Source organism: Triplophysa rosa, unplaced genomic scaffold (assembly GCF_024868665.1).
Source record: "Triplophysa rosa unplaced genomic scaffold, Trosa_1v2 scaffold248_ERROPOS105851, whole genome shotgun sequence".
Taxonomy (NCBI): domain Eukaryota; kingdom Metazoa; phylum Chordata; class Actinopteri; order Cypriniformes; family Nemacheilidae; genus Triplophysa; species Triplophysa rosa.
The window spans coordinates 1-66,041 of NW_026634264.1; the positions used below are offsets into that span (position 1 = coordinate 1).

At 40.3% G+C, this 66,041-nt stretch overlaps 4 protein-coding genes across 11 annotated transcripts; all 4 read left to right on the forward strand.

Annotated features, from left to right (window-relative positions):
• The first annotated feature begins 1,294 nt into the window (after positions 1-1,294).
• On the forward strand, positions 1,295-13,042 carry LOC130550150 (myopalladin-like). 2 transcript variants are annotated; one of them, XM_057327540.1, is made up of 17 exons: positions 1,295-1,672; positions 1,744-1,818; positions 2,063-2,207; positions 2,359-2,382; positions 2,453-2,569; positions 2,653-3,430; positions 3,518-4,909; positions 5,013-5,154; positions 6,189-6,248; positions 10,158-10,379; positions 10,479-10,628; positions 10,708-10,784; positions 11,046-11,172; positions 11,247-11,454; positions 11,545-11,710; positions 11,816-11,949; positions 12,056-13,042. In XM_057327540.1, the coding sequence occupies exons 1-17, from the start codon at positions 1,331-1,333 to the stop codon at positions 12,220-12,222; spliced, it is 4,326 nt and encodes a 1,441-aa protein (XP_057183523.1). In that variant the 5' UTR covers positions 1,295-1,330; the 3' UTR covers positions 12,223-13,042. The 2 variants fall into 2 exon arrangements, with proteins under 2 accessions (XP_057183523.1, XP_057183524.1); XM_057327541.1 differs by lacking the exon at positions 6,189-6,248 and having other exon boundaries at positions 1,296-1,672.
• A 318-nt stretch (positions 13,043-13,360) lies between these two features.
• gpatch11 (G patch domain containing 11) lies at positions 13,361-25,876 on the forward strand. 2 transcript variants are annotated; one of them, XM_057327543.1, is made up of 8 exons: positions 13,361-13,522; positions 21,652-21,878; positions 23,490-23,531; positions 23,608-23,728; positions 23,803-23,893; positions 24,083-24,196; positions 24,269-24,374; positions 24,742-25,876. In XM_057327543.1, the coding sequence occupies exons 1-7, from the start codon at positions 13,473-13,475 to the stop codon at positions 24,356-24,358; spliced, it is 735 nt and encodes a 244-aa protein (XP_057183526.1). In that variant the 5' UTR covers positions 13,361-13,472; the 3' UTR covers positions 24,359-24,374; positions 24,742-25,876. The 2 variants fall into 2 exon arrangements, with proteins under 2 accessions (XP_057183526.1, XP_057183525.1); XM_057327542.1 differs by having other exon boundaries at positions 24,269-24,350; positions 24,742-25,874.
• Positions 25,877-26,160: 284 nt separating this feature from the next.
• eif2ak2 (eukaryotic translation initiation factor 2-alpha kinase 2) lies at positions 26,161-34,840 on the forward strand. Of its 6 annotated transcripts, none has more exons than XM_057327550.1 (20): positions 26,196-26,228; positions 26,369-26,515; positions 26,648-26,757; positions 26,903-27,051; positions 27,272-27,401; positions 27,483-27,535; positions 27,632-27,784; positions 27,873-28,005; positions 28,084-28,124; positions 28,197-28,296; positions 28,388-28,422; positions 28,502-28,553; positions 28,752-28,828; positions 28,906-29,025; positions 29,561-29,686; positions 32,476-32,683; positions 32,751-32,888; positions 32,974-33,072; positions 33,163-33,225; positions 33,325-34,840. In XM_057327550.1, the coding sequence occupies exons 2-20, from the start codon at positions 26,440-26,442 to the stop codon at positions 33,430-33,432; spliced, it is 1,971 nt and encodes a 656-aa protein (XP_057183533.1). In that variant the 5' UTR covers positions 26,196-26,228; positions 26,369-26,439; the 3' UTR covers positions 33,433-34,840. The 6 variants fall into 6 exon arrangements, with proteins under 6 accessions (XP_057183532.1, XP_057183531.1, XP_057183533.1 ...); XM_057327546.1 differs by having other exon boundaries at positions 26,197-26,228; positions 26,631-26,757; positions 33,325-34,839; XM_057327551.1 differs by having other exon boundaries at positions 26,210-26,228; positions 26,372-26,515.
• Positions 34,841-47,610: 12,770 nt separating this feature from the next.
• Positions 47,611-50,342, forward strand: LOC130550153 (transmembrane protein 121). The gene has a single exon (XM_057327544.1). It carries the CDS (start codon positions 48,301-48,303, stop codon positions 49,249-49,251), a length of 951 nt encoding a protein of 316 aa, XP_057183527.1. The 5' UTR covers positions 47,611-48,300; the 3' UTR covers positions 49,252-50,342.
• The last annotated feature ends 15,699 nt before the right edge of the window (positions 50,343-66,041 follow it).

Genomic DNA, 66,041 nt, shown 5'->3' on the forward strand with positions numbered 1-66,041 from the left:
GAGAGAGAGAGAGAGAGAGAGAGAGAGAAAGAAAGAAAGAGAAAGAGAGAGAGAGTGAAAGAGACAGAGACAGAGAGAGCGTTGGAGCTGAAACTGGAGAGCGAGCGAGAGCGCGTTTTATTCTTTTACTCAATGATGAATAAACTTTCAGTTAATCCGCGGGTCACATGCGTTCCGCACCGGAGAGCACGATCCGTACAGATCATCCGCGATCCGTTTCACCACGATACCACAGTGGAGAGGAAGAGGAAACGGGCGTTGTAGAGTTGTTTGTCCGTTTAGGGCTGCTGTACAAAACATGGCGGTGAATTCAATGTGTGTAGGGCCGCTCTGTATGTAGATATAAACAGCTTATTCTAAGGTATTACAAACTTAATGGTTCATTACGTAAGGTCTTTATACACCTCTGAAGAAATAGTTTTGTATATCATATTGCATTTCCGTCAATAGATCCTCCTAAAAATGCCGTATTGTTCCTTTAAATATAGAAACAGGAGCAGCTGCGAGCGCTGGATGTCTCACACACACACACACACACACACGCACACACGCACACACACACAGCTCAGACTTCTAAAGTCGAGTCTTATTGTCATTATTTGTTCATTCTGGAGAACTGTGTGTTTTTTTGTAATGATGTTTGGTGATCAATTGCTTTATAAAGAAATATAAATGTCAATTGTTTCTGTAATGTTGAATCCAGTCAGCTATTGATGTAGCCGTGGTTTTGAATCCTCTCATGAATCTATGTGTCACATTCGTTCAGATTTGTCGTGTGATGATTTTCTGATATTCAAACAGAAGTTACGTCCACTTTTTGTCATGAAATGTTTGTGGGGTCAGTGAAGTTTTCCATCGGCTCTTGTCGATCTCTGTTTAAGTTCTGGTTGTGACGTTCTGGTGTATTTCAGGTGGTTTTGTGAGGGTAAAGAGCTGGAAAACAGTCCTGATATTCAGATCATCAGTATTGGAGATCGACACTCTTTGATCATCGCTGAAGCTTTTGAAGAAGACACAGGAAGATATTCCTGCTTCGCCTCCAACTTCTGTGGGACAGACTCGACGTCGGCAGAAATCTACATTGAGGGTGAGGACAAACATCTCTAAAAGAATGAGAGCAGCTAACCGTGAGGGAAAAATCTAACAAGCAAGTTTGTGTTTTTATTTTCTTAAAGGTGCATCATCATCAGATTCTGAAGGAGAGCAACATCTTCAAGCCCAGTGAGTGCCAACACTTGAATTGATATGTGAAAAACTCAACTCTAATCAACGTGTTTTATAAAAGCTGTTATTAGCATGAGCTTCTCTCTCAAAGTTCTGTCGTTGGTGTATGTATCATCATATCACCTACAGGCTTCAGAAAAGAGCTCCTCTGCCCCAGACCGATGTGATCTCAGAAACACCCGACACGTCTGTTCAAGACGCGACACCAACCGTGACAATCACCAGCCTTGAACAGCCAGCAGCTTCAGCGTCTCACACCCAGATGACCTTTGACCCAGAAGATACAGAACATCTGACTTGTGAGCTTATCAGCCCTCAAATAGCTGAGCAAGAATCCACATTAGAAGTCCCGCAGACGGCGCTGATAGAGCCCACTCCAGTTGAATCTCCAGCATCACCTCCAGATACATCAGACATACTGTCAACATCTCAACAGAGCAATACCGAGGTCAGTCAAATCCTGCATTCTCGTGACATGCAGTACATGCACTTTCTCATGCTGTGTGTGTTTCTCTTCAGAATCTAAATGGCAGCAGTAGTTTTCTTCAAAGCTTCGACGTAAGACCCATAATGGCAGCTCCTGTTTTTACAAAGGTAGAAAAAGCACACCTGCAAAATATCTGCACAGTCCAGAAACGACATAGATTCACACTGAATGAGGGAAGGGCTCAATATATCCAGGAGGATCGGATGTGTCCGAACACCCAGACAACCACACACAACAAATTCCCTCACAAACAGCACAGCCCTGTTGCAGCGAGTTAGGCAGAATAAGTCTTGTGTTGTTCTATCGTGTTTTTATCTGAAAGCTATAATACATGCTTGTCGTGTGATGCAGAATCTTCAGGATGACGTTCTCGCACAAGAGGGTCAGCTGGTGGTTCTGGAGTGCCGAGTGAAAGGTGTTCCCTCCCCTAAAGTGCACTGGTACAGAGAGGGAACACTGATCGATGATTCTCCGGACTTCAGGATCCTCCAGAAGAGTATGTCTGTGTTTCACTTTTACATTGTTGAAAGTCCCACCGTAACAACAGAACGTGTTTCAGCCTCCACCAACTCATGCATGAATTATTCTACATACTAAAATTGCTTTGGACAATCCGTAAACCTGCTGCGTCCCCTTTTTTTTTCCAGAACCCAGGTCCATGGCTGAATCTGGTAGGTGGAGTTCAATGCTGTGTTTTTATGCTAAACATTTCATGACTCTAACCAGCACCATCCTCTCTAGAGGAGATGTGCACGCTGGTCATCGCGGAGGTCTTTCCGGAGGATTCTGGAACATTTACTTGCACAGCCAGTAATAAATACGGCACAGTCTCCAGTATCACAGCGCTGAGTGTGAAAGGTATTTTCAGTTTATGGGTGAGATTAAAATACATCATCTTCTGTAGATCATGTTGGATGAATATTTTTTTTGTGTATCAATAGGATGCAACAATAAGAGCTCCAAAGCAACAAGCCTGATGACGGAATCATGTCATCAGAAGGTTCCAGCTACATCATCTTTGAAGTGTGAAGCAGATGTTCCTCTGCTAAACCACAAACTTCACTCGAGTGTGGTTTCTCTTGACCCTTTGAGCTCAAGCTCAACACAGTCAGACACGCAGAACGATGGAACGCGTACACCAGACTGCCTAAACTTCAGCGTACTTCGGCATGACCTCACCACTAGCCTGCCCAACCTAAACCCGCTCAGTTTTGGACAGCTCCACTTGGATGCCTTCAGATCTAGTTTACCTCGTTTAGACCCTCTCAGCTTCAGTGTTCCTCAATTTGAGCCGCTGAACTCTGACTCAAAACACAAACCTCTCAACTCTTTCTCATCACACTTTGATTCAGGCGACTTGGGTTTTAGGTCTTCCACAGTCGTGACTCAAAGTCACCCCAATGGATCTGCCTCCACCATTAGCTCTGATGTGGATGCCTGGGTTAAATCATCACAAAACGTTCAGCTTGGGTCAAAATCAACCCCCGACACCCCACCAAAAGACTCCAGTAACCACCATGAGCGTCCCCCTCTTAAGCCCCTACCGGATGCTCCGACCTCCTGCCTCAAAACTAGATCTGAGGGGCTGTTGGTCAATCACAATGAGTCACGCTCCAGTTCTCGAGTGGGTCTCCGGGTGACCTTTAAACTTCCAGAAGATGAAGAGGACGAAGATAAATCCAACAAAGCACCACCGCCACTGTTGGCTAAACCAAAGTTGTGAGTACCCTCTTCACTGTGTTGTATGACAACTTTAGAGTAAAATAAAATAAGAGATGTAACATCTTTGTTTGTGCCTCACACTAGAGACCCGGGGCAACTTCAGATTCTTCACAACCAGGTGCTTCTGGAACAGCAGCAGGACAAAGTCTCTCCAAGTCAAGAGTCTCCAGATTCTGACAGAACAAGTTTTGAGGCACCGTTTGTCATGCCGGTTCAGTCTTCTTCAAATTCAGTGTCTTCACAGCTCAGAACTCCTCGTGTCATGAACTCTGCTCCAGTTTCTCAGTTGATTTCTGCCTCTGTCCCTGTACAGCCTTTAGCGCCGCCGCCTCCTGCACCTGTACCCCAGTTGAGTGCATCTTTACCCAATTCTGTGTCTTTTCCCCTTCTTAGTCCATTAGCCCACGCTTTATTCAACAACCCCCAAACACCTCAACCAAACCTCGTCTCTACTGCTTTGTTAAATAGTATTCCACACAGTGTGGTTCCCTCTAGCCTCATAACCCAAACGACAGTGATGCCACCGCCGGCCCCTCAGCTCATGTCACCAGTGACTCAACTCAACATGGCTCCATTTTCCCTGATGCCATTCAGCCCTATAACAGCAGCAACTCCCATCATCCCTCTGCCTCAATCAAATCAGTTTATCACGGCTTTACCCACCCAACGAAACACCAACAGCATGATTAATATGTCCCCCTCGAGCCCCCCCACTCACGTATCTCAAATAAACATGACCCCTTTGCCGCAGATGGACTCTGTTCTTTTCAGTGAAACAGTCATGACCGTAGCTAAAACACAGCCAACGATAACACCTGACGCAGCAGCGGTAAACAACACTGTAACTAAGGTAGACACCACCCCGGTTACTCGCCCCGGCATGTTGATACCAGACACAAAGTCTCAAAGTGTTGCACAGATGAGTAAGGTCACGTCCCCTCAAGTGTTGAGTAATCCTGCACCTGCACCAGTGTCTGTTCCACCGCTGAACTCCACCACCCAGCCTCCTCTTCCTGCCATGATTCCCATCTCCACCCAGAGCTTCAGCTACACCAGACCAAAGGATTTCATTGCTGCCCAGACTCTGTCTCCCCTCAGGAGTCCTTCTCCAACAGAGTCCCCCGTTCCGATGCTTCATGAATTAGCTGCACAGATCTTCCCAAAGTCAACACGGGAGCTGACGTCACCCATCAAGCAGTTTTCCCCATCCCAGAGAAAGTTGCCAACAAGGATCCTGGAATGTCCCAGCAGCCCGCCGGCATACGTGTCTTCACCACCTCTAGTTCCTCCTGCACTGTTGAACTCAGTCTTTGCTTTTAGACCTCAGTCACCACCACAGGCTTCTTCACCCACCTCAAGCAGCTCCAGCCCCAGTCCCATCCAAAATCCAGTGGCCTTCCTCAGTTCTGTCCTGCCCTCGCTGCCAACATCTCCTCCCACCAATGCCATGGGTCTGCCTAAGAGAGCTCCTCTCGGGTGAGTAAACATTCCATCAGAATTTTAAATCGGACTGAGCTTGGACAAAACATTCTTTCAGTGTGACCCTGTGTGTTCTGGTCTGTTTTTGGTCCACGTATAGACCTCAAGGTGCACTGAAGAAGAATCCGAGAGGTCTCCGGTCCATGTCAGAGGACGACATTCGAGACAGCAGGGAAACACTGCTGAAAGATATTGAGAAAAAACTACGGTTTAAAAATGAATCACTACGTTTCGGACAGCAGGTACATTTTGGACAGATGTTATAACAAAACATAATTCAGTTCGTTTGTTTAAATGAGTCAGGGGTCATCACTGTGTCGGCGTGTGTTGAACACACTCATAAAACATCTATCGGTTTAATTATAAGATGAGAAGCTGAGTTGGAAGTGTTGAAGATGCTGGTTAAGGATCACGGTTTTATTCTCATTTTTGTTTAAGCACACACAGTATTTTTTGTTGGGTTTTTAGAATAAGACCGGTTTTAAAGGCTTATTAGCATATTGTTGTTAAACTCATGAACTAAGTTTTAAAGGGATAGTTCTCCCAAAAATAACATTCACTCACTCTCAAGTTGTTCCAAATAAACGTCTTTGTTCTGATGAATACAGAGAAAGATATTTGGAAGAACGCTTATAACAAAACAGATCTTGGACCCCATTGACTCCCATAGTAGGAAAAATGACAATGTTAGTCAAAAGTGCCCCAGAACTGTTTGCTGTCCTACATTCTTCAAAATATCTTCTGTGTTCAACAGAACAAAAAAAATGATAGTATTTTTTTCCTACTATGGTAGTCAATGGGGTCCAACATCTGTCTGGTTACAAGCATTCCTCCAAATATCTTTCTCTGTGTTCATCAGAACAAAGACATTTATATAGATTTGAAACAACTCGAGGGTGAGGAAATGATGACAGAATTATCATTTTTGGGTGAACCATCCCTTTATGTTAGAAAATGGGCAAAATTTCACATATTTTGTGTATATACAAAATATTGATTTCTTCATTTCGACTCCTGGCCTTTAACCATATGTCAAATAGAAATCACTTTAGGCTCAGTGGAAACGCCGTCTCGCTCTACACGTTCATGTCCTGTTTTATGTTAATATACCTCTGGTTGTGTTAAATGTTGCACCGATAAGAGTTAAATGAACTTTACTGCGCTGTAAATGCTCTGTAGATGTCAAACATCATATTAACACTGAACTGTGTTGTCAGAGTAACACACACATTTGTGGTGATGTTTGTGTTTACATCCTCGTCCTTCTCCTCCATAGAAGGTGAGCTGGCCGCTCGGATCAAACGTTCCCACTGCGACTGTCATTAACTATCACGAGGTACCAGGATCACTTTTAATTCAACCTTAGTTTGATCAAATCAAAACATTTCAGAAAACAACAACTCGACACTGTTGACATGTTGATGAGCTAATATTAATCTAATCTTTGTCATTCATTCAGTTGCATGGATGATAATGAGTACATTATCGTGTTTCACATCATCGACTTCCATTAGTGTCCTCATGTTTCAAACAATGTCTAGTACGGTGTCATTGTAATACTGTAACTACAGTGGCTTGCAAAAGTATTCATCCCCCTTCATTTTATTCACATTTTGTTATGCTGCTGCCTTATCTTAAACTACTTTAAATGATTATTTTTTTTACATTAATCTACACTCCATGCACAATAATGACAAAACAAAAAAATGATTTTTGACAGCTTTGCAAATTTATTAAAAATAAAAACAAAAATAAGTACATTGCATAAGTATTCACACCCTTTTCTGGGACACTTGAAATTTATCTCAGAAGCATTAGTTTTGCTTGTTGATGTTTATACACTTCGAGTGGAGTTAACCTGTGCCAAATTCAATTGAATAAGTATGATTTGGAGCGGCACATACCTCTCTATAAAGGGTGCAACAGCTGAAAATGCATATCAAAGTAAAAACCAAGACATGAGGTCAAAAGAACTGCCAGTAGAGCTCTGAGACAGGATTGTATCAAGGCACAGATCTGGGGAAGACTTCTGAAAACAATCTGCTGTATTGAAGGTTCACAGAAGCATGTAGCCTCCATTTATCCTCAATGAAAGAGGTTTGGAACCACCAGATCTCTTACTTGAGCTGACCTCCTGTCCAAACTGAGCCATCGATGGAGAAGGGTCTTGGTTAGAGCGGTGACCAAGAAGCTGATGATTACTCTGGTTGAGCTCCATGATCATATATGGAGATGGGAGAAACTTACAGAAGGACAAACATCACTGCAACACTCCACCAATCTGGGCTTTATGGCTTAGTGGCCAGACTCAAGCCTTTGCTCAGTGAAGACACATGGAAACTTGAAATATGCAAAAACATACTTCAACGAATCTTTCAAACTGTCAGAAACAAGATATTCTGTCTGATGAATCTCAGATTCATGCATCATGTCTGGAAAAACCAAGCACTGCTCAACACCTGTACAATACCGTCTTAACAGTAAGTGTAGTGAAACAGCATCATGATTTGGGGGTGTTTTCAGCTTCAGGGACTGTACACAAAATACGGAGATAATGATCATGAAAACCTAGCCCAGAACATTCAGAACCTCGACAGGGCAGAAGTTCATTCTCCAACATGACAACATCCTAAGCACACAACTGAAACAATGCAAGAGTGCTTATGGACAACTCTGTCTATGTCCTTGGTGCCCAGCTAGTGCTTGAACCCAACTGAACATCTCTGTAAAACCGAAACATGTCTGTCTACTGATGATCTCCATCCAACCTGACAGAGTTGAGAGGATCTGTAGAGAAGACATGTACAAAAATTGCCATGCAGATGTGTAAAGCTGTTCCAGTACTACCAAAAAGATTTGAGTCTGTTAAAGGCCTTCAACCCATTTTCCGAGTTGAGGGTAGAATACTTATGCAATGTCTTATTTTGTTTTATTTTTAATAAATTGCAAAGCTGTCAAAAATCAGTTTTTTGTTTGTCATTATTGTGCATGGAGTAAATAATGTAAAAAAAATCATTTTAAGTAACTACAAACCCGATTCCAAAAAAGTTGGGACACTGTACAAATTGTGAATAAAAAAGGAATGCAATAATTTACGAATCTCATAAACTTATATTTTATTCACAATAGAATATAGATAACATATCAAATGTTGAAAGTGAGACATTTTGAAATGTCATGCCAAATATTGGCTCATTTTGGATTTCATGAGAGCTACACATTCCAAAAAAGTTGGGACAGGTAGCAATAAGAGGCCGGAAAAGTTAAATGTACATATAAGGAACAGCTGGAGGACCAATTTGCAACTTATTAGGTCAATTGGCAACATGATTGGGTATAAAAAGAGCCTCTCAGAGTGGCAGTGTCTCTCAGAAGTCAAGATGGGCAGAGGATCACCAATTCCCCCAATGCTGCGGCGAAAAATAGTGGAGCAATATCAGAAAGGAGTTTCTCAGAGAAAAATTGCAAAGAGTTTGAAGTTATCATCATCTACAGTGCATAATATCATCCAAAGATTCAGAGAATCTGGAACAATCTCTGTGCGTAAGGGTCAAGGCCGGAAAACCATACTGGATGCCCGTGATCTTCGGGCCCTTAGACGGCACTGCATCACATACAGGAATGCTACTGTAATGGAAATCACAACATGGGCTCAGGAATACTTCCAGAAAACATTGTCGGTGAACACAATCCACCGTGCCATTCGCCGTTGCCGGCTAAAACTCTATAGGTCAAAAAAGAAGCCATATCTAAACATGATCCAGAAGCGCAGGCGTTTTCTCTGGGCCAAGGCTCATTTAAAATGGACTGTGGCAAAGTGGAAAACTGTTCTGTGGTCAGACGAGTCAAAATTTGAAGTTCTTTTTGGAAAACTGGGACGCCATGTCATCCGGACTAAAGAGGACAAGGACAACCCAAGTTGTTATCAGCGCTCAGTTCAGAAGCCTGCATCTCTGATGGTATGGGGTTGCATGAGTGCGTGTGGCATGGGCAGCTTACACATCTGGAAAGGCACCATCAATGCTGAAAGGTATATCCAAGTTCTAGAACAACATATGCTCCCATCCAGACGTCGTCTCTTTCAGGGAAGTCCTTGCATTTTCCAACATGACAATGCCAGACCACATACTGCATCAATTACAACATCATGGCTGCGTAGAAGAAGGATCCGGGTACTGAAATGGCCAGCCTGCAGTCCAGATCTTTCACCCATAGAAAACATTTGGCGCATCATAAAGAGGAAGATGCGACAAAGAAGACCTAAGACAGTCGAGCAACTAGAAGCCTGTATTAGACAAGAATGGGACAACATTCCTATTCCTAAACTTGAGCAACTTGTCTCCTCAGTCCCCAGACGTTTGCAGTCTGTTATAAAAAGAAGAGGGGATGCCACACAGTGGTAAACATGGCCTTGTCCCAACTTTTTTGAGATGTGTTGATGCCATGAAATTTAAAATCAACTTTTTTTTCCCTTAAAATGATACATTCTCTCAGTTTAAACATTTGATATGTCATCTATGTTGTATTCTGAATAAAATATTGAAATTTGAAACTTCCACATCATTGCATTCTGTTTTTATTCACAATTTGTACAGCGTCCCAACTTTTTTGGAATCGGGTTTGTAGTTTAAAATAAGGCAGCAGCATAACAAAATGTGAATAAAATGAAGGGGGATGAATACTTTTGCAAGCCACTGTAGATACTGTACATGACAAGATAAATGAGATTGGTTTAACCAAACCATGGGTTGAAACAACACATTTTTTCCCACCATTTTGTCCACAGGACCTCAGATATCTTGAAATAGAAATGAAAGAATGAGGACTTTAATGAGATGTGAGGCAGGGTTGTGTTGTGTTGTATAAATAGATGTGACTTCATTCATTCAGAACTCAGATGAAGATGGAGTTACAGGACACAGTTTCACTCTCTGAAGCTTTTCTGCATGTGTGTTCCTGTGACTCCAATGTCAAAAACACAACCCAACCATCATGGGTTTGATCTCACGGCACGTACACATTCGTGCACAGACACGCAGGCATATAAATATGTCGACACAGTGATCACCATAGCAACAGTCGTGCGCTCGTGTATGCCAGCAGTTTTTAGACATTCCAGTGATTTCTTGTGTATTTCTTTAAATGCTTTGAAATGAAGTCACAGTAGTGAGTCAACAGACCGTGCAGGACATGAAGAGCTGTTTTATTTAGAGAAGGAAAGAATACATGTATGTGGCTTTTGTAGGAATACAAGATGTCAAACTTTGAGCAGAGACTTTTGAGTGAGATTGAGTTTCGATTGGAGAGAACGCCGGTGGAAGAATCAGACGACGAAGTTCAACACGATGAAATTCCCTCTGGAAAATGTATCGCACCCATCTTTGACAAGAAACTCAAACACTTCCGGGCTGTGGAGGGAGCTCCCGTCACATTCACCTGTAAAGTTGTTGGAATTCCAGTACCAAAGGTGAACGCCACATGACTTACATCACATCACCAGCGCAGAAACATGATCGCTCACTTCTCAAATTCATTTTCAACACTCTTATTTGGTGTTTTCTCACAGGTCTACTGGTTCAAGGATGGAACACAGATTTTGAAGAAGAACGAACACTATCAGAAGATCAGAGAAGGTGACGGGACGTGTTCTTTACACATAGAAGCCGCCGGCAGTGATGATGATGGAAATTACACCGTCATGGCAGCGAATCCACAGGTCACTGACTTTACTGAACTCTTCTGTCATTGTCCAGGTGCCGTATGACTAATGTGTGTCTGTCTCTTTAAATCATCAGGGCAGGATAAGCTGTTCCGGACACTTGATTGCTCATACGGGACCCGTGCGAAACCGGCCCGTGGTTCACTCTCAGAGGTGACTTCACAACAATTTATCACTTTGATTATCTCTGGTCCTGAAGTCTCACTGGATTCTGGTCAGCACAGAGTTCTATAAAATAAGAAGAACAGAATCTTTGCGTTACACTCAAGTTTCTTGGGTCCTTGAGACTTTAAAAGTGAATAAAATGAGTCTCATGTTTTAACAAAAGGTTTAATCCTTTCAAAGCGTGCTGCTGCGTGTTGTGTGCTCATAACAGCGACCGAAGACCTCTCGTCTTTGATTTATGTCACGTAGAGTTCGGGCGCGTGTCCAGGAGGTGGAAGGAGAGCCGGCGCAGGAGCGATTCTTCCGTCCTCACTTTCTACAGGCACCTGGAGACATGTTCGCTCATGAAGGCCGTATCTGTCGATTAGACTGCAAGGTACCAACGATTCTGACAAATCCAGCATGACGACACGAACAAGAAATGTTTCAGTCTCTTCTTCTGCTGCGCAGGTGAGCGGATTACCTCATCCGGAGATCATGTGGCTCCTCAACGGAAAGCCCATTTATCCTGACGTCAGCCATCGGATGCTGGTGAGAGAGAACGGCGTTCATTCTCTGGTTATTGATCCTCTGACACAAGCCGATGACGGGACGTACACCTGCATCGCCGCCAATAAAGCAGGCCAGAGTTCTTTCTGTCTGGAGCTCAGAGTCGTGGGTGAGATCCGTGTCCGACTGACATCATCATCATCATGACAGAACAGACATGCCACCTCAAACACTGAAACCTGTTTCTCCTCTCATACAGAGAAAGAGATGAAACAAGCGCCGCAGTTTGTGGAGAAGCTGCAGAACACGGGCGTGGCAGAGGGAGCGCCGCTGCGTTTGGAGTGCCGTGTGATGGGAATGCCACAGCCGGTCATTTACTGGAAAAAAGATAACGACACCATCTCTCACTCGAAAGAGAGACTGAGGTGAGGTCACAACCGTCTAAACCTAACCCAATCCAAGAAGAGAGGAGAGACTCAATCTGACCCAAAGAATCAACCGTCTCCGTCTGTTTCTCTCTGATATCCCAGCATGCACCAGGACACCACAGGATATGTTTGTCTTCTGATTCAACCGACCAGAAAAGAGGACGCTGGCTGGTACACCGTGTCTGCGAAAAACGAAGCCGGTATCACGTCATGCACAGCGAGATTAGACATCTACGGTGAGGCACTTGGTTCTTTCACCACAAACACTTATAACTACACTTGAAACTTTCTTAAGGCTGTTCAGCACTAAATGGAGAAGCTGAATGTTTTTCGATTCTGTAGCTCAGTGGTATCAGCACGTCCATCCGCCCATGAGGAAAACACCGCTGACCGGAAGCCGTTACGCAGCTCTGAGCCATCAGGGTCTGGATATAAAATCTGCTTTTTCTACCTGTGACGTCGGTCCTGTCATGTTCTCTGCTTCTCGGTCAGAAAGTGAGCAACTGTAGACGCCTGCAGAGGGTTTAAAAGCCATCTATATCATTCACACACCAATGCCCAACATACTGACAGATGACTAATCGTGGATTGAAAGGAATAATATAGATGTATTTTAGTAGAGAGGAGCAGCTGAATGTAAATGCGTCCTCCGGCATTTCTTGGAGTAATAACAGTATTTACACGTGCACATGTAACCAGCTCTAATGAAAATAATGTTCTCTGTAGAACTCTTCATCTGTTTTATCTGACATGTCTATTACACAAGTAACTCTTAAACGAAATAAGACTCAACTTATTTGCAATGTTTTCCACATGAAGTACACATACTGCTCCCCTATAGGTTATAATAAAGCATGTGTCATTTGTATAGAGAGACTATATAGATTAATATATATTTTTAAATGACCATACTAGTTGTTGTGTCAGCTGACTTGTTTACTTCTCTCTCATTGCAGACTGTGGTTATGAATCTGTGAATGGAATAAATACAATTTAATAACCAACATGTATTGTGGATTTACCAAATTCTGTGTGTAAATGTGTGATCTGATTCTGACCAACATCAGCTGTAATAATCACATTTGATTCTGTTTAAAATAAGAGGAAAACTCTTTCATGCTGCATTTGATAAGGAAGGAAAAGGTTAATTTAATATTGTTACTGAAGAGGAAATATGCTGCTTTGGGTAATGAGTGATAAAGTAGGTTTTATAATATATTATAAAAGTGTTGTAAATGTTTACAAAGACTTTTATTAAATGTATTGTTTTACATTACAACCCGTAGAATATTTCAACGCAAATACAAAATGTATGATAGGTTTAAATAAAGTTATATTTATTCAAACAATCACAGTGTCACTTTTTTATTATGTCGTATTGTGAACAAGCTGTGCACAGGTAATTATTGCATGCAGCCTGATGGACAATGTGAACTGGATGAAGCTGTTTTTATTGTAAGATCATAACTGCACTCAAGCAGTTTTATCCAATTCAAGATTCAATTAGCCTTTATATTGACAATTCAAAAGAAACATTTTTAAATATTTAACATATTTCTGCACAAATATACATGGTAAAAATAAAAAGAAGGCTACACCCTTACCCAAAAACGCCGAACGCTCAAGCCGGACACATTTACTGAAGCTCCGTGTTCCAGCCGGACACATTTACTGAACGGAACAAACTCAAGCGTTTCAAACATTAGAAATAGCATTAATTTTTCTTAGTTCTTCGTTTTATGTGACTAACGTTACTCAAATGGCTGATGATGAAGATGACTACATGTCAGATGCGTTTCTCAACCAAATGTGAGTTGTGACACATAACTTAGTTGTTAAATTTTAAAGTAAAACATTTGATTATCGTTTTGTTGAACTATTATTGCTGGACATTTAGTTTTAGATAATGATATGATGTTGCTCTTTTAGTTTTAGATCAATAATGCATTTAAAAGCCTGCTGTGAGAGGATTCCTATATAAAACTGCCGTATTATTCTATGAAATATCGTTGATTATGTCTATGGGATGAAATTCATTTCAAAATGATTAACAAATGCATGCACACTGCACAGTCATCCGTGAACGTGACACAAGTTACACTTGTATTTTAGTATTCACAAACAAATGCCGTATGATTTGAATCTGTGAAATGTAGATTGTAATAAACATGAGGCGATTTGTACAAATAGAGACAGATTTGTGAATACAATGTTTTATTTTGTGTTCATGTATAATCATTTGCGCGTACCTATGAGAAGTTGTGCATTTGTGTATCCTGCAATTAATGCACGTCCATTCATCCTGTTCTGTGCATTCGGATTTTGAGACGTTCTTTACGCGGTTTTGCATTGGACAATCACACACAAACAACTTCAGATCCACGCACAACCGTGCATAAACTACGGCCTACCACTAGATGGCAGTCTCACGGAGCGATGCAGAGGTTTGCGGCATTGACTTTTTGATCAAAAAGTCAATGCAAAAAACGGCATTGACTCATTGACGGCATTGACTAGACTTTTTCATTGTCCGTCATTTTGAACAACGTTATCGTTGTGTTATTATAAAAAGTGTAAACATATTTTCAGTTCGTTTTGAAACTATGGCGAAACAGATTAGACGGTGGTGGGCGAATGGGCGAGAGTCATTTTGATGGATTACAATGAGGGTAAATTGTAATTCCCCTTTATGTCAAATTGGTAGCATCCAATCATTTCCTTTCATCAGAACGTGATCGCAAGTGACCGGAGGAAAGGGCGCATGTTTCCCGATTCATTACTCATAAACGTTTGCGTTCAGGAAAACGGGATCAGTGGAGGCTCGCGGTGCGGAGCCAGGCGCCGTATGGCGTTCCAAAGGGTCCTAAAAATATGGCGTTCCAAAGGGTCCTAAAAATGGCTTTGCAGCACACACTCGTCTCACTGAACGTGACGTCTGCGTCTGCCACTTCACTCATTCCTCTGCATGAACGTGACGTCTGCGCCTGCTAAACGTGACGTCTGCAGCGCAAAACGGACGGAGCTTGATTTAGTCCAGCTCCACCTCCTTGAGTTTAGTGAAGCGCTATCAAGCGCCTTTCTGTTTGCCACTGTTAGTTAAAGCAATAAACACACCGCCAAGTAATAAATACATGTTCGCATGAATTTTACTGATCTTGAATTAAGATTTTATTTAAACTAGCAACTAAATGCCTCTTTATATTTAAGGCTTTTAACTTGAGGTTATTTAACATAAAAATATAACTTAACACAATTAATACTTTTCAGAAGATCGCATGACATTACCTTCTTCTGCGTTGCTGGCACCTCTCCCATGCAGACACTGGCACTGTACCTGTTACGACCGCCATAAGTCTAGGGTTCAAAAGGAGGCACGTTACAGAATAAAAATGGTGTTGTGTGTGTGTGTCAGCTGCAAGACTTCAGATCACTCAATTAAAAAAAGATCTGAAAAAAACTAAAATGTCAAAGGAAGCAAAATAGTTATTTTATTAACAAAATTATTGAAGGGTTTCAATCTTCAAGAGGGGGGTTAAGCCAAAATAATAAACAAAAGACACTCTACCTAGTAGGGAAAGTAACTAACTAGACTAACACAATAAAAAAGAACCAAAATACAGCATAATACCCTACCTTCCTTACTAACAGGAGAAAACAAGAACAAAAGAAAATAAATTGGCACCCACCTCTCTACTAATCTTTTAACTTATGTGTTAACAAAAATGGATCAGTTTAGCAATTAATACAATAACAAACACAATTAAATAAACTTTAGGGATATGGGCATTTTTCAATAATTTCATATTTGAATATTTGAGCTAATAAAAAAGAATATTTGTTTATTTAAATTAAATTAATAAAGACGTAATTTTTTTACATTTTTCATAACGCACTAATATTATATCCTGCATATAGGTTTTTTAATGGTGAAAAGATTAGCAACATTAGAATTTTTTTAAAAATACATAAAAACTGGATTTGAAACATGAGCAAAGTGAAATCATACAAAAACCAGACATAAAAAACTAAACGAACAAAACACAACGATATATGGTTATCTTGTTCATTTTGTTTTACATGTTCTTGATAAGAAAAACAAACATATAAGTCTATTTTATTCTGTGAAAGTCTGTTCAATAAGTGGACGGTTAGCAAGCCGACAGCGGAGAAAACGCGCTGCTCGTCTCTAACTCCCGGTAACAAAACCCAGATCTGACAAGAATATCTGGCTTTATTCTTTATAATGTTAATAATAAATAAAGTAAACAGCCTTACCTCCATGCTGACTGTTAATTGATCCTAAAAACAAAGACTGAGCCATTGTAGTGCTTGTTTATTACGTGACCGTCATCTGAGGAAAAATTACTAATCCTGTTGATCACCACGGCATATAAATATTGCTTATATAATATTGTGTCTGTCTTGTTTAGCTTTGCATTGCATTTGCATCAATAAATAAAATCAACTAAGGTAGCCTAACTATGGAATTGCAGCGCGTTTTAAAACAAACAAACAAAAAAACATCCGTGCGAATTTATTTTCAGGCGAATGGTAAAAGGTACCAGTCTTATGCTACGGCCAAACTTATTAACATTAGTTGCAGTGAAATGTACATTTTAATGTTTCAAGTTGTTGAAATCAGAATTAGTTAGCCTAATATATTTCTAACAACCGCTCTGAACATGGAAATAAATAAATGAATCATTTAATATTATGTTGGTATTCTTATTCCAACTCATATTTAAGTAATGTTAACAAATTTTGTGGCTCACGTTTTTTAAAACATTTTAATATGGTGATGTGAGCCGAGCATAAAATGCGATCCGAGCATCCGGTGTGTAAACTAGGAACATATGATTTTTTTATATTTTCTGTATATTATAAATTCATTACAGATGAAGGGAAGAAGTGTTAAATAAGACGTGACAGCTCTAGGGTCTTCTGCAGAGGTAACTTAACCCTGTGGTGACGCAGTTTTTATTCTTATGAAAAATATGAATATTCGAATAGCTATTGCGGATCCAGTATTTGAACATTCGTGCACATCGCTAGTTAAGAGCCTCGCTAAAACCAGACAAAAGTGAACATGTTGGTTTTCCTCACACGAAACACTAAGACCTTGCAATTCACTAAAGCGGCGCAGTAGTTGTACAACAGCCGAACACTTGTACTACAGGCTAGCCCGATATTCCCTTTTTGTGTTGCACTTTGAAAAAGGTTGTTTTTATAAATGTAGCCTAATTAATAGTTATATAATATTAATGATAATTGCTGTTAAAAACGTTAAATTATTCAATGTTTCAAGTGCGTTTATATTGTTACCCTGTTGTTCTTTCTGCAGCTTCTGTGGAGAAAAACCCTCTTTTATGTTGCAATATTTGAAAAAAATATTATAAATGGTATATTTGTGGAGGTGTGTTGTTGGGTGCGATTAACCGCCAAACCGCATGATTTGTTGCGTATTCACCGCGGTAAGAAACAAAAAACTTACCGTCAGCCCTACCTCCAGCAGCAAATAAAAAACAGTAAACTTTCCAATTTAAGCACAACGCCTTTTTTACAAACCTGTGATATATTCTAAGGGAGACTACAATAAGAAGAGGGACCATAAATTGTCCATTAAACATTACATTAAACACCATACATTTCCATAAATGATGGCCCCAAGCCGTGTCAAAGGCAGAACTTTAAACATCTCACTGGCCCACTGTTGAAGGTTTATTTTATCCACGCAGTAGTGCAGTTTTTGTGCAGTTTATGTTACCTATAACCATAATTACAGCATACTATTTAATTTGATACTATTTAATTTGATCTTCAGCGTTCTTCAGACTTGTGTAGGTTGCATAAACTGCTCAGACTGGTCTTACAAGTTAGTCATCAATTTTTTTCTGTTAGACTGGTCCTTAACTTATTTACATTTACGCATTTGGCAAACTCTTTCATCCAAAGCGATTTACAGTACATGCAAGCTATACAGGTGCTGGTCATATTAATTAGAATATCATCAAAAAGTTGATTTATTTCACTATTCCATTCAAAAAGTGAAACTTGTATATTATATTCATTCATTACACACAGACTGATATATTTCAAATGTTTATTTCTTTTAATTTGATGATTATAACTGACAACTAATGAAAATCCCAAATTCAGTATCTCAGAAAATTAGAATATTACTTAAGACCAATACAAAGAAAGGATTTTTAGAAATCTTGGCCAACTGAAAAGTATGAACATGAAAAGTATGAAAAGTGCGGGGAAATGGTAAAAACAAATTGGACTACAAAAAAGCTAATGCATGCTTAAAGCTCATACTTAGTTGGGGGCCTCCTTTTGCGCTGAATTACTGCAGCATGCAGGCAATTCAGGTGGCATGGAGTCGATCAGTCTGTGGCACTGCTCAGGTGTTATGAGAGCCCAGGTTGCTCTGATAGTGGCCTTCAGCTCTTCTGCATTGTTGGGTCTGGCATATCGCATCTTCCTCTTCACAATACCCCATAGATTTTCTATGGGGTTAAGGTCAGGCGAGTTTGCTGGCCAATTAAGAACAGGGATACCATGGTCCTTAAACCAGGTACTGGTAGCTTGGCACTGTGTGCAGGTGCCAAGTCCTGTTGGAAAATGAAATCTGCATCTCCATGAAGTTGGTCAGCAGCAGGAAGCATGAAGTGCTCTAAAACTTCCTGGTATACGGCTGCATTGACCTTGGACCTCAGAAAACACAGTGGACCAACACCAGCAGATGACATGGCACCCCAAACCATCACTGACTGTGGAAACTTTACACTGGACCTCAAGCAACGTGGATTCTGTGCCTCTCCTCTCTTCCTCCAGACTCTGGGACCCTGATTTCCAAAGGAAATGCAAAATTTACTTTCATCAGAGAACATAACTTTGGACCACTCAGCAGCAGTCCAGTCCTTTTTGTCTTTAGCCCAGGCGAGACGCTTCTGATGCTTCCTGCTGCTGACCAACTTTATGGAGATGCAGATTTCATTTTCCAACAGGACTTGGCACCTGCACACAGTGCCAAAGCTACCAGTACCTGGTTTAAGGACCATGGTATCCCTGTTCTTAATTGGCCAGCAAACTCGCCTGACCTTAACCCCATAGAAAATCTATGGGGTATTGTGAAGAGGAAGATGCGATATGCCAGACCCAACAATGCAGAAGAGCTGAAGGCCACTATCAGAGCAACCTGGCCTCTCATAACACCTGAGCAGTGCCACAGACTGATCGACTCCATGCCACGCCGCATTGCTGCAGTAATTCAGGCAAAAGGAGCCCCGACTAAGTATTGAGTGCTGTACATGCTCATACTTTTCATCTTCATACTTTTCAGTTGGCCAAGATTTCTAAAAATCCTTTCTTTGTATTGGTCTTAAGTAATATTCTAATTTTCTGAGATACTGAATTTGGGATGTTCATTAGTTGTCAGTTATAATCATCAAATTAAAAGAAATAAACATTTGAAATATATCAGTCTGTGTGTAATGAATGAATATAATACACAAGTTTCACTTTTTGAATGGAAGTAGTGAAATAAATCAACTTTTTGATGATATTCTAATTATATGACCAGCACCTGTACATCTTATAGTATATCTATAAATCAGTTACATAAAAAGGAAGATGTCAAGCGTTTACCACCGGCCCTGAGAATCGAACCAGCGACCTTCTGGTCACGAGTCCGAATCACTATCCATTAGGCCACAACTTATATTCAACACTATATGTACAATAAACACAAATACAATAATATGACATGTGCCAGTAAACTAGTAAAACCTTGCAAATACATACACATTAAACAACAAGTAAAATAATGTTTGATAAAATAAAGATGCTAAAGCTGAGCTTTGCAGAAAAAAACAAAACAATTGCATGTAAACAAATGAAACAAATCAAAAGTCACAATGGAGTTAACAATAACATAGTAGTGCGCTGAATAATCTTGCTGTAAGCAATTACATAATTCACCAGGAATGCAACGCTACAGCATGGACAATGATGTACGTTTTCAATGATTATATCGGAAAACTCAGCAGCAATAATCGATCGCATCAGAACCATATAAACATCAGAAAGCAGCAATAACATGCACAACATATAATAATGAGATATAAAATTATTCTGGACTTAAATGTATTGCACAAACACATTACACAAAGCATAACAAACAGCATAAACTAAGATTGACAGCTGATCCTTGCCAGTGCGCAACACAATTAACAGAATGTCAAGGAAACAACACATAAACATTAGTTCCTAGCACAGACGCAGACGTCACGTTCATTGAGAGGAATGAGTGAAGTGAAAGTTAACGAAGTAGACGCTTGACACTCTGCATTAAGCCGTGTAGAGTTGCGTGTTACAATACGTGTTAGCAAAAATGAAAACAAAAAATTTCACTGCTACACGTGAATGACGCGTGACGTCTGCATAGACGCTTCACGGCCACACGTGATTTACGTGACGTCTGCGTTACGTCAACGTCTCGTCTGCGTCTTGAATTCAATGCAATAAATAGCAGAATACAAAAACAGTTAAGACGTGGAGTGAGACGTTCAGTGAGACGAGTGTGTGCTGCAAAGTCATTTTTTAGGACCATTTGGAACGCCATAGCGCCGCGCGTGTATAAACAAGTCATTAGACTATGCCGTCTCATCACCGTCTAATCTGTTTCGCCATAGTTTCAAAACGAACTGAAAATGTTTTTACACTTTTCATAATAACACAACGATAACATTGTTTGAGGATCTGATTCTGCAATGCATGCATCTGTCACTTAATCAGACCCCCGCGTCGCGTGCTCACACATACACACAGGCGCGCACAGTGGTGCAGTGTTTACAAACTTTTTTCCTTCAGAGAGAGCGATAGCGACTAGCGTTATTTTGGATAAACCTTAACTTTAAGTACGGGGGAAATGTTTCTCTGCGTCTTTTCCGTTCAGTGAGCGGCAGAAGCAGCACATTCATAAAACAGCATCTTAAAGTAACTTGTAAGTGAATTAATAAATGATTAAAAAAACAGCGTTTTCAAGCTCCTGTCATTGTTACTGTTATGATTATAAACATTTGTCTGTAATTATTGTTTTATGTCTGACAACAGAAACATTAAATATGTGAACGACTTTATTGGGTATTCAGTTCCGTAAATTCAGAGAGTAAACGCTTGTACATAGTGATGATGTCACAAACATGCTAATTAGCACGTAATGTCAACCTCGGACCATAGTTGACAGATTTTTTACGAGCCTAGTGAAAATGTCTATCGCAACCTCTGCCGCAAACCTCAACATCTCTCCGTGAGACTGCCATCTAGTGGTAGGCCGTAGTTTATGCACGGTTGTGCGTGGATCTGATGTTGTTTGTGTGTGGATTGTCCAATGCAAAACCGTGTAAAGAACGTCTCAAAATCCGAATGCACAGAACAGGATGAATGGACGCAGGATACACAAATGCACAACTTCTCATTGGTATGCGCAAAATGATTATACATGAACACAAAATAAAACATTGTATTCACAAATCTGTCTCTATTTGTACAAATCGCCTCATGTTTATTACAATCTACATTTCACAGATTCAAATCATACGGCATTTGTTTGTGAATACTAAAATACAAGTGTAACTTGTGTCACGTTCACGGATGACTGTCCATGCATTTGTTAATCATTTGGAGATTAATTTCATCCCATAATTGCACATCCTTAGAAACAAAATGTATAGCATAATGCAATGTAAGTCGCTTTGTATAAAAGCCTCTGCCAAATGCGTAAATGTAAATGTACTAACGACACGTGACTGTCTGTCTGTGAGGCCAATACAAATGTGTACATGCATTTGATTAAGTTTTACACTGGATCTATGAAACCATTAATAAACGTGTCATAGTTTTTATATGTTTTTAATGCTTATTTACACGAACAGCCCAGATGTTCGACCTGGTGTTCCGATGGTGAAAAGTGCTAAGGAAGCCATGAGAAAGGAATCCCTGCAAAAAGAGAAGAATATTAAAAACCGTCAGAAGAGCTACAAGGAGCAGGAGCAGGAGAGTCGAGAAGCAGCGCTGCAGAACTCCATCGGCACTAACAATAAAGGCTTTACATTACTGCAGAAGATGGGCTATAAAGCAGGACAAGGACTCGGCAAAGAAGGCCAGTGATGCTCGACTCTTGACTCCTGTAGTCCTCCTTAGTGTTTAATGAGAAACCACCGTATTTTACATTTGCGTTTTCTATCATAAATCACAACTTTTTGTTCAATAGAAAAGTTTTTGTATTATTCAGGCATCTTTTAAGAACAAAGTCTGATCATTTAAAGTATAAACTGACCACCAAATACATAAACATTTACCCCCTTGTGTCCTTTCGGTGATACCAGAACCTTTTTATTGCCACAAAATAATGAAACGTTTGTGTTTTTAGCAGAGGTGGGTAGAGTAGCCAAAATCTTTACTCAAGTAAACGTACAAGTAACTAGAGAAATTGTTACTCAAGTAAAAGTAAAAGTCACTTTTTTAAAAATTACTTGAGTAAAAGTAAAAAAGTATGCAATGAAAAAACTACTCAAGTAGCTAGTTACTTAGTTACTTTGTATCTGATTATATAGGCCTACTACATAAAATTAATATTAACGCCAATATTTTAATATGAAATTTTAATCAATATTTTTAATTATCATAAGCAGATATCTTTGCAATATACTAGAGAGACTAAAGAATAGACAAACACAGAAGAGACAAGCATTTCTGTACATTTCATCTAGTCCTGATGTCAATGTAGTTTACACAACTTATTTAGAATAATAGACCATGTCAAACTAAAGCATGAACTAAACTCAGAGCATTTCCTAAGATGATCTAGAACATCTGCAGTGCTCTCTTAAATGAAATACACATTTTTGAACAAAGCTCATGTTTTCTCGTGTTGTGTCACGTGTGTGTTGTGAAACGCTCTTACTTGTAAACAAACAGTAAACAGTGAACCACACGCCCATCAACACGTTTTCTTCCCTCTGTTCTTCAAATGTATATTTCTGCAAGCCCACGTCTCTGTGTCTGACAGGTAACGCGCATGTTGCTGTGTCTGACGAACAGGTTGCGCGGGTGCGCGCATATGGCGGGCATTTATCATTGCTGTCAAACAATATGACACATTTGCAGTTTTGATTGTATAGATATAGATTAATATCCACTTCATCCAACGCTCTGTGTGTTCTGCGTGTTCTTAAGTTTCGCGCTACAAGGAGTGCGTAATCCTGCTTCAGATGATTCAGATCGTGCTGCGAACTGAACAAATCATTTGAACTGATTCATTAGCCTATTCAAGTGGTTTTGCCCATTGTTCAATTAATGCTTTCAAAAGAATCGACTCAAAAGAATCGATCACTCGGGAATGCCCGTAAAAAGAGACGACAACCTTGAAATAAACAACGCGTTTTAAAAAGCATATTTTAAAATGAAGGAACGAAGGAACGTCACGCAATGTAAGTTATGTAACGAAGTAAAAGTACAGATTTTCTATTAGAAATTTACTCAAGTAAGAGTAAAATTACACACTTTTAATTTTACTTAAAAAGTACATATTTTCCAAAATGTTACTCAAGTAAATGTAACGAAGTAAATGTAGCGCGTTACTACCCACCTCTGGTTTTTAGTGCCTTGATGTGTTTGTCTCGATGTTTCCCTCAATGAGGACAAGTGGCGATAACGTAACTGTGACATGTCTTATTTAAATGAAAATACCCATTCTGTTTTCATGCTGCAGGTGCTGGACGAGTAGAGCCGGTTCCTCTGAACATTAAAACAGGTTGGTGTTTTTCATCTGCTTCATCATCTTAATTGTTGAAGACGGTTTTAAGGTTTTACACACACACGGTTTGTAGACAGAGGTGGGATTGGAATGGAAGAACAGAAGAAAAGGAAAGCTCAAGAGGAACTGCAGAACTACAGAAAGAAGGTGCAAATGAAACAGCAGGTGGAGAAGAAATCTATGGAGGATTTCAGGTGCGATGTCACATCAAACTTGTGTTTTCTTCATGTCTTGAACGTGTTTGAATGTGAGTTTGTTTATAACACAGAGTGCGAAAAAGAACAGAAAGAGAGGAACGTCAAACGCTGATAGACCTGAACAAGAGTCAACGGGCCTGTGAACAGCTCGACACTCAGAAGGTCATGAAATAAACATTCAAAAAACAGATTCTCATTTCCCTCTTCCATTCCATCATAAATGCTGAATGCGATGTGCTGCTGATGTTTCTCCCCCGATATCATTTGATATCAAATGAAATATTTACAAGCGGAACTGTGACTTGTTCTGTTTGCGAAACAGTATTATAAATGTGATTTTCTTGATTTTAGGGTGTAACTGTTCCCAGGGACAGCTGGTACTGGCCTGAAGTCCTGAAAGATGAAGAGGCGGAGCTCGAGGAGGAAGACACATCCGACAGCAGTGAGGATGAGGACGAACTGACTGTTAGTTTCACCCTCACATGATGTTTCTTTTAATAAAATATCAGATTGTCAAACTGTTATCTTCCTTTACAGCCTTCAGACAAGCTGCAGTTTCTCACGTCATACTTGCGAGGAGTTCATTCTTACTGCATATGGTGTGGGACAGCATACAATGGTCAGTAAGGGTAATGTTAAGAGGGTACGCACAAACTCCATATGTCTGCTCATGCTGGTAACTACATCATTACTGTATATAATGTGTGATAGTAAAAACAACATCCAGTCAGAATATTCAGATCAAGCATTCATTTGATCTAAACAGTTGTATCTCTTATTTTTGCGTCTGTCCAGTTCCAAATGAAAAAAGAAGATAGATGTCATGTATAAATATTTAATTCAGTGCATTATCCAAATGTAGATACAGTATGTCTATTTAATATAATTAGTATGAGTTAAAATAACTATATACAGTATATAGCTAATAAAAGAAAATCTTTTAAAGTATTATAGTCATATAGATTTTAGTCATTCTTGACAACTTTAAGCAAAGTGTTGTTCTTCAACAGATGAAGGTGACCTGAAGTCAAACTGTCCCGGTGACACGGCTGCTGATCACGATGACTAACCAAGATCCATCTGGACTTTACTTTTAAACTCTCTCTCGGTTTAATATTCATGTTTTATTTAAATGTCAAGTGTTGTATTGAAATAAGTAAAGATATTTTGAGATGTATTTAAGTGTTTGTGATGGTGTCATTCAGTGATTGGATCAACAGAGACTCGGGCAGGTTTCAAAATTCAAATTTAGCACGCGTGTGTTTTTAAATGTGAAGCTTGTACAGTTTATTTGGAAGTCAGGCCATGGAAAACTAAAATATCAGGTCATATGTGACCCTGGATCACAAAACCAGTCTTAAGTAGCACGGGAACATTTTTAGTAAAAGACAAAAATACATTGTGTGGGTCAAAATTATCGATTTTTCTTTTATGCCAAAAATCATTAGGATATTAAGATCATGTTCCATGAAGATATTTTGTAAATGTCGTACCTTAAATATATAAAAACTTTATTTTTGTGAGTGGATGGTCTGCCACAGTGCCCCTGATTAACAACTTCAAAGGCAATTCTCTCAATATTTTGATTTTTTTGCGCTCTCAGATTCCTGAGTTTTAAACGGTTGTATCTCAGCCAGATATTGTCCTATTCTAACAACTCATATATCTATAGGAAGTTTATTTATTCAGCTTTCAGATTATGTAAAAACCTCAATTTCGAAAAATTGACCCATAAGACTGGTTTTGTTGTCTGGGGTCACATATGGTGATTTGCACGTTTGAAAAAGCTCAATCTTCAAAAGTCACAAAAAACAGAATTTAAAAACTTTTGTTTGCGGTTATGCTCACTCAGCTCCAAATGGTTAGAAATGAATGACTGTTTATTCAATAACTTACTGTCTGATAAGTTAACGTTAACCCAGTGCATTATGAGAGAGGTTTTTTTATGGACATTAGTAATAATATCAAAACATAGACATAAACAAACACTAGGGGGAGTATACAATAGGATATTAAAGAAATGACACGTTTTTTAAGTGTTCATGCCTTTTGTTTCAAAGAAAATCTAATGGAATCAATGTAAAGTTCCATTTATTTTTAAAGGAAATAAAACAGTGTTTTCTTCCAGAAAATGTACCTCTTTATATGAAATTTTGCTAACAAAAGGATCCAATTACTTGTATAAATACAATTGCAAGTATGGTAAACTCTTTTAGCCAAAAAGTATGTTTCCAAAATAAAACAACTACAAAATTTGCAATTCGTAGCAATATCGTTTTGATCGTTTAGTACGGAAATGTTTTGTGGGGGAGATTTTATGAATAATTTTATTATGAGAAAAGTTTGGTGCCATCGAGGATTTTATCGAGACGTCAGCCTGCGCGGAATCCGATTGGTCGTTTCAGTGTTTAGTGATGACGTCAAGACGCGGAAATCGAAACTTACTCGAGCTGCTGAACGTGAAGAAAATGAAAGCGTGACTGTCTGCGTTATTAATGTCAGTACTGAGCGAGCTGACATCTGTTTCTGCCGTCAACGTTAGACTGTCATTTATTATAAAAGTAATCATTCATTGTGGTTTTTCGATCGCCTGTCATAAACATGTTTATTTAGAAACTGGAGTTTTTTTACTTTCAGCAGAAGGTTTTTGACAGTTTTTCAGAAGACTATAATGGAGATTCTTGCAGAGACTTACGTTTCCAAACTGAATGAATACCAACAGAAGACTGGATTCAAGGTACAATACGAAGAAGGATCGACGGAGGGTCCGAGTCACGACAAAACGTATGTAATCATTCACAAACACGGTTGATAAGACATGTATTACGTGAAAGTACTTCAGACTATTGTATGACTCGAGAACGTAATGACTTAATGTATTGAATGAATACTCATTTAGGTTTACTTGCACAGCAGTTGTGAATGGCACGCGCCATCCTGAAGCCACAGGAAAAACTAAGAAAGAAGCGAAACAGAACGCGGCCAGAAACGCCTTTACTGCCATCAGATCAACACACAACACACCTGTAAAACACACACACACACTGAAAAGTGTCACTCACAACATACACAACCTGAGCAGACCGTGTATCACCCAAGATCAAGTTTTACCATTTCATGTAAAACAATCGACTAAATATCTTTAATGCCATCTCTTATTTGTTTTGGTAGTTTTGCCCTAACCCAACTCCAAACAACTTTCACAAGAAGATCATAGCAAGACAGAATCCTATCAGCTGGCTGAATGAATACTCGCAGAGAAACAGGGTTGAATTCAAGCTCCGTGAGTTCACTAAAACGGATCCAGCAAGTTCCACTCCGTGAGTATTTCCACGTGTCCAGACTGATGAGTCATCATCATTGATATTGATAACCTGCAGGGTACGTGAGCACTCGGACACAAATGACAATAAAGACAGAAAAATAACTCTTTCAGACCGAGAGCGTAAACATCACATTTTCAATATTTCTTGCAGTAAATCCTTTCTTCAGGTATGTTTGTCTGTTGAATCATCATTTTGAGTGGCATCACTCTTGCAGATTCTTCACTTATGTGTGTAAGTATGTTCGTGGTGATAAAGAATATCCCGAGGCTTACGGCAAATCAAAGAAAGAGGCCAAAGAGGCCGCAGCTAAATATGTTTATGAAGAATTAAGCACAAACTCTGAGGTACACACAGACTATATTCACTTCTGAAAGCTCTGGTGAAAAGAGAGATCTGTTTGATCTGTTTGTGCTTTTGTGTTGAAGGGTCATGATAAGAACTGCAGTAATGCACCTGGATCAGAGATGTCAGCTCTTAGGTAATGACGGACATGATTGACAGTAATCATCATCATAGGAGCAGCTTGTTTTTGTGTTGGTCGTTCATGTGAGGGTCTTATTTTCTCTTGTTCAAGTGCAAACATGGATCATTGCAGTTTGGCTGAAGATTCTCAAAGCTCCACACCTGACAACAACTACATCACATATCTCAATGAGTACTGCCAGAAACATAATTGTGTCATAGATTATAAATTAATAGACAAAAGAGGACCCGCTCACACCCCAGAGTGAGTCTTTTACACAACATCACAATGACATCACTGCTGTTGTATCTCTTATTTGTCAACAAAGACAATCTGATGTTTGCTTCTTCAGGTTTGTGTATAAGGTTGTTATAGACGGGACGGAGTTTTCTGAGGGACACGGAAAGAGTACAAAAGAGGCCAAGCAACACGCGGCTCAGAAGGGATGGACGGAACTTCAGCAGCGTTCAGACGGGAACACACAGGCATGACATCTTCAGTGATGTTTGTAGAGATCACTTACGTATGTTCATCCACATTAAACATAGGTTTATATTCCACAGAGCTCTGAAGAGGACACGTCTTCACAAACCTCACAAATACAGTGAGTTCATATAGTGAAAGCTTATATAGAATGAATGACACTTTTGCTCTGTTTGACCCTGTTTCTCTTCAGTAGTAAATCTGCGGAATCAAAGATGTGTACTTCAGTCTCCAGCTCAAGTGGTTCTGTTGTGTTCAGAGATCCTGTCAGTTCTCCTATGGCCGTCAGTCCAGTACGTGTCTTTTCAGTTGATAAAAGATGACACACAATGATCTTCATTTATATTCAACATAAACATCATTTAACATTCACATGTGTTCCAGGCCATGAGCCCAGTGGATGTCAAGCCGAAAATAAGGTCTTTTATTTCTCCTGTACACATTTCTTTTACATCAATGTTTAATGTCATAAAGTAAGATGTTTGATTTTTCTTTCAGATTAGCACCCAATTTTAATCTTTCGCCAAGCGCCTCGTCCAAGATTAAAGGGGTATGGTAACATCATTTATTACCAGCAACAGTCAAATCAATCAATCAAATAACAAGTGCAAGAGAATCATTGTGCTAACGTCAGCATGTTGCGTGGCATACAAAGATAGCTTCAAGGTTTTGTTGAAAATGGAAATTTAGGTAAACCTTTTAAAGCCAGTTTTAACACTAAACTTAAAAAAGTGTTTTCTTTCCACAGGATGCTTCTAACATGAACATCACCAACCAAACAAAACCATCATCAAATCCCACTGTAACTCAAGTGGTAAAATCGCGGTAAATACTCTCCAGATCAGTGTTTAAGCATCTTTGAAAAGAAACGTGTTGAAGCTAATGCATCCCACTCTTTGTAGGTTTTTCGAAGATTTCGATTCAATAAGTCGAGTTGGCAAAGGTTTTTTTGGACGTGTTTTCAAGGCAAGACGGAAGCTGGAGAATCAATACTTTGCTGTGAAGATTGTGAAGGTTACAAAGTAAGTCCGTGAGAATAAATGACAACTGACACGAGGCCGACATCTGAAACACATTCACACAACTGAGAACTGATGTGACACACGGTTACTGATTCATAAAATGATACACTGACACACACTGTACTGAATATAGTAGTGTGTTGTACATTGAGTCATTTAGCAGACGCTTTTATCCAGAGCGACTTAAAGATGAAGGAAACAATGGAAGCAATTGGAAAAACACAAGGACAACAAAAAGCAGAAGTGTAATAAAAAACTGGTCTCATATAGCCTATCACAGTACACAGAGCGAAGTTTTTTTTTTTTTTAAACTGATGCCACTGATTTGGCACTCTTTGTGTTGTATTGCTGTAGTGTGTGTGTGTGTGTGTGTGTGTGTGCGTGCGTGCGTGCGTGCGTGCGTGCGTGCGTGCGTGCGTGCGTGCGTGCGTGCGTGTGTGTATGTGTGTATGTAAACTCATCTGCATCTGTTCTGTTCACACATCTAATGGATTTATAATGTCATCATAACGCAACACCAAAACATTCTCCACAGAAAATCTTGGCGCGAAGTTGCTGCTTTATCAAAACTGAATCATCCCAATATCGTCCGTTACAACACATGTTGGGTGGAGGAGACGTCGTACAGACCCGAATGTTCGGAGAGCAACAGCACTTCAGAGTAAAACACCACCAAACAACATTCATCTAGACTACAACACAACACAACATACAAACACAAGTGTGCTATCAGAATACTGCTTTTAAACTAAACAATAAGAGTAACCTTTTTTCTATTCATTATGTACTTGTCAGAAATATTCTTAAAATGACACACACATGTACAGGTGCTGGTCATATAATTAGAATATCATCAAAAAGTTGATTTATTTCACTAATTCCATTCAAAAAGTGAAACTTGTATATTACAGTTAGGTCCATAAATATTTGGACAGAGGCACATTTTTTGTTATTTTAGCTGTGTATCAATATGTTTTCGAGTTACAGTTTTATAATGGATATTGTCTTAAAGTGCACACTCTCAGTTTTATTTAGAGTGTATTCACATCCAGATTAGTTGAAGGATTTAGGAATTACAGATCTTTAATATGAAGCGCCCCCCTTTTTCAAGGGACCAAAAGTAATTGGACAGTTGAATAAAAAGCTGTTTTATTCACAGGTATGGGCTTTCCTTAAATAATTTCTTCATAAATGAAGCATGTTAAAGGTCTGGAGTTGATTCTACATGTGGTGTTTGCATTTGGAAGCTGTTGCTGTGAACCCACATCATGGGGTTCAGGGAGATCGCCATGCAAGTGAAACAGACCATAGTTAGATTTTAAAAACACTACACATCCGTCAGAAAGATGCCAGGAACATTAAGAGCGGCCAAATCAACAATTTGGGACATTCTGGGGGGAAAAAAACACACCGCTGAGCTCAGTAACAAAACAATCCTAGGTGTCCATATGAGATCAAAGTGGTGGATGATGACATTATCCTCTCCATGATAAAGAAAAACATCTTCACAACTTCCAGACAAGTGAAGAATTAATCCGGATGCTTCTGTCTTCTGTTACATCACCAAAAAAACACCAGTGACCCAGTGCCTGAGGACGTCATGCATGGAAATGGAATCACACTGCCTGAACACTATTTTACTGAAGATGTTGTATGCTCATATCATGAGATATTCCAAGCCTTCTCCATATCTTTTATTCTTTTTAGTCTTATGCAGGCTGAAATTAATTTGATCTCTCCAAAAAAATGCTTTCTAGAGCTTGTTCGGCTATTTCAGAAGTCTAATCTACCCATCCTATTCTTGAGGCTTTTGCACCTTGTTGTGAACCCTCTCTATTTTTTCCTTGTATTCTCTTTATTGTTTTGATTGACAAACATTGACATATTTACCTCTTGGAGAGTGTTCTTCACTTGTCCGGACGTTGTGAAGGTGTTTTTCTTCATCATGGAGAGGATAATGTCATCATCCACCACTTTGATCTCATATGGACGCCTAGGATTGTTTTGTTACTGAGCTCAGCGGTGTGTTTTTTTCCCCCCAGAATGTCCCAAATTGTTGATTTGGCCGCTCTTAATGTTCCTGGCATCTTTTTGACGGATGTGTAGTGTTTTTAAAATCTAACTATGGTCTGTTTCACTTGCATGGAGATCTCCCTGAACCCCATGATGTGGGTTCACAGCAACAGCTTCCAAATGCAAACACCACATGTAGAATCAACTCCAGACCTTTAACATGCTTCATTTATGAAGAAATTATTTAAGGAAAAGCCCATACATGTGAATAAAACAGCTTTTTATTCAACTGTCCAATTACTTTTGGTCCCTTGAAAAAGGGGGGCGCTTCATATTAAAGAGCTGTAATTCCTAAATCCTTCAGCTAATCTGGATGTGAATACACTCTAAATAAAGCTGAGAGTGTGCACTTTAAGACAATATCTATTATAAAACTGTAACTCGAAAACATATTGATACACAGCTAAAATAACAAAAAATGTGCCTCTGTCCAAATATTTATGGACCTAACTGTATATTCATTCATTACACACAGACTGATATATTTCAAATGTTTATTTCTGTTAATTTGATGATTATAACTGACAACTAATGAAAATCCCAAATTCAGTATCTCAGAAAATTAGAATATTACTTAAGACCAATACAAAGAAAGGATTTTTAGAAATCTTGGCCAACTGAAAAGTATGAAGATGAAAAGTTTGAGCATGTACAGCACTCAATACTTAGTTGGGGATCCTTTTGCCTGAATTACTGCAGCAATGCGGCGTGGCATGGAGTGGATCAGTCTGTGGCACTGCTCAGGTGTTATGAGAGCCCAGGTTGCTCTGATAGTGGCCTTCAGCTCTTCTGCATTGTTGGGTCTGGCATATCACAAGTTTCACTTTTTGAATGGAAGTAGTGAAATAAATCAACTTTTTGATGATATTCTAATTATATGACCAGCACCTGTATACTTGATTCATACTGGACATGTGTGGACATTCAAATGCACTTTAAGGTACTGTATATTTTAAGTATAACTAGGAACATTGTAGTGTACTTAAAATGAAAAAATCTTTTATTCATGGTAAACTTTAAGTAAGGGTGTTAAGTTCACTCAAAGAAAAGAAAACTTTCAACTATACTTGCAGAATAAAGTACACTGAACTACTAGTTTACGGCGAGGGTATACTTCAAACTTTAAACAAAAACATGTGCTACAAGTAAACTATCAACGTAGCAGTTTTAAACTGGTGTGCTGAAAGTTTGAAAGACTTAAACCTGCACTTAAATAAGCTAAAAAGTGGGCCAATTTTATTCTCAAGTAGTATTGAAATTGTACTAGTAGTATACTTGTAAGCCTAAGTACTTTGATAAATGTACTTACTGCATGAAGAATAGGTTGATCAAATGAAGATGGAGAGAGAGTTATGACCTGATGTTGTTGTTGTTTAGCTCTGGCAGCAGTCTGGACACAGAGTTCCTGTACATTCAGATGGAGCTGTGCGAGGGAGACACTCTTCATGTGTGGATCAATCAGAGAAACTCTTTAAATGAAGACACAGACACCGAGAGAAGAAAAGACGCCACACACATCTTTCATCAGATCTTACAGGCCGTGCAGTACATTCATTCTAAAGAGCTGATCCACAGAGACCTGAAGGTGAAACGCATCTCTTCTGTTTCTCACGCATACAGTACGAGGACTCATGTGCTTCTCTTTGCTTTAGCCTGCAAATATAATGTTTGGCAGTGAGGGGGGGGTGAAGGTGGGAGATTTTGGTTTGGTGACTGCAGTTGACAATGACGACGAGCAACAAAAGAGAAGCAGAAAAACAGGAACCCGTTCTTACATGAGTCCAGAACAGGTGTGTAGACTCATTACGTGTCATGTCAGTGTGTGTGTGTGTGTGTGTGTGTGTTTCTGATGTTTCTGCTCTTCTCGATGTTCAGCTCACTCAGTTCTATGATAAAAAAGTGGATATTTTTGCTCTGGGTCTCATCTACTTTGAACTCCTCTGGAAACTTGAAACTGTGAATGAAAAGAGCAAGGTTTGATTCATGACCTCTTCTTTATCCTATTGAGCATTTTTTTATAATTACTACATTCTCTAATAAAGAAATAATTTGAATGACTTTAAGATTTGGGGCGACATAAAAGGAAGGAAATTTCCACCTCAGTTCTCTAAGAAATTTGACTTTGAGGTAAGTGTATTTATTTCAGTTTTGAAGAATCAAGACTGATGGCGTTGTCACATGATCTAACGTGATGCCTCTCTTCTCACGTCACGGGTGATGTAACAGCACAAGCTCATACACGAAATGCTGAATGACAACTCTAAAGACAGACCAGAGGCGGGAGAGCTGACCTCAGAGCTGCGTAACTGTTCCACAGTCTTCAAGAACAACTGATCATCCCTCAAACCTGTTGGACTGAGGATAGACGTTTGGACTTCATGATGCACAGAATGAGCACTGAGTGATGCGCTGACACCAGGGGATTGTGGGATTGATAGCGGGCGATGTGCTGCTGAGGATGATGGCTGAATCCGAAATGGCATACTCAATGAGTAGGTACTTAATTTCAGTAATGGGTTCCTGAATGGGTGTAGTATGAATGCGATCCGGCCGTCATACGTCATGTTGACGTGATCACGTGACGTTATTCTTCTTCTGTTCCTTTTCAATGGCGGGTGGCAACTTACGTTTGAGGTGCATATCTGCCACCTACTGTACTGGAGTGTGTCCCATGGATTTGCCATGTGATGTTATGACAAGCACATCAACTGAAGTTATGAGAGACAGGTCGCATGAACGATGGGTTTTGTACAGGTAAACAACACATGAAGCAAAGCTTTCAATTTTCTTCAAGTACAGCACATTCAGAGCTTTTTATTTTCATGTATTTTCATTTTGACCTTGTAGGGATATGCTTTTGATAAAAGTAAACAATTCAAAGGAATACAGCGGCTTTGTGATTTTGCGATGCGTTTTCTCAGTTTAATTTCGGCAATAACAGGCCCATCCACACTTCCCATTGTGAAGAATGAGTATGTTCTTTTTCTTTATTTTGTCTGTATTCTGCCTGTTGGTTGATGTCTCTCACGTATATACACCCATGTTGCTCTAATATGCATTCTATTGTAGTATTAAAAACAACCTGAGTAAATCTCTTCTGTGGTGTTTTTATGTGCTAAATATGTTTCAACACGAACGTGAATAAACTGCTGAAAATAAGCTCAATATTAATGCTTCGTATTTAAATTCTATGAGTTAAAACTATGAACAATATAAAACACGGTCAATTTAAGAGCAAAGCAAGGTCAATGTTAATGTTACATTAGCTTCACAATAATTAACATGTTTAATTGAACATGATGCCTGGTATTCTGTCCCGTGGGCTCATGGGATATAGAGCTCAGTGGTTTCGTGAGAATCACCCGCACGCGCTAGAAGACTTAGTTACTGTGTTGTATTGTTAGGTTTTGTGAGATGAACACAACACTGTTTGCATATTTTGAGCATTCAGAAGTGAAATTCACGGTTTAAAAATCAAATGAAAGCCTCTTGTGAGGTTTATTCATGATGTAAGGTGTGTGAGAGAAGACTTTGAACTAAACTCTACATGATGACTAAAATAAAGTTCATTTAAAAACATTTCTTGTCATTGCACAGCTGGACGACGACACATTCATACACATACTCGCTGGTCATCCTCACACAACACAATAACAGTATGGAGTCACCTGAATGTGATTTTCTTTACATTTAGCAGATGCTTTTATCCAAAGAGACGAAGATTCTAGGAAACAATAAGGCGATTAAAGCAATAAGCCGTGTGAAGCAGTGGGTTACAGTGCATCATATAACAGCTAAGGGCGTTGTGAGTCATTAAAACCCCCTCAGCTGTTATAAAATGCACTGTAACCCCACTGCTTCACACAGCTTATTGCTTTAAGAAAACGGTCATTACAAGTGCGTAGCAAGGTTTCATAAAATAAAGTAAATAAAATGATATTTAGGCCATCTAATTATGCGATATAAATCGGGGTATTTTATAACAGCTAGAACTCGGCTCAGCCAATTAGCATCAAGGACCAGAACTGACCATTTTATAAAATGTAATCAATCATTTATTGATGATAAAGTAAAACAAGCTGGTCATAGCTTTATCATTTAAATGTATTATTTCAGCTAAAAAGGACCGTTTTGTTTCCATTCATTTCATTTATGTTTCTACTCGTCAGTCAACGGTTGCGTGTATGTTATGACCTGTGCTGATGTACATCAGATTAATATCTGTGTGTCCTGTTGCTCACTCCTTTACCAATACCAGCAGTTTAATGGAAAGCTGCTATAACAATGACCTAGATATTTCATGGATTGGGTTTAGAGAACTATTGACTCGACACTGTTTATATTTCTATACAGCAGATGGCAGTGATACACTACAACTAAAAAAATTCAGCAAAACTTAAAGGCGCAGTTCTTGATTAACAGCGGCCACTAGCGTTGTATTCTAGATTTGCCACGAATCGCTCAGTCCAAACACGACGGTGGCCACCACAGTACAAAAAGATGTCGTTCTCATGTTGACGCAGGGAAGAGATTTTGCGGGCATTAGAAAGACTGTAGAAAGAGCGATGACTTATGTATTACATCAAATAAAAGGTCTGTGGATTTTAAGTTTAAAAAGAAGGATAAAAGTCAGGCAGGAGCTATAGGACATGTGTTAATATTATAAAGACTTTCCAGCAGAGACGCGTTAAGACGCACGGTACTAACCCTGATAGCACACGTACATCTGGCAGACATCTATCTGCATTTTCATCTGTAGGACATCTGGCAGATCTGTTTGCTCATCTGCTCCACATCTCTGAGACGTCTGCGGTCAGATGTCATGTAGACCTCTAGAAGATGTCTGTAAGATGTGTATGATTTAGAATGGATGTACAACAGCTCTTCCCAAGATGTCTAGCAGATGTTTTTACACCGCAGATGTTTTCCAGATCTCCAGACCTGTACATGTAACTTACCTGTGCTATTTGGGAAGGCTTTTAGCAGAGATACTCACAGATATCTATGGAGATACTTTCCAGGAGAGAGACGTTGGAGAGAAAGATCGTCTTAAAATCACCCCCGACGAGAATGCTTTGACTAAAGATATGTTGTTGTTGTAATGTTAGCTGTGTGCCGGAGCAGTTTTGAGCGTCATTGTTTATCTGGAACCGCTTTAATATTGTACTCGTCCAGATACTAGAGAGAGAGAGCGAGAGCGCGCTGGAGCTGAAACTGTATGGCAAGCCGATGGTGTCAGAATTACACCATAGATTAAACGCGTTTATATCCGAACGCCGTTTTTGACGGCGTTTTGAACAGTATTTGCGCCGCAAAATACGGCATCGTGATTCCAAACGCCGTACAAAACGTGCGAAAAGTCGTCCATAACGCTGTATTTAACGGCGTTCTAAGGCGCTTGAAAAGCGCGCCGCTGTCTTATCGAAAGCCAACAGGTTCAAAATTTGCGTGCTTTTGATCGCCGTATTGATATTAAAACGCCGATTTCTTAATATCGAAAGCCAACAGGTTCACAATTCGCCTGCTTTCGATCGCCGTATTAATATTAAAACACCGATTTCTTAACGCAACCAGGCGTTAAATAAGCGCCGCCTGGTGTTAAATTAACGTCATACGCCGCCACGCGTTTAAATAACGCCGCACACCGATCGATGTTAAGTTAACGTCACACGTCACTCAAAATGCAAATGCAAAGCATATGAAACAATATAAAAATGACGACCATGCTGACTTGAGTGTTTATTACTATGTGGAGAACTACTATTATGTTAAGTCTGCTTTATTATCATTTTCTTCCGTTAATAAAGTTAACAAAAATGCTTTTATTCTGTATCCGTTTAAAAGGCTGTCGGGAGCGATTAAGAAACTTAGAATATAATGTACGTTTGTTGTGGATATAGCTTGTTATAAGTAATATAATGAGTAATATATTAATGTAAATGTCACACCTTATAATATCCCGGGCTTTTTGTGTTGTATTCTTTTTGCACAGTTACTGTAGCTGCATAAATCGGCTTAACTTGTTTTCTTTTAGACTTCACTGTGTTCCGTTGACCTGTATTGAGGCTCTGTATAAGTTTTCAATGCAGGCTAAACAATTAGCTTTTATTTATTTTCATTTGACAATGTATATTTATCTAAGATGGCTAGGTGTCTTTTTCATTTTATTTTTGCATAAAGGAAACACTTTGTTGTAATTGCACCTGTTGTTCTGCATTAAATAAATAAAATAATATATATTTCCATATATATATTGGAGTCTTTTTCATTTAAAAACATTATATAATAATAACCCCAAAATAGCGCCTTACGCTCAGTGAATGAACGGCGCCTTGTAGCTCACAAAAGGGTATTAAATCATAAATTCTTCCGCTCATTGTTTTTCACTGCTGCTTGCTCCATGCTGGTGGAAAGATCTTCCAGATACAGTCCGGTCAACCACGTCTCTCTCTTCATTCAAGAAACAACTTAAAACATATATTTTTCATAAATGGCTGGTAAATGTTGACAATACAAAAAATATTTGAGACAAATCTTGTGTATTATCTAATATGCGCACATTTTGGATTTTCTTTCATTTCTTTCCATTTTTGTTTTCCACAAAGTTAAGCTGGATATGGGTTTGAGATGACACAACAGTCAGACGGTTTCATCGCGTGCCAGACCCCCAGTTAACTTAAGTGAACAGCGCTCTTGGAAGTTGTACTGGATGCTCTGAGCCTCCGACTTGCCGTAGAGCTCGCAAACCCAGAAGAGGAGGGGATATGTATATTAGCTAATAAGTTTGCATTTTGAGTGACGTTAACTTAACGTCGATCGGCGTGCGGCATTATTTAAACGCGTGGCGGCGTATGACGTTAATTTAGCACCAGGCGGCGCTTATTTAATGCCTGCCGGCGTTAAGAAATCGGCGTTTTAATATCAATACGGCGATCAAAAGCACGTGAATTGTGAACCTGTTGGCTTTTGATAGCGCTCTGTGCAACCAAAACGGCGTTTTTTACGCCGTCATATGGCAAGACAGCGGCGCAAAGGGCGTTAAATACGGCGTTATGGACGACTTTTCATAAGTTTTTTACGGCGTTTGGAATCGCGACGCCGTATTTTGCGGCGCAAATACTGTTTAAAACGCCATCAAAAACGGCGTTCGGATATAAACGTGTTTAATCTATGGCGTAATTCTGACACCATCGGCTTGCCATAAAACTGGAGAGCGAGCGAGCGAGAGCGCGTTTTATTCTTTTACTCAATGATGAATAAACTTTCAGTTAATCCGCGGGTCACATGCGTTCCGCACCGGAGAGCACGATCCGTACAGATCATCCGCGATCCGTTTCACCACGATACCACAGTGGAGAGGAAGAGGAAACGCGCGTTGTAGAGTTGTTTGTCCGTTTAGGGCTGCTGTACAAAACATGGCGGCGAAATCAATGTATGTAGGGCCGCTCTGTATGTAGATATACACATCTTATTCTAAGGTATTACAAACTTAATGGTTCATTACGTAAGGTCTTTATACACCTCTGAAGAAATAGTTTTGCATGTTATATTGCATTTCCGTCAATAGATCCTCCTAAAAAAGCCGTATTGTTCCTTTAAGTATCAACAAATAAATTTGTTTATAACCATTCCGTTTTAAGGGTCTGTCTCCCACAATATGAATGAAGAGTTCGTTTTACTTTTTTTGTTTGTTTGTTTCTCTGTAAACTCCGTGTGAATGATAAAAGCATTTGCTTAAGCTGCTCGTTTCATTTCATCAAACGATTCTTTTCTATCTCATCACTTTAAATGACATGAAATGTAATGAAAATCTAATGAAACTCTTTCTAGTTAAAGCTATCTTCTACCTTCATTAATAACTGTAGATGTCAGGAGATTCTTTAGTATTAATTACACAGCAGAGGATTCATTCACCTTCAGGGTCAATGACACCAGAAACAGCAGATTCAGCAGAATCACACACACTCAGGCACGCACACGCGCACACACACACGTATCTATATAAATGGTACATACTGTACATACAGATCTCATGGTATTATTGCAAGTCTTACAAAAAATTAGTTAGAGAAACCTTAGATATATTATTAAGAAATCAAAGGAGAATTTGCAATAATATCATGTATTTTACAATTATCATTGCTGGGAAAAATAGTTAAATATCTTTACAATTTTATATGCCGGAACATTCATTGATTTGAGATTCATTATTTTATCCTTCAACATGTGGTACAACATTTATCAAAGATTATGATGATTGTTTTTAACCGAGAAAGATGAAGTGACACACAGAACAGACACTTAAACTTTTAGCTTTGTGTTTGATTATTGTTGTGGCCGTTTCTGTAGGATTGACACACACTTAACACTTTTATGTGTAATATTGTAGAATTGCTGTAAATGGATAGAATGTTAAGGAAGAGTGACGACATCACCATAGACATGTGTTGTGTGTTATGACATCATCAATAGTTCATCATCAATAATAAATAAGTAACACATGATTTGAACAGAATCAAACTCCAAAAACATTAAACATTCCACACCTCTGATGACTCAGTGTATATGATATATGGCATCAAAGAACTTCAACGTGAGCAAACAGCATCTGATGAAAATGCAGACATCAAATAGATGCCTGCAAGATGTATGTGTGCTATCAGCAGTGTTAACGACAAGTAGCGACGCTACTAACTTAACTACATTTTTCTGTAGCTTGATGGTAGTTAAGTTACTTTTAAAACAGTGTAGCTTTTCCGGTAGTTAAATACTTCCACAAGCAAGTATGGTGTAGCGTCTCCAAACGCTACTCGCTACATTCCATTGTGACAAACTTTTAAGCAATAAGCAGCGCACTGAGCACAGCGTCGTCATCTCACTTACTACTGAAGAACACAAACTCAAATTTTGCATTACTGCCATCTATTGTTCTGTAGCGCATCTTGCAGCTTACGCACAGTACTTAGAGAGCGTCTGATGATTACGTGAATGTGCCGACTCGGTACTCGGTAAGTAAACCCGACACATGCACGCACGCGCACATATACAGGTGCTGGTCATATAATTAGAATATCATCAAAAAGTTGATTTGTTTCACTAATTCCATTCAAAAAGTGAAACTTGTATATTATATTCATTCATTACACACAGACTGATATATTTCAAATGTTTATTTCTTTTAATTTGATGATTATAACTGACAACTAATGAAAATCCCAAATTCAGTATCTCAGAAAATTAGAATATTACTTAAGACCAATACAAAGAAAGGATTTTTAGAAATCTTGGCCAACTGAAAAGTATGAACATGAAAAGTATGAGCATGTACAGCACTCAATACTTAGTTGGGGCTCCTTTTGCCTGAATTACTGCAGCAATGCGGCGTGGCATGGAGTCGATCAGTCTGTGGCACTGCTCAGGTGTTATGAGAGCCCAGGTTGCTCTGATAGTGGCCTTCAGCTCTTCTGCATTGTTGGGTCTGGCATATCGCATCTTCCTCTTCACAATACCCCATAGATTTTCTATGGGGTTAAGGTCAGGCGAGTTTGCTGGCCAATTAAGAACAGGGATACCATGGTCCTTAAACCAGGTACTGGTAGCTTTGGCACTGTGTGCAGGTGCCAAGTCCTGTTGGAAAATGAAATCTGCATCTCCATAAAGTTGGTCAGCGGCAGGAGGCATGAAGTGCTCTAAAACTTCCTGGTATACGGCTGCGTTGACCTTGGACCTCAGAAAACACAGTGGACCAACACCAGCAGATGACACGGCACCCCAAACCGTCACTGACTGTGGAAACTTTACACTGGACCTCAAGCAACGTGGATTCTGTGCCTGTGCTCTCTTCCTCCAGACTCTGGGACCCTGATTTCCAAAGGAAATGCAACATTTACTTTCATCAGAGAACATAACTTTGGACCACTCAGCAGCAGTCCAGTCCTTTTTGTCTTTAGCCCAGGCGAGACGCTTCTGACGCTGTCTGTTGTTGAAGAGTGGCTTGACACAAGGACTGCGACAGCTGAAACCCATGTCTTGCATACGACTGTGCGTAGTGGTTCTTGAAGCACCGACTCCAGCTGCAGTCCACTCTTTGTGAATCTCCCCCACATTTTTGAATGGGTTTTGTTTCACAATCCTCTCCAGGGTGCGGTTATCCCTATTGCTTGTATACACTTTTTTTCTACCACATCTTTTCCTTCCCTTCTCCTCTCTATTAATGTGCTTGGACACAGAGCTCTGTGAACGGCCAGCCTCTTTTGCAATGACCTTTTGTGTCTTGCCCTCCTTGTGCAAGGTGTCAATGGTCGTCTTTTGGACAACTGTCAAGTCAGCAGTCTTCCCCATGATTGTGTAGCCTACAGAACTAGACTGAGAGACCATTTAAAGGCCTTTGCAGGTGTTTTGAGTTTATTAGCTGATTAGAGTGTGGCACCAGGTGTCTTCAATATTGAACCTTTTCACAATATTCTAATTTTCTGAGATACTGAATTTGGGGTTTTCATTAGTTGTCAGTTATAATCATCAAAATTAAAAGAAATAAACATTTGAAATATATCAGTCTGTGTGTAATGAATGAATATAATATACAAGTTTCACTTTTTGAATGGAATTAGTGAAATAAATCAACTTTTTGATGATATTCTAATTATATGACCAGCACTAAAATGAGTTTCTCTATAAAACTGCTTTATGAGCTCAAATCTGTTCTGCTCTGAGATGATAAAACACAGCTGCAGTTCATGAAACCCTTATAATTCCTGAAGAAAAAGGTAGAAACATCAGTAGATGTAGGCTACCTGTGGCTCAGGGGTTAGAGCCATCACTGCAACGCCAAGGTCATGGGTTCCATCACCCAGGGGATTGCACACACTCAGATACAATGTATAATATATGTATATAATGCAATATAATGTATATAATGCAATTATATGTATATAATGCAATATAAGTGGCTTTGGATAAAAGCGTCTGCCAAATGCATAAATGTAAATGTAGATTACGGCCAGTGCTGACGTTCTCTGTCGCTGAGAGGTCGATCAACACCTTTGTGTTTTCCTGCTGGGATCTCTAAAGCGACCCTGAACAAATTGCAGGTTGTGCAACATTCTGCTGCCAGAATCCTGCTTAGATCATATCACGCCATCTTTGGCTCTCTGTTAGGGTTAAAATCTTGATGCTTGCTCATAAGGCTTTGCATGGGCTGGCACCTCAATATCTATCTGAGCTTTTCATTCCCTTTACTCCAGTGCGTGACCTTCGCTCATCCCAGTCTGGTCTTTAAACTATTCCATCAACCCGCTTGAGATCGATGGGTGATATTTCTCTTCAATGATGGAACACTTCACCGAATGAGATAAGGCAATCTAAACCGCTTAGCACTTTTAAATATTGTCTTAAAACTCATCTTTTTAGGGTAGCTTTTACTTGATTTTATGTTGTATGGTTTATTATGTTTATTGTTTAAAGTTATAATTGTGGATTTCTACTTGTAAAGCGCTTTGAGATGCACTTTAAAGGTGCTATAGAAATGTTTTTATTATTATTATTATAAAACTGTGGAAGGATGTTTCTATAAGAAAGTAAAAAGCATGATGTGTTCAAAGGTGAACGTCACTGTGGATGTTATTTTCTTGTTTAAGTCTCACAGGGATGTGAATCTGGGTCATGTGGAAACACAAAAGAGATCTGTGAGAAATACTGTCAATGCACGGTACACTGACATGAACATTTGTGATGTTTACAGTCAGATATCTCACAATATAAATCTGCTGATATTTAACACCATGAGTTTATTTCTAGTCACGTTTTCTCAGATATATGCACGTAAAAGAAGGGTATAATATAAAACTAGGTGACGCTCATGTGTGATTCAATTTCATACATATGACTACAAACAAACCTGTTAAAGTCAGTGATAAAGAATGACATTTCAATCATTATTCTGCTGAACCAAATGCAATGAAATCATGTATGGTGTGTGCGTGCGTGCCTGTGTGTGTGTTGGAGGTGGATGTGAGAAGGCTGTGTGTTTGGCGTGTACGGATTGTCTTACTGTCTGGTTTTCTTGCAGTAATGAGTATAAATGAATTGGAAAGTGGCGATCGATCGCTCCGGTGTGAACAGGAATTGGTCTTACATCACTCCTGACATCCCACTGCTAACAAAAAGGCTGGAATAAAGAAGCTGAGACACCGGGGATTGTGGGTAAGTGTGATGATGTCGCCCTTCTCTGACCCCATTTTGCAATTCAAGGGTGGATTAATTAAACACAAACACACACACACACACACACACACACACACACACACACACACACACACACACACACACACACACACACACACACACACACACACACACACACACACACACACACACACACACACACAATAAAGTTTACAAATGACTCTGGACATGATCTCACAGTTCATCTGAACATGTCACTTAAACTGACCAAACAGACTGAAGCATTTTCACTCGTCTACACTGCTTGATTTCTGTTGTGTTCTTCTGCATCTAAACACTAGATTTATTTATTTATTTATTCATTTATTTATTAGATATTATTTATTATAATGATCTTGCTTGGTCTATAAACACCATGCACTGTGCTGTGTTTTACCTTTCTGTGTTTTTCTTATTTGCTCCTGTAAAGCTGCTTTGGAACAATGCACATTGTGAAAAGCGCTATATAAATAAAACTGAATTGAATTGAATTGAACTAGATCAGAGATCAAACCCACCTGATCAAAGTCTTCAGGATTACTGGACATTTCCAGGCAGGTGAGTTGAAGTGGACCTCCTCTGCATTAAACTGAGATGAGACCTCATGAGCATCACAAAGTGAGAGACGCGTCAGCTGAGGTCAATGATTTTGAATAGCATTTCACATTTTTGTATTCAAATATATAACTTACAGGCGTGGAACACCCTAACATGATCAAGAATGTTTCTGAACGAGAGAACTTACAGTAGAGTAGATGAACGGAAGTCATGTCACGATGTCTGTTCACAAGAGAAGCTCGAGATCAGAAGAGTTACTCAAACCTCTTAAACCCCAAATCTCATTTTCTTCAAAGTCAAAGAGATTGTAGAGGTTAAAAGTCTCTGATGAATAAGAGCAAACAAACTTTAACAGAGACGCTTGAATGATGAATGAGAAATGAGCTGAGGAGAAGAATCACACGTGACCACATACAGAAGCGCTCTGTTTGACAGGTGCCGTGGCTTCACCTTACTTCAAATATAAATACTTTGATGTGGTTTTGACATTTCTTAATCAATTATTATTCAGCATTATCTTATTTTAAATTGATGATTTAAGCACGATTAACACCAACCTTTTCTGATACAGAAAGTAGAGAACGATTCTCTAATGAATGCTTAGGCTCTCTCTCGCTGCTAGGTCAGTGTGACTGTGGAAAGGGACTTCTTATCATCATCATCTTCTGTTAGCACACGCTCTACCCTTGAGGAGTTGGTGTACGTGTGATTGTATTGTTTCAGGAAAGTTAGAAAGCGTGGAAAGTCACGAGACGGACGTAACGTCATCTTTGATGATCTATAGGACTCTATGTGTCCTGTCTCATGACTCCAGAAGTGTTCGAGAGCTTTGTGTTCTTGTTTATCTATTGATAACCAATCATGTGAGCTTGATTCACCCAAGTAATGACATAGTTAGTTGACTCTGTTAGCTTAAACACAACTGCATTCTGGACGTAAGGTCGGCCTGTGCATGGGACTCCTTGAGAGTGCTGAAGCTGACTTCTGATGGCAAAACTACAAACTGTGTTTCTTCAGTAAATTCTCTTCTATTAATTACAATCCTGACTTCTTGTCTTCATTCAGTCATAACTGGTCTACGGGTCTTTCACTGTAAATCCCCAACAACAGAATCTACGGCCGCTTCAGCTTTTATCAACCCTTCATAAGAGCTCTTGTGTGTCTGTCATCAATCAGTACTTTGAGTTTAATAGACTTTAACAAAGCCATGAACGTCAAAGCCTGTCACATCTTACACTGACATACAGTAATCACAGAGTTAGAATTACTGATGATCATCCATCACTAGACAAATGTTAGGATTTCAACGGAAGAGTAAGAACATAAATCGGTATTCAGATTTTTTAAGCAGGAAAATGAAATTCTTTCTGTAATATTACTGCAAAAGGACTTATGAAAAGCCATCAATGTCATGACAAACAACCAAAACACAGAAATAACAGGAAAACCATTTATTTTGACTCTTGAGCTGAAGAGAAATATGAAAGCGGATCTGCAAAAATGGTGTATGTCACACAGAATGTTTCTACAGAGAGAATCATACAAAACTGCATGTGATGTGATCTCAGACAGCAACATCATGAATGCCATGAACATGACACAGACTGAAGAAAAACATAAACCAGGGCAAACATTTATTTTCACATCGACCAGCATGATTGAATTGTGTCCTACAGTAAAAATGCAATCAACACTTCATTTCTTTTATTGAAATGTAAAGCTCTCTCAGTTTATGATGTAAGTAAACCCACCCAGACAGCGGCCGCCCCTACTTTACCTTACAGAAACCCCCTCTCTCTGTGTGTGTGTGTGTGTCTGTTAGCGTGTGATTTATTTCTGTTTAATGACGTTCACGTGACTCTAAGCTACAGTTGCTGCTAATGATGAAATCTTACTGCCTTCTGCCCAATAAATCAAACGAAAAAAACCCACAACACAGCAATGTGTGTAAACCGCAGATACATCACCAACACCAGTGAATATAAATCACCTTACAAACAAACACACACACACACACACACACACACAAAATGTCCCCGTAGTGTTGGTGCTGTTCAGGTCAAAAGTCCTTGTATGCCAGACTATTATCAGAGAAACTTCTGTGACCGGACACAATCTGAACATAGTGCTTTTTTTTCATTTTAAGTGAATGAAATGAGAATGTCTGTTGGTTCGGCCCTCATACTGTATATCTCATGTGATGTGAATGTTTAGGGACGGGGGGGGTTAATGTCCTCATTCATTTTGTGTTGAGCTAATCGATGGCACTCAGGGCCGCAGCTCATGTGATTTATGAACCTATTTCTGCTCTTATGCTCCATCTACAAATTATCTTTGCTGATGTAAATTTGCCATCTTTTCGTGTGCTACTGACTCTGAGGTCGCTTCACCAAACGGATGTCATTTATTTATGTTTTTTCATTGTGTTTTCCTTTCACCCGCAAATCACATCCAGACTCACGGACTCTGTACACACCAGTGGCGGCTGAATATTTTGCAGTTTAATGGATGGTTTCATTTTTGTTATGGATATAGTCCTATAAATAAATGGCCGATCACCGAATGTCAATGAATAGTTTGATAGAATGAAAGAAAACTACTCGACTGTAAGACAGCTTTCAAAAGCACTGAAGACCCTCTGATATTCAAAAACAGCTTTTAACGAACAATAAATGTGCTTCAAATAAATCCAAATATTCCTCTTTCTCTCACGCAAACTGATGTCATAAAGCTCATTGATCTGTAGGTCAAAAACCAATCCAGTTTTACACTGTGATGACATTCAGAACAACAGCTGTCAACATTTATACAGTAGATATATAGACAGATATCAGCAGATCTTTTATTGTCCAGGATGCTGAACACTAAACAAATGTTTGACATAAATGTGACGTAATCTCACTTAAACGTTTCATCAATAATATTCTGAAATAAACCTGATGATGATGAGATGAATGACACAAGCACCAGGAGACACAATTACAATAAAACAAAGGTCACAGGGTCAAGCAAGGTGCCAGACACTGTTGCAGATAAATACTTTGTGCTTGTTACATGACAGAATCACATTTGAATGAAACGTGGGTGTCAGAGTAAAGACGAGTGCAAACGTTGAATCACTTCATACAAAATAAATGTGTAGCTAAAAGTGTTGACAGGGTTGCCAGATCTGCGTAACAAAACCAAACCAATGGCAAATCAAAACCAGTCCAATAAACTTAATCCCAGAACTGACAGAACAAAATCTCTCCGCCTTTAACCATCATTTACGCACATCACTTTGACAGATAACAAAACACAAGACGTGTGTGTGTGTGTGCTGGTATTCATCACTGTGTGAGGACCTGATGTCCCCACAAAGATAGTAATGGGAGATGTTGACCTTGTGGGGACATTTTTCAGGTCATCAGGAAGGAAAACAGATTTGTGTGATTATAGGTATAGGTGTTGGGGACAGAACGTATCATAAACCTGATATCAAATCAATGGAAGTCTGTGGAATGTCCCCAAAAAACATGGAAACCAGTGTGTGTGGAAAGGTTTATAAAATGACTAAATTCAATCACTGATTGTTTAAATTAATCTTTATATATATCAACTGCTGAAATCAACCGTTCCCTGTTTTCTGCATCCCCACCGTCACGGCCAGCTGCACTGATCACACATGCGCGCACGCAGGCACGCACACGCACGCACGCACGCACGCACACACACACGAGGGGGAAGGGGAGAGAATCGAAGAGAGAGAGAGAGAGAGATGAAGGAGCGTCAGTGTGTCAGAATCTGAGCAGAAACAGAAGCAGTGAGCGCATACATGCAGAGAGAGAGAGAGAGAGAGAGAGAGATGATCCCTCGCTCGCTCACACATGCAATGTTGGTGAAGCAGCGTGTGGGTTCGACTGGCAGCAGATAGAAGAGGAGAGACGCTTTAATCCAGCGCTGACGGCAGACTCCGACTCAACCAGACAGCGTCTGCATTCACACACACGCAGCAATGACAAGCACACACAAACACAGCAGCGACAGACACGTGTGAGACGATTCACCGGACACTCTTTCCAGTCAGGAGATTTTCACCTGAAAGAACTTTTTTTTTTACACTAGATTTCTGGAAGTTCATCACGCTGGCTGTGGATTATAACTGATGCATTCTGGCTTCTTTTGGCTGTTTTTAAAGAAAGGTGTCTGACTGAAAAGCGTCCCTCTCCACACGGATTCCAGCTTCAGCTCAGAGAGAACTTCCGAGCGCCCACACGGTGAGCGTTCAGTTGTTGTGCGTCGCGTGTGAGTGCACCTCGGTTTGACGCCGGAGCGGACTGGGATGTGATCTGAGTGCAGTGGGTGAACGCTGGACCCGAGCCATGGGATCAGCACTGGGGGGGAGAACGGTCTGAGCTCCCCGAAAGCACCCGCCGGGGCAGAATGGTGCCTCCCCCTCCCACCAACAAGCCGCACGCGTGCCTGTCGGCCATCATCATCATGAGCAGCATGGCGCTGATGGACGCCTATCTGGTGGAGCAGAACCACGGGCCGCGCAAGATCGGCGTCTGCATCATGGTGACGGTGGGTGACCTGTGTTTCTTCATCGTGCTGCGTTACGTGACCGTGTGGGTGGGAGCCGAGGTGAGGAGCGCCAAGAGAGGCTACGCCATGATCCTCTGGTTCCTCTACGTTTTCGTCTTGGAGATAAAGCTTTACTTCGTTTACCAGAACTACAAGGCGGACCGCAAGAGTCTGGACGCTTTGGCGCGGAAAGCCCTGACCATCCTGCTCTCCGTCTGCGTCCCCACGCTCTTCGTCACGTTGGTGGCCGTCGACCGCATGGACTACGTGAAGGCTTTCAAGAAGAAGGAGGAGATCCGAAACCGCTTGTTCTGGGTGGTGATGGATCTGTTGGACGTTCTGGACATTCAGGCCAACCTGTGGGAGCCGCAGAAGAAAGGTCTTCCCCTCTGGGCGGAGGGATTGATGTTTTTTTACTGTTATATTCTTTTGTTAGTGTTGCCGTGTGTGTCTCTCAGTGAGATCAGCATGCAGGGCATCAACATCAGCCCTCACAAGATGATGCTTTACCCCATCCTCAGTCTGATCACCATCAATGTCGTGACTCTCTTCATTCGCGGAGGGAATATGATTCTTTATAAAGACAGCCGGGCGTCTGGGATACTGATGGGTAAAAACGTACTGGCCATCGTTCTGAAGACGTGCAGCTTCGCGCAGTACAGGAGACATCTTCGCAACGCTCCGCCGACGTTTGGAGCCGAACAGCAGAAGAACTCGGTACCGTCTGGACGATCGGTTCAGAACCCTCAACGGACGACACCGCGCGAGCAAACGGCAATACCAGAGGTCACGACCTGCGAACATACGTGACAAAACACACACTTCTGTGATTAGGTGGCTAGATGTACTACTCACTTGTCTGATATCTACTGCACAAACACACACACACACACACGCACACACACATACACGCACGCACACACACGCACGCACACACACACACACGTGCACGCATGTTGGGTTTCCATGTTTTATGGGGACATTCCATAGACACAATGGTTTTTACACTGTAGAAACTGTATCTCATATTCCCTCCCCCTAACCCTAACAATCACACACAACTGTCTGCTCTTTTACATTTTCACTAAAGTTCATTCTCTATGATTTATAAGCTTGTTTCCTCATGGGGACCAAAAAATGTCCCCACAAGGACAAGGGTTTTGGATATTGCCATCTTTGGGGGGACATTTTGTCCCCATACCGTAGAGTTTACCCTTCACACACACACACAAACGCACGCACTAAACACACACACACACACACACACACACATTCTGTTTGGCATTACAAATCCCTGAAGTTCATGATGATCTGTGGATCTTTGTGGATCTGTGGATCAGGGTCTTTCTGAAACGGGCTAAAGAATGTTTTCTATGTGATCCTTTGATAAGAACATCAAGTTTCTCTCTGTTGCTGTGTGTTTGTTTGTTCCATCAGAAAACATAGAAAAGTTTGGATTCTGCTGAAGGGTTTTAAGATCAAATGATTTCATTCTAATCTTGTTTTGATTTCTCTGAAAGTTCTGCTGGCGTTTTACAGTACGATCTTATAATGGATGTCATGTGGGCAAAATCCATATTCATGTATAAAGGTATTGATATCTTCAATCATTTCTGTATTTATTGTGAAAAAAAGAAAAAGATCATTTATAAATAAGGTTGAATGAAGCTAAACTCTCTCAGGTCTCATTTATACTTTAAGATGAATTATTGTTCAGGGAACGACATCAAAACTCATGTACAAACTCACCAATGAATCTGTCCGGGAGAAACTCTTTAAAAGAGTTTTCTTCTCTTAAATGTCTCTGGAAAGGATGGTAAAACACTTAAACAAGAGTTCTTGATGTTGAAATGAATGTTAAATATTTTAGAGAGATTTCTCCTCAGGCTGATCTTCTATGATCTGCATCATTAATGGAATAAAAACATCAAACTCCATAAATCTCCAGTTTATATGACCTTTCTCACATAAACACATGACCTTTATCATAGACGAATGTGAAATCTGCTTCTATCATCAGTGTTTTTAGATCTGAATCTGACGTGAGAACAGAATGAAACTGACATGTTTCCCTCAACAGACTGAATTCAATATGAACCAATGCTGAAGAGAGAATTCCCCCACGTCTGAAGACCTAAGAAACATCTCCATTAGAGAATAAAACCTTGACATCAGAATCTCCGACAGACACTCCTCCTAAAAACCTTCGATTCTGCTCTCTAAACGTCTCATTATCATTGAAGAGCTCTGCTGAAGAACCTTCACGTCAATAAAGTTGTTTCAACCGCGAATAGATTTTTCATCACATCCATCAGGAACACACACACATCATAGACATATGTAGATGTTTGGGTATTTGTTTGTTTGTCTTTTGACGTCACACGTGTGTTTGAGGAGGATTCTTCAGTCAGCATGAAGACAGAAAGTTCAAGCGTCTGACACGAGACACAGAGGACATGACAGAGACTGAGATTCAGCGTTCAAATCCATGAAGCTTCCAGAGAGACTGGAGGAAGAACAAAGCGCTTCAATTGATCACATTAAAGGAGACCTGAAAAGCAGAAATCACAGGAGATTTCAGAAAAACACACGCGAGGTGTTGGTGACACAGTTGTGTGTGCGGCATGACAATCATTCATGTCGATCTGACCGACACGTAGAACAAAATGACAAAAAAGAGTTCTTACTCAACACAACATTCATGTTTTAGGGTGTTTTATTTATGAAAGTAAAATGAATCGCAGCGTTCAGTCTTTCACATCGCTGTTGGTTTATGACACGGACATGAAATGAACCCAACGCATACAGTATGAGATCATGATGATTAAAGGTAACGTTAAGAGCTTTACTCTCTCTCTCGTGTCAAACATCCGTCAGCAGCTTCAGCTGGATACTAACAGCCAGCAGATGAGAAATCAAGCTTTTATCAAACTATCTGATGTCAACACAAATCAATCCGTCTCACATTCTCAAATGAAAATCAATTCTTTGCAAGTTCCCATCTGCTCTCTGGAGGCCGGTGCGGTGATGGATGGGGTCTGCCTGATTTAACACGGCTCATATATCAGAGAACAGAGCGTCCCCGCGGCCGGCGTCACAGCCTGCACATCTCTCACCTGAACTCTCCTCATCAGCATTACCCACAATACATCTGCTTCGCTTTCAAATCATTCTCAAACCACACACAGATGGCTTAAAAATCCATTCACCAATTTTTACTTCAAGAAACTCTGAAAACAATCGCCAAATCAGTCATCTGATGTATAAAACTAATTCTTCAATGTTTTCATTCAAGTCCATCCAAACAAGAACACTTTAAACAAAATGTTCAAAAATGCAATAGAGTAAGTTGAAACATTTGAAAGGGTTTTATACGAACACATGTTCTATACGTGTATTCATTCATGTCAAAGCCTTTGAAGGAGTTTTTGGCAGATGTTGGGTGGTCTTGGATGAGGGTCACGGTGATTTTTCGTGATGGGATGGATGGTCATCTGCTCATGAAACATTACAGTCTGTTAAACACAGTAAAAGCATTTGGTGATCCGACATGAGATCTACGAACGGCCTCTTTACACTTATCCTTTATAAGGATAAAGACCCCTCTGTCAAGCTCCTGAAGTTTGCAGACGACACCACACTGATCGGCCTCATTCAGGACGGTGACGAGTCTGCTTACAGACAGGTGGTCAATGAGCTGTCTGTCTGATGCAGTCTTAACAACCTGGAGCTTAACACGCTTAAAACTGTGGAGATGATCGTGGACTTCAGGAGAAAGCCCCTGTTCTCCCCAAACTCACCATCATGAACAGCACTGTGACTGCAGTGGAGTCATTCAGATTCCTGGGCACCACAATTTCTCAGGATCTGAAGTGGGACACTCACATTGACTCTATTGTTAAAAAGGCCCAGCAGAGGCTGTACTTCCTTCGCCAGCTGAGGAACTTCAACCTGCCACAGGAGTTGCTGAAACAGTTCTACTCTGCCACCATCGAATCCATCCTCTGCACGTCCATAACTGTCTGGTTCAGCTCAGCTACCAAATGTGATCTCAGAAGACTACGGAGGGTAGTCCGGACTGCTGAGCGTATCATTGGTACAACCATCCCCACTCTCCAAGAACTGTACTCATCCAGAATGAGCAAAAGGGCTGGTAAAATCCCTCTGGACCCCTCACACCCAGCACACTCCCTTTTTGAACTGTTACCGTCTGGTCGACGCTACAGAGCACTGAGCACCAGAATGACCAGACACAGGAACAGTTTCTTCCCTCAGGATCCATCTTATGAACACTTGACATTAAACGCGGAACACACAACTCTATTTTACATTATTTATTCACCAATTTGCACATATCAGACTGTACATACATAATTGTCTATATTGTATATTGCGTTTTTGCTGTTTTGTACATTGCCTATTTCTATATTATTGTATATATATTTTTTTTATCATCTGTGTTCTGTCCTGTTGCTGTCTTTCTGTTGCACTGTGGAGCTTCTGTCACTATAAAAATTCCTTGTATGTGGAACATACTTGGCCAATAAAGCTCATTCTATTCTATTATAAACATCACGGTGTCCGAGAGTCAGTATTCTAAGTGAACTGCTGCAGCGCACGCACACACACACACACACACACACACACACGCAACACAGCACACACGCACGCAACACGCACACGCACACACGCACAGGCGCACACGCGCACACGCGCACACGCACAGGCCACACGCACACACGCTCGCACACAGCGCACACGCACACACGCACACACACACACACACACACCACACACAGCACACAGGCACACACACACGCACACAGGCACACACACACACACACACACACACACACACACACACACACACACACACAGCACACACACACACGCACACACAGGCACACAACCAGGAACAAGCCACGCACACAGACACAGGCACAACAACACACACACACACACACACACACACACACGCACGCACACACACACACACACGTGCACACACATACACACAAATGTGAGCGGTGGTGTTGACAGGTTTAAAAGATCCCAGAAACCCTTTTGGAGACCAAACCTCCTCACTAAAGACTCACGACAGTGAAGACGCTCAATTCTCTCTCTATATTCCACAGTCAACTACTGTAGATGTGCATTACATGAAGAAAACTGAAAGACACAACACAAATATCTTCCAGAATGGCCAGAAACCTGGGAGTGGTGATCGACGATCAGCTTAACTTCACTGATTATGTTGCCAGCACCACCCGGTCCTGTAGATTCATGCTCTACAATATTAGGAAAATTAGACCTTTCCTATCCGAGCATGCTACGCAAGTCCTAGTCCAGGCTCTTGTTCTGTCCAGACTGGACTACTGCAATGCGCTACTGGCTGGACTTCCAGCTTGCACAACCAAACCTCTACAGATGATCCAGAATGCGGCGGCAAGAGTGGTCTTCAATGAACCGAAGAGAGCGCACGTCACTCCTCTCTTCACTAAGTTACATTGGCTCCCTATAGTCGCTCGAATCAAGACTCTGCTCCTGGCCTACAAGACCACCACTGATTTGGCACCCCCTTACCTTCACTCGCTAATGCAGACTTATATACCCGCCAGATCCCTACGCTCTGCAAACGAACGACGTCTTGTGGTGCCATCCCAAAAAGGTAAAAAATCTCTCTCACTTACCTTCTCGGGATCTTGTTCCACATTTATGGAATGATCTGCCCGCTGCTACAAGATCAGCAGATTCTGTAGCATCTTTAAGAACTGTCTGAAAACACGTCTCTTCCGTCAACACCCGACTGATCAGCTCTGACTTCGATCTCTTTTCTACTCTTTCAAAAAAAACGAAAACAACCCTTCGCTCTGTGTACTGTGGTGGGCTATATGAGACCAGTTCTCTTTTATTTCACTTCTGCTTTTTGTTGACCTTGTGTTGTTCCAATTGCTTCAATTGTTTCCCTCATCTGTAAGTCGCTTTGGATAAAAGCGTCTGCTAAATGAATAAATGTAAATGTAAATATGACGACATCATCATTGACCACTGAGACATTTCTCAAAATATCTTCTTTTGTGTTCCACTAAAGAAAGACTCACATACAGGTTTACAAACACATGAGGAGGAATAAATGCTGACAGAATTGAGATTTTTGGCTGAACTGTCCCTTTATAGAACAAATGAAATCGTGGTCGCCTCCTTTATTGCAGGGAGATGCACATATGAACTGAATTTCTCTACATTTACATTTCACATTTATGCATTTGGCAGACGCTTTTATCCAAAGCCACTTACATTGCATTATACTATACACTAACCATTTGTTATAGTCGAACCCGTGACCTTGGCGTTGCTGGCGCCACGCTCCAACCACTGAGCTACAGGAAAGACAGCGCATGGTGAAGCTCTGTGTTTATCTTGGGTCATGGGTTGACCCAAGGTCATGGGTCAACCAAGGTCATGGGTTTGATCCCAAGGATTGCACAGAAACAAATGTATAATATAAGTCGCTTTGGATAAAAGTATCTGCCAAATGCATCAATGTAAATGAAATATACTGTGATTTTCTCCATTTAATTGGAAAGTGACACATTACAGGTCATTAAGATTACAGTTTTTCTCGATTGCTAACACACAATTCATGAAACAATTCACCATTTTCTGACGAATATAAACTCATTCTCAGAACAATACACCAACTTGTACAAACCCAACACACAAAGCTTCATTTTGCAAAGGTTTAACCATGTTCTCATTCAGAAAACACAAACACACAATATAATGAACTGAAGTGTCAAGATGTAAACTCAAATAGCACACATTTGTCCACCAGTAAACATTCAGTTGCAAAACTGATGACACACCAATGAGATGTCAGGATAATATCAACTGGAGCACAGGTAAGTGTGCATCCTAGAATCATCTACTGGGCTTCATACTACTTACTGTAAACATACAGTATAATTACACTACACACTTTATATGAGAGACATCTCACTATTCTGACCAGTTCATATTGTTCTTTGGTTTTTGAACTTCTCTTGTCTTGTAAGATCATCTTCGTCTACTTTACAGTAGTGTAATGTTTTATTTTTATTTTTTCCTAAAGCTCATTCTTGCACTTTGCTCTGTGCACACTTTTATGTTGTATATTCTAATAAACACTAACCTGTCAAATTATTCTTGAATCCCACTAAGAGGTTTAGTGACAGTGTTTTGAAAGGATCTCACCAGTGTGTAAGACTGTGTTCAGTGTGGGTGATTTTGAGGGCTTGTGTGTCATGTCTGCAGGAAAAGGTTGGTTTTTCAGCCAGTTTGAATGGTTTTGAGAAGAGAGCTTCATTTTGACCTGACAATAGGATGTTTGGGGAATTGGGTGAGATGTTATGGATTTGTGTTCACTGTTTTGAGAATACGAGGCATAATTTCAAGAAATGTGTTTAAGCAATCGAGAAAAACTGTAAAAGGCATACCTTTGATAGAATCACTTTTATTTTTATTGTATTTCTTAATTTTGTATACCCATAGGCCCTTATTTAAATCATCTGTGTACTGTATTTTATAGGGTTATGGTCTCTGTGTACTGTTGATGCTGTTTCTGTGTTCTGGATGCTCCTGTCACCAAAACAAATTCCTTGTATGTGCAAACATACTTGGCAATAAATCTCTTTCTGATTCTGATTTTGAATGTAAACATTTTTATTTTGAAAACCTTATGCAGACTTATTTTATGATACAACCCAGAGGCATGATATAAAAAACATTCATGAAATTAACACATCGTACATTCAATTTAAGGATTCTTGCTGTTCAATCAAAATCTGCTTTACGTGTTTTAAGGAATCACCCAACTGCCTGCTGTGATGCTATGAACACTAGCAATAAAGATGTTTTTTTCTTCACCCTTGGTTGGTGGACGCACTGGCATCTTCTCAGACAGAAGGAAAACAGTCAGGATAGGGGGAACATCATGGACACCATTTAAAGACACCGCTCCATGCAGTTAGGAAAAACATGCGCTTTAATTATACAGTGTTGTAGACAGTTTGAAGAATGGATACTCAGATTTTTTTTTTTTTTGTCAGAAACATGAACGCTGGAAGGTAACCGCTCAACACTTGTGCACACATACAAACATTTATTGGGTCAAGCCATTTTCATGGAGGCCCCTGTACAATTAGACACGTGTGAGAATGGTTTAAGTTTTAAACAAAACAGATAATGATGAATAAAGCGGATATGTTTAGAATGCTAGTGGAAAGTTGTTTTCTGATTAGTTAGAGATATAGCGAGATTATAGTTTGTCATTAACCCTATATAGATTGCATTGGACACTCTAGCAACACACAGGAGCCCCACAGCTCGATTCGTCACGTATTGCTTCATGTGATTTACAGCTGTCGTGTGGGGACAGAGCTGTCTGAAACAAGAGGTTTCTCTATATAATGCTAGGAATGCTGTCTTTCCACCAACGTAAATTTGATCACATCCACTATATATATATATATATTGAATGCGTTACTTATTCATTCATTTATTTACTTACTTATTCATTCCTTGCTTTGTTTATTTACTTATTCATTATTTATTTAATCACTCATATAACCAATTCTTTATTTATTTATTCACCACTTTGTTTACTTATTCGTTGCTTTATTCATGTATTTAATTAATCATTTATTTATTTAATCACTCGTTGCTTTATTTATTCACGCATAAGATACGTGTCAACCTCATAAAAAATTGTTCAAAAACAAGTCCAAACATGATCGCCGGAAAAGGGAGAAAAATGTTCGGTAAACATACGGGACAAAAGTTTAACTTGAGATGTGGACAATCACTCACAACGTGGACAGATACTGCCAAAGGGCAAAAGTTCACCGCGACGTGGGTGGTACCACACTAAGGGGTACGATACGATCAAAGGTCAACGCAAAGGGGGCGGTCCCTCGCAACGTGGGTGGTCTGGAAGTAATTCAACCCCCCCCCAAAGGTCAATGACCCCATCAATCATACCTGTCAATCATTTTGACACAATGACCCGCATATATACTACTTACATATGTCTTCAAAGTTTTCAGATAACAATACAGTAGATATTAGACTCAATCTTCCACACTTCAGCACTAAAACAAAACATACATCCAGACCAGCGGGCAAATAAACCAAACACTTTCCAGGAGTGATGCGCACTGCATCATACACGCTGGAACATTCTGCACTCGTCTTCTTTAAAATACAGAAGGAGATTTTTCTTTACACGATATCTGACATTCAGCTCAAACGATGTTCTGATTAAAACTGAAGAATGAGAGTTTGTACTACCGGCTAAAGCACTTCTTTAATGAAACACAACAGAAATGAACTGGGGCAGAAGATCACATGAGCTGCGTCCGTCTCCTGCAACATTAATGCAAATGTTAAGCACAAACTGACATTAAAGTTTGCCAATTTAATAAGGTAATGTAGTGTAGTTGAGCCGCAGTAATGTCCCGTCAGAGCCTCATGAACGCTGAACATGCCAGAGATGAAGTCAATCTCTCTCTTGAATAATTCATGTCTCAGTACTGCAGTGACATACAGCACACATGATGAGATTTACTGACCGCTCGTCCCACACACATCAGGAGACATTTCCCATCATGCTTTGTGCCCTGCTGCACTAGAACTGCTCCATCTACTGTTTGTGTGTATTGTAATTGTGTTTACAGTTACAGTATTTTGAGGAATATATCTGTACTGCACTACTCCGTCTCAAACACATGATTACATTTCACAGTAAAAGCACCCGTTTTCTTCTTCTTCTTATAAAAAGAGACACAAATACATTACTCTCCTGTGCACTTTAGCATGACTTTATTTCAGATGTATGTCACATGTCCAGGGCTTTGAGGAAACATGAATGTCTGACCCAAAAGATGTTCTTTACAACAGCACTGAAGATTCAAGAACCTGATAGTGAGATAATAAGTGATATTTATAAAAAACTGTTACCAGTAAAGAGCTGTCATAAGCTGCTGTGAGACGCTGTGAGAACAATTATTTCTGCCTTTCTATAGTTTGAAACTCCATGGAGAAGAGCATTACACACTCACACGCACACACACACACACTCACACGCGCACACACACACACGCACGCACGCACGCACACACTTGTCTGGTTTACTATCTCCGTGGGGACAGTCCATAGGCGTAATGTTTTTTTATACTGTACAAAAAATATTAAAAAATATTGTTCTGTACAATTTATTAGCTTTTGTGCCCATGAGGACCTCAATTTTGGTCCCCACGGTGACACGAGTCCCCATGTGTTGGTGTGTATTCAGGTTTAGGTCCCCACCGGGATTATCTCCGTGGGGACAGTCCATAGACGTAATGTTTTTTATACTGTACAAACTGTATATTTTATCCCCTAAACCTAAAGATCATAGAACACTTTTTGCATTTTTAGATTTTTAAAAATTATCGTTCTGTACAATTTATAAGCTTTTGTGATCCTGGGGACCTCAACCCCCTAACCCTAACCCCACTAACATATAAAAACCAAGTCCACACACACGAGCACACACACGCGAGCACACACACACACTTCAAGTCATGGATCACTGGGGTTGAACTCTTCATGTTGTCATTCAGACAAACAGAAGGAGATCAGAGTAAAGGTCAGTTTATGGTTCTGCGTAGGACCTACGCCGTAACCTACGGCGTAGCCTACGCAGAGCCGCGTACCCTACGCCGTAGCCTGACGCGCACCTCTCCAAAAATGTAGCAACGCGTCAACTCAACGCGGACCCTACGCGGACCGCAAGCGCTGTGATTGGTCGGTTTTGCAGCATCGTACTTCAATTCAATTCAATTCAATTTTATTTATATAGCGCTTTTCACAATGTGCATTGTTCCAAAGCAGCTTTACAGGAGCAAATAAGAAAAACACAGAAAGGTAAAACACAGCACAGTGCATGGTGTTTATAGACCAAGCAAGATCATTATAATAAATAATATCTAATAAATAAATGAATAAATAAATAAATAAATGCAGTCTCCCGGTGAGCAAGCCAACACTGCACTGCTCTGCTGTCCGCTGACGCGCACCTCTCCAAAAATGTAGCAACGCGTCAACTCAACGCGGACCCTACGCGGACCGCAAGCGCTGTGATTGGTCGGTTTTGCAGCATCGTACTTCAATTCAATTCAATTCAATTTTATTTATATAGCGCTTTTCACAATGTGCATTGTTCCAAAGCAGCTTTACAGGAGCAAATAAGAAAAACACAGAAAGGTAAAACACAGCACAGTGCATGGTGTTTATAGACCAAGCAAGATCATTATAATAAATAATATCTAATAAATAAATGAATAAATAAATAAATAAATGCAGTCTCCCGGTGAGCAAGCCAACACTGCACTGCTCTGCTGTGTTGGCTTCCTTCTACGCATTTCCGGCATCTTCTTCTCTGGTGTCTTCTTCCGGCAAGTTCAGAGTCCACAAAAGAACAACATGGTGAGCATCGACATCGACCATGTTACTGAGCGTCTGATTGAAGAGGTTCGGAAATACACGCATCTGTATGACTCCTCTTCGGCGGACTATAAAGACTGTCAGATGGCGGCGAATTCTTGGAGAGAGATTTCCTCTAACGTCGGTTTGGCTTCCATTGTCGTTTGCAAACACTAGCATACACACACACAAAACATCGGCGAAGAAGAGCAAACCCATGAAAACACAATGAGCCAACTAGCGTTTCGGCGGTGTAATTGCAGTATGACGCATACTCTCAACGCAGAATCATAAATGTTCACGATGGCGTCGTCTACGTATGTAGGCTACGCCGTATGTTACGGCGTAGGTCCTACGCAGAACCATAAACTGACCTTAAAGCTCCATGGATTTCACACAACTCAACACAACACAACACAACACAACTCAACACAACACAACACAACTCAACACAACAAAACAAAACAAAACACAACTCAACACAACACAACACAACACAACACAACACAACACAACACAACACAACCTTCTGTTTCTGCAGCAACAGTGAGAACACAGCGTGCCAGAAAGTGATAAAGACTTCAGTCTCTGAGGATCTTTTCAGGTTATATAAAGCACAGAATGTTTTTTTATTCAGAGGATTCATTTTTGGGTGAACTGTCCCTTTAAGTTTCTTTTTTACCTTCAAAAATGAAGGGTCCATAAATACAGCTCCTTTAACCGAACAGGATGAATGATATCATGTTCATTGAAGTGGAGAAAGTAAAGACGATCATTAGGTAAAATGAGACTAATGATACACGAGTTTTGAAAAAAGAGTTGCATGTGTTATAGCGGATTCAGAGTGACGCACACAAACTGTGAGCAAAATCAAACAATTGTAAAAACTAGAATTGGCAATCAAAGATAATCAAAACCCATTAGACTTCCCAATAACTGAAAAAGAACTTAAAGAAAAAATCAAAAACCTTAAAGCAAAAAAAGCATCTGATGGGATATTAGAGAGAGAGTGTGTTTGTGTGTGTGTTTAACGGCTGATGGGACTGAAATTACCTCGAGTCTCTTTCCTCCAGAGATAAAAGCCCCAGAGGTTTCTGTCTCACTTTCAAGGGCATTCTGGGATTGAGGGCCACACTGCAGGAATCTTGAGACCAAAGCAAAACTCTTGAATCTGAACGAAACACAAACATTTGATCAGCACTTCAAACAGGCATGTGGTGCATTTGTAATTGATCAGTTTTATAGTCTCATACATCAAATGAGATGTCTGTTGTGTTATTAGTCGGCCTACTGTAACACAGCAGAAATATTGCTAATGAAATCTTCCCTTATGCACTTTGTTAAATATACACAGGTTTATAACAATTCATTTCAGTATTTATAATATTTCAATATTTATAATAAATGTGATACTCACAAAATAAGTGTTTTGTTGAGATTATTACTTTTTGTTTCCTTTCCTTCTATTGCAATTGTATTTTATTTTATTCTGACTTATAAAATTGAATACTAATGAGAGATTACAAAGAAGCACAGAATGACATGCTGTTTCATAAAATAGACACAGGGTGGCAGCACCCACCAGCAGCGTCACTCTGGGACCCTTAGCAATGCGCAGAGCAAGGTGAGCTCATAATCCGAATGAAAGGAGAATGAGCAACTGTTGTCCTGTGTCGCTGATTTCTTTGTAATATTTCCAATATTTCCAGGTTAGTTACACACCTTTTATGTAACTACAGATGTTTATAAGATAATATTAATCCCCGGTGATGTGTGGTCTGTAAGCTAAAAGTATGTGAAGTGTGTAAACGGTTAAGTCTGACGGTACGTAGTTGAGAAAATGGCGGCCGACGTCCGCATCAATTGATATCTTTTGTTTGTTTCCTGTGGCTCCCGGGCATTTGTGGGTTATTGCTGTGTGTGGAAAGCAGCTGTGTGTGTAGTACAATGTTCAAAGGGTAGTAAGTTAATGCTAATGTACCGAGTAAGACCAGTTACGGCGGCAGCCTTGTTTTACGGCGCACGTGTTAATATTAGCCAATGATACAGTTTCAGTTCATAGGACTGGGCGCCAAGTTATGAGGCAGACATGTTTATTATTTAAGTTTGTGTTCATATAGTGTAAATGTAATACAGTTTAACTGCAAATGAGATTTATTCTGTCGTATAAAGTGAACACTTATAAAATGTACAGTTATTACAAAAATACTCTTTTGATGAGAGGACAATGACAGATGTTTAAAAGGGAGAAGTGCAGACATGATTGAAGATAGACAGAAAATGTGAGTTAAAGGGAAAATGTTTGTTTTTGGTTTCATACAAATTTTGATAAGTTAATGTTTGGAAAATATGTGAGGAGACATTTATGTAAAAACAGACCTTTGAAGAATATATGGCTTCATGTTATCCAAATGTGGATATAACCTGTGCTTCAATGCAAAGCAGACAAAAGAACAGAAAATAATTCATGATTGCAGATACAAAGTTAAAATGAAGTTAAAAATAAAGATAATCCGAATGAAAGGAGAATGAGCAACTGTTGTCCTGTGTCGCTGATTTCTTTGTAATATTTCCAATATTTCCAGGACACTCCTATCAGAAGATTATACATATATCTGCCAGCGGAGACCTAGCCGGGACCCGCTACAGATTATTGGGGGCTCGTCCGGGATGTCTTCGGCGCCACCTATTGGATCGGGAGCCGAGTGATGACAACGCTGACCAGCAACTAGCCCTGTCCAGCCGTGGGGACTACGATCGTGAACGAGTGGAGGTCTGGGATCCAGAGCCGACTGCACCATCACCGAACTGTGTTGCCAACCGTGAGGGAGACGAGGAGCCATCATGGCGAGTGGTGGGAGGAAAAGCCTAGTGTGGGACATTAGGAAGAGCCTACTCACCTTGTCAGTTGAAGAGCTTCTTCGGGTCGCCAGAGCGGTGAGTCCAGTGTCGGACGTGGACCAGTCAGAGCTTGTGGAGGGAGATCAGGAGGAATGCTACGATCACATCAACTCGTTCATGTACAGTAAGCAGTTACTTGAAACAGAGGACGAGGGAATGGTTCAGTTGCTGATGTTAAAAGACGCTATTGATGATGTAGTGAAATGTCGTGATGATGATATGTCACTTCTAAATGTAAAGGGTGATTCTGAGTTACATACTGGGCATAGTGGTGATAAGCTTGATGACCATGTTGATTTTTCTGAGGGTTCTGTCATTATCCAAACACCTCCTGAAATCACCACAGACACTCACAAACAGAATCGCCACACACCTATTTCAGTCAGTACTACATCGCCTAGTGATATTGCTGAACTAGATTCAGGCTCAGTTAAGGCTACAATGTTAAATGCACCTGACACAGCGAACCCTGATTTGCTTAAAGTGCTCGCTAGCTACGAAGAGCTTAGCAAGAAACTCATACAGTATATACCAGCACATGCTTCGCCGCCACAGACACATATACCCCCATCCTCAGTCCTGCTTAGGCAGCCCGGCAGAAACCCACCGGGTGAGCCTGCCTCTCAGTCGGCTCGCGAGGGGATGGTGTCCTTAAGGGAACTCAGTTACCTTCCTCGGAGAGAGTTCAAAGTGCAAGGCGGGCAGATCGGTGATCAATCCTCAGATATCAGCTACAATAATGTCTGCAGGCAAATTGATGATGGAATCAAAGAAGGTTTCTCAGACTCAGAGATTGTTCGTGGTGTGCTCAAAATCATAAGACCAGGCATATTCAAAGAGATGTTGATAAACAAAGACGACATGGCAGTGACTGAACTCATGGGATTTCTCCAAACTCACCTAAGAGAAAAAAACAGCACAGAGCTATTCCAAGAGTTGATGTGTACGAAACAGGATGAGATTGAGACACCACAACAATTTCTCTATCATGTGATAGGTTTAAAACAACGCATCCTATTGACATCAAAATTGGCTGACACTGACATTAAATACTCCGCAGCTACAGTGCAAGATATTTTCCTACATACAGTGTACCAAGGCTTTGGGTACAAACACACTGACATACGCAGAGAGCTCAAACCTTTGTTGACAAACAGTGGGATCACTGATGAGATGATTCTTCGTCATGTGATGAAAATCACTAGTGAAGAAAACGAGAGAATGAAAAGACTTGGCTCTTCCTGCCGACAGACTGTAACAAATGCGCACAGCGCACAGCTCGAGTCTGATGTGGTAAAGACACCTAGCACAAAGTCAGAGAGTGTAGGATCCAAGTCAAATCAAACAAAACCAGATCCCCTGAGAGACCTCACGACCAAAGTAGAGGAGCTCACCAGACTGGTTGAGACCATGCAAAAACAAAACCAACAACAGCTAACTTACAATGGGCGCCAGTACAGTCAAAATAGGACACAATATAAACGTGGAAAACTCTATGGTTGTCCAAGCTGTGTGGAACAAGACAGACAAGACTGCAAACACTGTTTCACATGTGGGGAGGAAGGACACCGTGCAGCAGGCTGTCTAAAACGACCAAAGAAGCAGGGAAACTCCAATCGGGCACTGGAGAGGGACATCTAGTGACCGAGTCTGGAAATAAGTCCCAACCAGAAAGTAAAGCCAACAATGACAAAACATTTCCCCCCTCATCCTCAACCCCAGTAACGGCAAGCACATTAAGTCACTGTAACCAAGTAGCTCAGCTCCCTCCCCAGTCACCACGTGTAGCTAAAGCTAGAGCTGTTGCTAGCCTGATTGGGAAAAAGGCCCTAGTTCAGAGCTATCTAAATGGCTTAGCAGTCACTTCTTTGCTCGACTCTGGGTCACAGGTCAGTATAGTCAGCCGTGCCTGGAAAGAAGAGTACCTACCTGACCTAAGTATTCACTCAGTTTCTGAGATCTTAGGGGAGGAGGAACTGAAGGTTATTGCAGCAAATGGTAGTCTCATCCCGTATGATGGGTGGGTAGCTATTACAGTGAACTTGCCCGGGAACTTGGACCCCAACCTGTCCATTAGTGTCCCATTCCTCATCAGCAGCTACCCCATGGATAGACCATTAATTGGCTTTAATGTTTTGGAAGTGCTAATTTGTGACAAACCAGAGAGACTAGCGCCAGTACTTGCTAGCCTTCTTAGCAATGCCATATCTGTTCCCAAAGAAACAGCTGAAGCTCTCGTCAACTTTATTAAGACAGCAAAGCCAGTCATGCAGCAGGGACGCTTAAGAACAGGTGCCAAGGATATCGTGCTCCCAGCTGGTCAAGTGTTGTGGGTGAAGTGTCAGATTCCGTCAAACATGGATGCCTCTATCCGATTGGTGTTGTTCGAGACAGATGAAGACCGCCTATCGTCTGGACAGTGGGATACAGGGCCAGGTTTGTTTGAAATCCAGAACCCAACAAAGCCCTATGTCACCATTCCAATTGGTAACAACACCAATCATGACATCACAATACCACGTAAAACAGCTCTAGGGATCCTGCAGCGTGTTGAAAATGTTGTGGAGGCAGATATCCTGGACAAAGCACAGCCTGCAGCGACTGTCAGTCAGGTCACCACCACTCAGGTCGGCAACTCAGATCTACATCTGTGGGACCCACCTGTAAACCTCGACCATCTGGAGGAAGAACAGCAAGAGGCTGCTAGAAAGATGCTCCATGAAGAGTCAGACGCCTTTGCTAGGGATGGAAATGACCTTGGCTGTATCCCAAATCTGCAGATGGTGATCAACCTCAACGACGATGTTCCTGTGCAGAGAGCGTACACATCCATTCCCAAACCACTGTTTAAAGAAGTAAAAGACTACATTCAAGATCTTCTTGTAAAGGGTTGGATAGTGAAATCTAAGTCTGCCTATTCTGCCCCAGTTGTATGTGTGCGGAAGAAGGACGGCACACTTCGCCTCTGCATAGATTATCGTCTCCTAAACCAAAAAACCGTACCCGACAGACATCCACTGCCGCGAATACAGGATTTGATAGACACGCTAGGTGGGTACTCAATGTTCAGCATACTGGACCAAGGTAAAGCTTACCACCAGGGGTTTATGGCAGAAGGGTCACGCCATCTCACTGCCTTCATCACCCCCTGGGGGCTCTACGAATGGGTAAGGATCCCATTTGGACTTTCGAATGCA

What these genes read in the sequence shown, in the direction of transcription:
- LOC130550150 (XM_057327540.1), top strand. Translation starts at nt 1,331, where the DNA reads ATGTATCATCATATCACCTACAGGCTTCAGAAAAGAGCTCCTCTGCCC. An exon ending in CAGCTCCTGTTTTTACAAAG is followed by an intron (nt 1,819 to 2,062) that starts GTAGAAAAAGCA and finishes CGTGTGATGCAG; the next exon opens with AATCTTCAGGATGACGTTCT. An exon ending in TTGGAATTCCAGTACCAAAG is followed by an intron (nt 10,380 to 10,478) that starts GTGAACGCCACA and finishes GTTTTCTCACAG; the next exon opens with GTCTACTGGTTCAAGGATGG.
- gpatch11 (XM_057327542.1), top strand. Translation starts at nt 13,473, where the DNA reads ATGGCTGATGATGAAGATGACTACATGTCAGATGCGTTTCTCAACCAA. An exon ending in AAATCTATGGAGGATTTCAG is followed by an intron (nt 23,729 to 23,802) that starts GTGCGATGTCAC and finishes TTTATAACACAG; the next exon opens with AGTGCGAAAAAGAACAGAAA. An exon ending in AGGATGAGGACGAACTGACT is followed by an intron (nt 24,197 to 24,268) that starts GTTAGTTTCACC and finishes CTTCCTTTACAG; the next exon opens with CCTTCAGACAAGCTGCAGTT.
- eif2ak2 (XM_057327546.1), top strand. Translation starts at nt 26,403, where the DNA reads ATGGAGATTCTTGCAGAGACTTACGTTTCCAAACTGAATGAATACCAA. An exon ending in GGTCCGAGTCACGACAAAAC is followed by an intron (nt 26,516 to 26,630) that starts GTATGTAATCAT and finishes ATACTCATTTAG; the next exon opens with GTTTACTTGCACAGCAGTTG. An exon ending in AAGATTGTGAAGGTTACAAA is followed by an intron (nt 29,026 to 29,560) that starts GTAAGTCCGTGA and finishes CATTCTCCACAG; the next exon opens with AAAATCTTGGCGCGAAGTTG.
- LOC130550153 (XM_057327544.1), top strand. Translation starts at nt 48,301, where the DNA reads ATGGTGCCTCCCCCTCCCACCAACAAGCCGCACGCGTGCCTGTCGGCC.